Below are 72,089 nucleotides of genomic sequence, written 5' to 3'. Positions count from 1 at the left end.
AATCATAGTCATAAACAACGGAAATAATTTAAATAATTACAATTAGTTAATTACAATATAAATAATGCAACTAATTTTAAAATATTAGTTCGGACGAAGTTTATGACTTTGCATTCAGAACATACCCTTAAGAAGTATAACCCTATAGCCTCTGTAACTCTGTGGGGGAAACATTTTGAGCGTGTTGGGTCATCTTGACCATCATTTAGTAGCAGGTGTTCCTTTGTAGCACTCCTTACAATGCCCTTTGTTCATTTTGGGGGGAATAAGTTTGTGACGAACCGTATCTGTCATCGTAAGATGAGTGCTTGAAAGAAACACCTGCCTGAATAATCTGTTTGAAAGTTAATTGAGGGGGAGGGTGGAGCTAAACATTTACATTTCATATCTTGAAGGCAATAGATTCCTTCCAAGAATCGAACACACTGTCAATGTCACACTAAAGTCATATTTTCATTAAATCAGTCATATTTTCATTCAGGTTCAAATAATAATAAACGAGTTTCTTAAAACTTGAAATACGGGTATCCAGTCACTTGATGGTATCTTTCAGGAAGTAACAATTTGTATCAATTGTTAAAGTAGTTCCAAATCGAAATTTCGAAGCGCGTTTAATTTTTCTTTTCCTTTGGAAATTTATTTATATAATGGCTACCACAAGCGTGGACAATCGCGATTTCTCACTTGTTTACAAAGCTTTCCATCTGAGAGAAAGTGCTCCAAATGGAATGATTTGCCTTTGCGGGCTTGAAAAAGAAGATACTGTTTTTTCTAAAGATGAGGAAGGAGATATTGAAAAAAATATTGATAATGCTAAATTTATGGGATCTTTCGCCAGTCTTTCTTAAGAATGATTCTTTTCAAATAGAAAATATAATGGTACCAACATGTGATGATGATATTTCATCAATTGACAAGTTGAAAAAGGTTTTTCGTGATATGTCATCTTACAAGAGATTGGTGTGGTGTGGCAACCTTCTGATTGAATTCCACGAAGAAAACCAATGCTGTCGGTATTTAACGTCTGCTCTGAAGTTCTATGTAAAAGCGATTGAATACGTGAGAAGCGTTCTCCTTCGCTATATCCTTCCTGTTAATACGAAAATTAAAGAACTTTTAAGGCTTTCATCTAAATTTTGCGTTCACCAGAGTGTATTTCTCGAACTCTTGAGATTGTTTATTATAAATAGATTTTATTATTGGCGAGACTCTGTGACTATCGATGATTTTTTATTGTTAGAAGATATATTTAGAGCAACAAACGAACTTAAAATAGATATATTTGCATTATGGAAAAAAGTAGACAGCAGATATCACGATTTATTTACTGAGTGTGTATATGATAACGTTGAAATTTTTTTTCCATTAATCAAATTTGGAAAGACAGAGTGCATATCAATAGAGAGAGGTAAATATTTGCTGGCATCATTGAACTTGTAAGTATTATTATTTTTCCATTTAATTTATTCTCTGTTTGTTAAACTATTATTTCTTCGTATCGAATTTTTGAGAGTATGAAGTTGTGAGAGTATTATATTATTTTTTATATCAAGTGCAAAAACCCTTCAAATTGCCCCAAAATGTGGAAAACTGCTTCATTTACAGTCATCCAAGTAATCACCGAATATCAGCATTTTTTTTTTTTATTTCAAATTTTTTCGCAAAATGTTTTTATTTACCAGATACACTTGTTTTTTTTTTTTTTTATTACAGTATTTAAAATATTGTATTTAAAACAAGAACAACATTGAAAGTTTTTTTATTTTCTAAAATTTTTTTACGTTTTATTTGTTTTGCAAGTTATCGGCATAATTTCTATTAAATATTACTATTCATGTGAAATACATTTTATTATTAATTGCACTGGAATTAAATAATCTTCCGGTTTGACTGACTTTTAAAATCCACTTGCTCGCAGGGTGTGGAGGAAAAAAAACGGACAAACAATTTTGATGAGAACTTTATTAAAAATAAATAATCACAAAAAATAATAATAGATTTACTAATACATAAATTTAATTGACAATAAATAGCAAAATTTAAATCTGATTAACAAAGCGGCAGTCCCGAGGCGCAGATGTTTATTGAAAGCAGTAGACCGCAAGTCACCATAAAGGTGTTTCGTGGAAAGGCCACAGGGGTTAAGCACTTTTTTTTTTAAAAAAAACTAAAAATAATTTTTAAAGCCTGTAATAGGTTTTCTTTCAACCAATAATTAATCTATTTTATTAATTTGGTTATTATTATGAAATCATTTAAATTACATAATTCCCCAATGAAAAAAAAAAAAGAAATAGAAAATTTTGAAATTTATCATTAATTTTTTCTCAAATAACAATATACTGAATAAATTACTAAAACGATTTGCATTTGTATCAGCAATTCTCAATGAACTTTAAAATTCAAAAAAATGTTACAAAATTTAAGAAATACTAATTGTTTTTCTCTGATAACTTTGACATTTCATAATTTTCCTTTTCAAAAGCCGCAATTCGGTTAATTTATTCAATTTGATCTTTATGCATACGCCAAGAAGTAAAAGACTAAAAGTTGCTGCAGACTTGCAAATTCAACTGTCTAACATAAAGTCTATTTTTAAAACTGGTATGGATGAAAGAATGAAAAAAAAAATTAATTATTCGCAGCAAATTCACATCTGCTAATTTGCTTTTTTTAAAAGTCAGTGTTCCACCAAGGAAAGTTAATGATTAAGGGTTACGTAGCTGGAAAAAAAAATTGTGAAGCCTCCTGCTTTAGAGAATTAAAAGTTTACATATAATATATAGTTAAAAGAAAAAAATCTGAGCACCTTTAGAACTACTACTGGTCGGATTTTTATTCTGTAAAATGCTTTGATAATTATAAATTATTAGAAATTTGTATAACAGTTTTTATAATAGGTATTATAATTTTTACCGAGGCGGAATATACTTTTTGGGACGATACAAAACGCACTTTTTTTACAAACTTACTTTTTTTCCAATATATACGGATTTATCCTCCCAATAAAGGAGGTAGACAAAGTTCTGAAAAGATGGTTTTATAGTTTAACCGCTATAGTGTTTCAAATTTTTCTTACCCTGATATGCCAAGTTTCGCATCTTATCGTTTAAATTATTTGATAAAATACAATAATTCTTTCACAAAAAAGCCCCTGGCCCAGAGGCGAATATGTAATATAGAGCAGGGATGGCTCAGGGGGTAGAGCGTTCCCCACTGCAATAGCTTGTATAACAATTTTTCTGTCAAATATTTGATTTCTAAATTTTTTTTTCTTTTGTGATTCCTATTTCTTTTGTATTCTTACTGACTTCAGGAAGGTAATCCTACTCAATCTATCACCCTCCCTAAGCATAGGAAGGACATGACCTTAATTGACAAGATTGGGCTTATCTCTTATCACTGGACTATTTTTTTTCTTTCATTTTTCTATTGATTCACTCACCTAAATGTCTGATCAATTTTACGTGGTTAATTTGAAACTTTAGGAATGTAAAAAATTCTGCTAAATAAAAATGAAAACGATTCTAATTGTAAACAATTTTAGCTCAGGTCGAAAGATATTGGGAAATTAGCGGGTTTTAGAAGAAAAGAGGACAATTTCGCTTAAATCATCGCGGAAATTCGTGCCGCGACAGACCTGTACCCCTAAAATGATAACTTTCAAAATTATTAAAAAATTGAAGATTGAATGTAATTGGTGGTAAGTTCATGCGATTGCCCGGCCAATAAAGCTATAATTAGAATCAACTGTAGCTGCATAATAGTAAAATAAGTAAAACCTGGAGAAAGCCTTTATTTTTTTGTAATTTTTATTGAGTAAAAATTATTTAAAAATTCATGAAAATTGCATCACTTGTGGAACAGAGACCAAGGAGTCTTCTTTGGGCATATTAGGATTTTTTTTTATTTCTTGTTACATTTTTTATTTTGCTTTAAAAAAAATTTGAGTGTAAGGGGATTTACAAATCTTAACATGAACATTACTTATACCATTCATCCAACTTTGCCATCAAAATTTAGCAAATAATAAGACTCATCCACCATAAAATGCTTACACAGTATTTGAAGGGCCTCTCATTCCTTTTTCCATCACGATTTGGAATTTTGACCACGTTCTGACATAAAGAAAGTAACAGGCACAAGACTAAAAAAAAAATTACTGGATCATAATTATAATAACGAGTTATAACTTTGAAAATGCTATGTTTGGAACCTAACGCGGTAATTGTTAAATCTGGATAACTTATAAAATAGGATGTAGTATTAATATTTTTATTTTTTTTTCTTCCAAAAAAGAGCGGAAGAAATTTATCTTGTTTTTGTTCATAAATTTTAAGATTAAAGTTGAATTGAGCAAGATATATTTAATACAGCAGGCCGAGCAAGCGTTGAACTCGTTGTCGTGTGAAAGGGAGTTCAAATCCAACAGACCGATGAATCCCAATGGTGACTGGTGCACGCTAAATTCTACTGGAGTCACAAAGTCCTCCAAGTTAACAAAGCAAATCAATACATCTGGAGATACTGATCCAGGAGTTTCCTAGCCTTCTGGATTGGGTTCGAAATTACAAGGTCACGGAGTGGAACATTAGTAGACGTAAACTCAAATTGGGGTCGGCCGGTCAGCGACGGTTATAAATTAAAATACTTTACAGCAAATCAGGATTAATATATGACTACTGTAAGGTATTTTGTTATTAATTATATTCTTTTCATCAATTATATCTATTACATTCATTAATTACATTTTTTATATTCGTTAATTATATCTATCAATAATGATATTTGCACTTAAAAAGCCAGAAACTAATGATAAGCCTCACTTTCAAATTGTGCTGTTATCAGGCGGAAATTCTATAAATTTGAAAAGTATTTATCTAGAAATTATGCTAATGGACTGTTTGATGTGCAAATGTCGATTTTGAACAACTGTGGCTTATCATTATATTGTACCAACCCTTATATTTTAGTAATTTTAAATTATGTTTTTTTCCTGTTACAGTTGGTGTGTGTCAATAACAGTGAACAGTGACTATAGATACAACTCCACAACATTCCGCGGTCTGCAAACTCTGCGTTTGTTTTTTCTAGCAAAGTCCAAACACATTAAATCGCCTACAGGATCCTATGCACTGAAGTTATTGTGGAATAGTATAACAGAACCCTTCCTGTGTCAGGAGGTGTTTAAAAAGAGTGTCATAGCAATCAAGCATGATCTAAATGTCTTAACTGCAGCATGGGATTGGTATGTAAGTCATGTGTTGGAAAACGACGTCTCACCCAGAGGACCAAGATCTCTGGCCCATCTTTCAAGGTGTTCCGTTCGTCGGCAACTGGCGACATGCCTTCAGCTTCCGCGTGGTGTTGACCAGCTCGGTGTTCCAAAGATTCTAAAAGATTATATTCTTTTGGAACATGGAAAGCTTTTTATTTGTGCATAACTGAAAATGCTGTATAATTTCGATGAATAAATTTCACTATAATAAATAAATTACAATTGTTAATTTTACATTGTTTCGACTCGACACAAAAGATAAACTTTCCCATCTTTTCCTCGGAAATTATTTAAACTCCAGAATACATTGCTATACAAATTCGTAGCAGAAATGTTAAGCTATAACATTTTGTAGGAAATACATTTTCAAAACACGAATTTTTTATTTGCAGGTTTTATAATACAGAGCATCGCTTGAATATTAATTATATAAGTGATATTTTTCACACGAACAGGGAAGTATTGTACACTTTTATGTTTTTAAAATATGATTCTATTAGTAAAATAATAGAGTCATATCAGACTTAAGAACCTAAAATTGCGATGGTGTGCAGAAAATGTACAAAGAATTTGATAGATTATTATTAATAATAATATTCGATTTTTAGGTCGAGAATATTAACAGTAAAACTTTCAAAAAGGATTGCAACCAAATTTTCAGCAAAAAATAAATGCCTTTTAAGCACTTAAAAAATAATTTAAATTTTTTTTCTAATTAAAAAAAATCACATTTTTTCCTCTCCATGTTAAAAGTTTATTATAAGTATAAAATTATCAAAATAGAAAAACATTTTAAAAGATTTTATATAATCATTTGAAAGTAATAATTTTCAGACAAAGAACTCAATTCTTAATTTTATTAGCCACCACGAAACATTTTATGCACAATTTTAAACATATACAATACAGAACTCCTCATTATATTTTTAAATTACTAATTTTTCTTCAGTTGTATAAAAAATTTATTTAAATATAAATTTTTAAATGTACACTCAACAAAAACATTTACAAGATTAGTATTTGTAATTATGTTCAGTATTTCTTTAATGAATTATCCCAAAAATTTATTCAATAATTCAGAAATAAAAAATTCAATCAGCATTGTAGTTTAAAAAAAAATTTCCTGGAGTAAATTATTAAGATATGGTTAGTAATATATTTATCATATTTAACAAATTTGAAATGATCAAATATTTAATTTCAATTATTTTTAAGTCAAGTGGTAAAGAGATAAATTATAATCACATAAGATTTCTTGAGGCATTTGCTGAATAGTGAAATAGTCATTCAGTTCATAATTTTTTTTAAATCTTCCCTCTAAAAATTATTCTGTCTTTAATCATAAAATAACTCAAGAGTATTGAAAATAATAACAAATCCCATAACATAAAATAAAATTTCTTATCAAAAAAAAATCATTTTTATTTTACTCATCAGTATTTATTATAAATAAATTTCCTCTAATTTGAAATATATTTATCTTACAGACGTGAATTTTATACCCATTTATATTTCAGCATGGAAATTACATCGGAAAATATTCACTGTAAATAATAATGCAATGTACATGTAGTAGAAATACTTTTTACTCATTAAGCGTTTTAAAATATTCATTCTGTGGATGATTGTATAGTCTCATTTGGTTCAAGGTAAAAAACTACTTTGTAGTTTTTTACGTTGGAAACACTGACTGCTTTGTTTAAATAGTGCAATGTCAGAAGAATAAATAGGTGCAAATTTGCCTTTTTGTGTATAAAACACATATAAATTCTAAACTATAAGTTAGAATATCTCGAGAGTAGTTTAATTCAACTGAGCGTGAAAAAATATGTCAGAAACAATGCCTCATTTGCTATTGTTGGCGAAATTTAAAAATTTTATTCTCATCTATCAGCACCAATTTCTCTCAAATATAAATATATACACCTTTTTTTTTTTTTAAACTGTTGTTTGTTATTTTTTTACTTATTATTTCCCCCCCTTTTTTTTTTCATTTGTCTATTATTTTTCTTTGTTTTATTCTTCATTTTGAACATATATTTTGGCAAAATTAAGGTCTAAGCACTAGGCAGCTAATATTTTCCCTGAATCCTGAATTTAACCCTTTGCAAACGGCTGGCACAGCATATGTGCCGCTCAAAAAACTTGCCCTTACAATGGCGTTGGCGCAGCAGCTGTGCCCGCTGTTTCCTTTCCCAGAACTTGTTTGATCACCCATTATCCTGTCATTTCATCACACTCCTCTTTTAAAAGACCCTTTTGTTGGAAAAGGAGTTATCAGAGTCTTCTTTGACTTGGCTGAAAGATATTTAGGTTTTTTTTCTATTATTTGGTGAATTTTAAGTGCTTATAAACTCTTCATAGTCTTTATGATAGCTGTGCTATTTTTCATTACTTATTTTCATTTGAGATCTATTTCATAAAATTATTCAATATTTTATTTATTTTGTTTATTTTAGATTCGGAGTCTTTTCTTTGCATTATTATTCCCCTTTTGTGTTTAGAACACCATTTTAAATTATTTTTTAGTAAAAAAATTTTATTTTCTATAGCAAATATTTTATACAAAATTTCATACAAAAATATTTTATTTTGTAGCAAAATAATTTATAAAAAAATTTATAAAATAGTAACTAATTAAGTTTTTGTAGTTAAAATGAGAATAATTCAAAAATAAAAACGTATTTAGCTTCTCATAGCAAAAAAAGAAGAAAGAAAAACAGAAATTTCTTTTAATAAACTAAATTGCGCTTTTTCTGATCTAAAGGGAAAAAAGCTATTTTTGAAGAAATTATTATTAAAGAAAATTGATCCAAAACTAAATCTAACTCTCTTTTTCAAATACAGATTGTTTTTTAACTTGTTCAAAAAATAATTAGTGGATGAATTTAAAATCCTAGTATTATTATTGTCCCTTTTTAGTATATACCAGGAGGAAACTTGATTCATTTCTTTTTCTACCACTTATCTATTTTTAGGCCGAGAAATGATTCTTGAAAAAGTTAATCAAATTCATTTTAAATAACGATATATAAACTCAAACATAAACATGATTATGAGTTTATTTTATTAGAAGAACTGCGGAAAATTAAAGGAATTCCCAATAAAATAGAGTGAAAGAACAAGTATTAGTTCTTAATGGTGTATTGAAGGGGAACAGTTATATTTATAAATAACTAAAGATCAATGAATACTTAAAATGCTTGAATTATCTTTTTAAAAATTAACAATTCTCAGATTTTGTCAGGTATGATGTATTTTAAAATTATGCAGAATCCTTCGTGTTTCAAAATAAAAACGATAACGCACCAGACGAGACTTTGGAGGTCTGCAAAATTGACATATGAATGGAAAATTGAGCTCTATATAGATTTTTACTGCACAAGACCACCTTAAATGATAATGGTTGAAAAGTGAATAGAGTTTTTGTTGTAGATAAAAAAAAAGAGGTTCAATAAAAAGGATTGCAGTCTGAAGATAAAATCATTCAAACTGCGCCTATTTTTGGTAGTTGTCTTGTGTTTGGAAGGCAGAAAAATTATTATGTGAACATCAATAGGATTGTTTTTAATATGTGACCTTGAACAACAAGTTTACTCTCAATTAAATAATTTCCATTTCTCAAAATGCCACCCACATGATAAACAATTTTTCATTATTCAATTCATGATTCAATTTTGCTTAAAAAATTTTAATATTAGAGTTCTATTGCTTGTTTGTTTTTTCCTCTTCTCAGAAAGAAAAATATGAATGGGACAAAAATTGTATCTTTTTCTGTAAATTGTTGTATTTATACACCTGTTCTTGCAAAATTTGGGTGAGGGGGTTTCATATCTAAAATTAGTTTTCTTTCCAAAGCTGCAGTTTTTCTTTAAACAAATGAAATTTCTGGTCTAATTTTTTTTCAACGAAATGCTTAAAACCGGAAGTTCGCGTGAATGTTGCAAAAGATTTTTAGGGAAGTTAAGGCCCATCATCGGGATTAAAACTGCATGGGAGCCCATGCACAGAAATGTCGTAGTACGCGGTTAGAGGCGCTTTCCTATTATGAACTGTTCAGAAGCACACGGAAACAGTTCATAAAGGGGAAGCGCTTCTAGTGGCGTATGAGGATTCCGAGCATGGGTTTATTGGCATTTTTAATCCGAATGGTGCGTTCAGACTTTTCTAGCAATTTGTGGCAGCATTTACACTATTTTCTGTAATATATTATGTTTTAAACTTGTCAATTATTACAAAAATGGACTAAAAAGGTCATTTAAAAAAACTGTAACCTGGAGAGAGAAACCGATTACAGACTTGAAATCAGCGTTACTAAAGTATTTAAGAGCTGCTTACAATCTCGTTTTACACAAAACAAAACAAAAATTTCTCCACTGTAATTTCTCAATGTTTAAAATTCCCATATTTTTGCCGCTTTTTCGACCTTTTTTTTGGGGGGGGGTCTCCGTTAATTTCAGTCTTCTTTTGTAGAAAAGTGGGAATCAGCGATTTCTCAGAATAACTTTTGAGACCCGCGATGGCTCAAGGGATAGATTGTTCGCCTTCCATGAGGTGAACCGGGTTCGAATCCCAGGGATGGCTAGTCGATACGAATTCCGCATCCGTCTTGCCCTGACCACAGTGCTGGCGTGAAATATCTTCAGTGATAGATGGATCATGTATTAGAGTCCCCTTGCCGTCTAGCTAACCGGGAGGGAGAGATTTTCGTGGTTTTCCTCTTTATGTAACGCAAATGCAGGTCCATCCAAAAAGTCTTCCCCCAAGGCAAATTTCTCCCAATAGTTGGCCCAGGAGTTCCCTTGTCTTCTGGATTGGGTTCAAAATGACAAGGCAGATGAACACTAGTAGTCGTAAAACCAAACAATTGGGTCGACTCTTCAACGAAGGTTTTAAAAACAATTGGTAAGGAAGACGATAACTTGGTCACTACCCACATAGGGGAGTGTCGGGTACCCCCGCCCACAGTCAATTTCATATGTATAGAATATTTTTTCAAGTCAATGGGCCATCGCACATTAATTGTTATATTAAAAAAAGATTATTTTCAAAGTTCAAGCATTTATGGAGCTGGTAACATGGTAAACAATAGTTTTGAAAATATGTTGAATACAGTAGTCAAATTTTTTAAATTTCTATTTTTTTTTTAAGTTAAAATACTCTTTTGGGGGGGTTCATTCTTCTTGCATTATTTAATTAAATGATAAAATAATAGAAACATACAAAAATATTGATTATTACTCAATATTATACAGAAATATAAGTAATACTCCTTAAGTGTGCGAGGCTACCCAACTCTCCCCTATATCTAATTTTTAAGCATACCTTTTTTTTTTTTCATTAAAACCAAGAAAGAATAAAAATGTTTTTAATTTTATGCTTTATCATCCTCATTACATTGTTCACTTAAACTGCAGAAAAATGTGACCATCAATCATAATGAACAAGGGATATGGAATATTTTCTTTTATTTGAGAGAACGTGCTTCTTTATATTCAAATGCAATTATCACCCTGAACAGCGACAGAACAGTGATTCATTTTAAAGTTAAAAAGGCTTATCATATTGTCTAATTTCTGAATGAAGTTCAGGAAGTTCAGGAATGAAGTTCATAATTTCGGAATGAAATCATTGGCTTAGTCATGCCACAACAAATTCCACCCAACTCTTTTGCTTGATAACAATATCAACATTATAACAAAGCATATGGAATGCACACTTACTCCTATTGATTGTGAATCTTGAGCTGTTTCTTACCTGTCAAATTGAAAATAAGTATGTATTCTGTTATCGTTATTTCCCCCATTCTAATGAAATTCAAGTTCACCTTAAAAGATATTGCTCCTCAGATGTACTTAAGAGCATTATTTTCGTACACAATTTGACAAGGATTCGAAAATTAGTTCGCTTGTATAGAAATCTACGTTAAACAAGTTCTTGTTTAACGAAGTTCGATTGCATTACTGCTACCTCTTTTTTAAATATAGAAAATTATAAATTTACGTTGAACTAAATGATAGGACATTTTTTTAAAGCCTGTAGGCTATTATGAAGAGAAATTTTCGTTAAACGAGTTCTCATTAACAAGTTCAACTGTATTACAGCTAACTCTTTATTTTTCTTATTATTTTTTTCTTATTTTTGCTGGAAAGCTGAAGAGGGGTATGAGCGATGCTTTCGCAAGACATTGAAATGTCCTTATTTTTAAAATTATCTTAAAAAAACAAAATAAAAAAATTTAGCAAAAAAAATTACCCACGGAAAATTTAAATTATGGCATAAAAGTTAAATTCAGTGCAAGAAAAAGTTAGAACAAAAAATTTTTGGAGACTTTCAGAACAGCTTTGAACACAAAAAGAAAATAAAGGAATATTTTACTCAATTCTTTTTAAATGAGTTAAAACGTTCTTTTTTTAATGCAAAATTACATATTTTTATAAGAATTAAATTCTAAAACTCGATTACTATTTTAAAACTTAAAGCTAGAGCTAGCGGGTACTTTTCGTAGCACTTTTCTCAAGTAAGCATGGATGAGGTTTGTAATTTGCTTATTTTCGCTGACAAGGAGGTAGGGGAGACCAAAATTGCCAAAAATATGCTTACCTAATGTTTGAATCTCACACTTACAGAGTACATAGTTTTTCCATTAGTAGTAGTACATCAACAAAGTGCACATTGACGCACTATAGCTAATTGAAATCTTTCTAAGTGAAAAAAAAATATTTGAAACAAATCAACTGCACATTTTAGTTGAGAATTTTATTCATAAGTCATGTAAATATTACATGAGTATCTATTTATAATATTGGAGAACATTAATTACAACCTAGGCATCCATTTAACACGTACATATTGGGATTTTTTTCAAATTCATGCACATCATACAATCGGGGAAATAAAAACCATACCCTGAATTTACCTTTGATCTGCAAATTAGAATGTTTAGTTTTGTTTTCATTGTGATTGACCTTGATAATGATTAGCTATTCAGATTTTGATAATATTTTTTTTTCTGCAATCAAAAAAAATTCGGGACACTTTTCAAAAAAATTTTCTTAAAAATACCGCCACTTCTTTTTTAAAGCCATTTTGCCATTAATTTCGTTTTAAAAATCTTTACAAATAATCTATTAAATATTTTAATTAGCATAATAAATAATTTTATCAGTAAGTTCTTTTTAGTTTATGTTGAATAATAATATTTTTGTTTTATCTTAAGCATTTTTTAATGTTAGCAATTAAAAAATTTCTAAATTTTAAAAATGCATAGGGATTTTTTTTAAAAATTGTTTTATCAAAATCTTCTTTTACTTCCTGTTTAAAAAAAAGTAACGTAAAATTTCAAAAATATTAGTCTATTCCATCTCTATTTTTATGAACTTTTCATTGAACTTACTCGTATATACAAACTTACTCATATATACTCGAATATGCTCGTGTCAGATTTTTCAAAATCATGAATTTTAGAATTTAGATAATTGGGCATAAAATTGGGTCGACTGTTATAAAATAAAGTAAAATTTAGGTAACGCAACTTATTCTTTAATCTTGCATAAAGTCAGAAAAAAGAATAAAAATAACAAAATATCAGAAAATTGAAAAAAAGAAAAGCAAAGGTCTAAGCATCATTAAAACTGAAAGATAGTTAGGAATTAAATACCTACAAACGACATTATCTTCAGTTTCGATTCTGATTGGCTGTTGAAACGTGGCATTAGTTTATGTTAGTAACTGTTCTTTTTTCATTCTATTTCGAGTAAGCCTAATCATTAAAATATCAATTCGATATGCAATCTCGTAATCGATTATCGTATCATGTGGTAATATCGTAACTAATGAATTCTTGTAAATTAATGAAATACGTTATTAATGCTCTGCAAAACAAAAGAAATAAGCTAATTTTCCTTTATTAACGAAAATAAGGAGAAAATAAAGTAAGCCTAACATATGTAGCGTTAATACGCAATCTTTTTTATAAACTAACAGCTGGCACTGAAGTTATACGTCAAGTGGTTGTGTATCAGCGGTTTTCTTCTCGTTGAGAGTAAGCAACGTAAATCAGTTTGTTTGTTAACATAAATAGTTGCAAATCATTATTGAATCTGCGTAAATTTATAAGCACAATTAAGGATGGAAATCTAAAAATTGAAATGAAGTTCTAAATGGAGTTCTAAAAATTGAATTAAAATGGAGTTCTAAAAATTGAATGTATAGATAAGAATTAGTAACTTTTCATTTCTACTCAACTCTATTTCTTTCAGCTTTTCTATATCATTCGCAAGGAAAGAAAATTTTAATCAGAAATTTTAAAACATGAAAGTTAAGCGTTCAGATATATGACTGTTTGCTTACTTGATATTTCTTTGCCAACGTAAAAGAAAAATAAATTTTATCGGTTTTTTTAACAATCTGCTCATAAGTGTTTTATAGAGTAAAAGCTTAGATAGCTATAAGTTTCGGCTTGTTTTTAAATAAAGGTTCTCCGATATCTTAAGAAAGGAATGAGAACTTCAACTTCGTTCATGAAATTCGAATAAGTAGATCAAAAGTGATTCAGGGCTTTTTATTTCTTTGAACTTAATGCACAATTGTCGATGCTTCAAAATCTCTTTATAACTTGTTTTCCACCAATCTCATCTTCTTGAACGTTCTTTTCAAAAAATGTCGAACTCCTGAAAAATAAAATTTGATATATAATTTATTATTAATTTTTTATTATTAATTTAAACAAAAATTGAAATAAAATTAATTGTATTAAAATATCGGCTACTGTTTCTTCCTTAGTAGATCGACAGTTCTTCCTCCCAACATTTATTTATTATATTATTTATTTATTTTTATTCGTTTATTTTTAGTTAGTTATTTTTATTTATTTATTTTCAGTTAATTTTATTTATTGATCTATTCATTTTCTAACAATAGTAACTAACATTTTCTTGTATCATAAATACGTTGTCGTGACCTTTCAATAGAAAACATTGAGTACATTGTTGAAAATTTAAAAAAAAGATCCCTGATCTAATGATGTTTTGACCAAATGATCTGATTCGAGGATTGAACTTCAAAAAAGCAAATTATTTAATGCTGCTTATAAGCACAAAAACATGTTTTCTCTGAAAAACATCCCTCTCTTTGACGGATTCTAATTTTTGACTCTTAAAATATGGTAGTTGCAATCTAGAAAATATGATTCTAATAGTTAAAGCAGGAGAGCGATCGAAAGTTTGGACCCTTTTATGTTAATTTCAATTTTTGTGCAGTTGGCTGCATTTTGAAAATTTTCGCTGTTTCTCAAAATTTAATAATCTGAAAATTTTCTCCATTGTAAAGTTAGATAAAAAAAAATTACATCAATATGAAGTATGTCATTTTAAACAGCAATATACAAGATTTGAACAAAATCGATCTAATAATTCTCGTGAAAACAAATTTCAAAAGATCGTATGTTTAGGTTGTTGTTGTTCATTTACGTCGCACTAGAGCTACACAATGGGCTATTGGCGACGGTCTGGGAAGCATCCCTGAGGATGATCCGAAGACATGCCATCACAATTTTGATCCTCTGCAGAGGGGATGGCACCCCGCTTCGGTAGCCCGATGACCTGAAGGCGAAGTCGAGCACTTTACGGTAGTTTAACGGGTAGTTTAACGGGTATTGAACGGTACAATTTAACGAGGACTAATACCGCACATCCTTGGTCCCTACGCACACTGATCCAAGTGGTCACCCACCCGCACACTGACCGCAGCCAGCGATGCTTGACTTCGGTGATCTGCTGGGAACCGTGTCTTAACGATCAGTCCACTGCGGGCCCCGTATGTTTAAGATTAGGACGTATGTAAAAGGTCGTATATTTAGGATGAGGCGACTGATTCAGAGAAAACTTCTACAGTTTGCTTTTTGGATTACCATTGAAAATTTGGATTATTGTTTATTCTAACTCCAGTGATGATTTTTCGACTGCGTCCCTCCACACCAAATCTGAATCGTCCAGCCGCTGTGCATGGTTCAAGATAGAACTCTCGTCTCGCAAAGAGTATACCGGGTTCGAATCAAAGCAATAATCACTCGAAATGATTTAGGTTCCCGACTCGAATCCGAGAACGGACGTACAATTATCCTCATTGGCAGACGGTTCATGGGGTAGAATCTCCTTTCCGCCTGGATAACTGTGGGTGGTTTTCCTCTCCATGTTAGGAAAATACGGGTTAATTCCATCGAAAAGTCCTCCACGAAGGCAAATTTCTCCCAATACTTGATTCAGGAGTTTCCTTGTCTTCTGTACTGGGTTCGAAATAACAAGGCTAAGAAGTAGAATATTAGTAGTCGTAAACCCAAAAAATTGCGTAGGCTGTTCAACAACGGTAATAAACTTTTTAAAAAAAGGTCACGTTAGGTGCTAGGGGAAAAAGCTTTCGCCTTCCAAAGAGGTGAACCGGGATATAAATAACATACAAACATGTCCAACATACTTAGTATCATCCCTCTCCTTTTCCATCCCTTCGACTGTTAAGTTCAATCAGAATGAAAAGGTCTCTAAAGGACCTAAAACATGCTTAGTATTATCCTTCTACACCCCTTCGACTATTAAATTTAATCAGATGGAAAAGTGCTCTAATGGACCTAAACGTGCTTAGAATTATCCTTCTCCACCCCTTCGGCAATTAAATTAAATCAGATGGAAATGTGCTCTAACAGACCTAAACGTGCTTAGTATTATCCTTCTCCACCCTTTCGACAATTAGATTTAATCAGATGGAAATGTGCTCTAACGGAAATAAACATGCTTAGTATTATCCTTCTCCACCCCTTCGACAATTAAATTTAATCAGATGGAAATGTGCTCTAACAGAACTAAACATGTTTAGTATTATCCTTCTCCGCCCCTTCGACAATTAAATTTAATCAGATGGAAATGTGCTCTAAAGGACCTAAAACATGCTTAGTATTATCCTTCTACACCCCTTCGACTATTAAATTTAATCAGATGGAAATGTGCTCAAATGAACCTAAACGTGCTTAGAATTATCCTTCTCCACCCTTTCGACAATTAGATTTAATCAGATGGAAATGTGCTCTACGGGAAATAAACATGCTTAGTATTATCCTTCTCCACCCCTTCGACAATTAAATTAAATCAGATGGAAATGTGCTCTAACAGAACTAATCATGCTTAGTATTATCCTTCTCCACCCCTTCGACTATTAAATTTAATCAGATGGAAATGTGCTCTAAAGGACCTAAAACATGCTTAGTATTATCCTTCTCCACCCCTTCGACAATTAAATTTAATCAGATGGAAATATGCTCTAACGGAAATAAACATGCTTAATATTATCCTTCTCCACCCTTTCGACAATTATATTTAATCAGATGGAAATGTGCTCTAACAGAACTAAACATGCTTAGTATTATCCTTCTCCACCCCTTCGACAATTAAATTTAATCAGATGGAAATGTGCTCTAACGGAAATAAACATGCTTAGTGTTATCCTTCTCCACCCTTTCGACAATTAGATTTAATCAGATGGAAATGTGCTCTAACGGAAATAAACATGCTTAGTATTATCCTTCTCCACCCCTTCGACAATTAAATTTAATCAGATGGAAATGTGCTCTAAAGGACCTAAAACATGCTTAGTATTATCCTTCTACACCCCTTCGACTATTAAATTTAATCAGATGGAAATGTGCTCTAATGGACCTAAACGTGCTTAGAATTATCCTTCTCCACCCTTTCGACAATTAGATTTAATCAGATGGAAATGTGCTCTAACGGAAATAAAGATGCTTAGTATTATCCTTCTCCACCCCTTCGACAATTAAATTAAATCAGATGGAAGTGTGCTCTAACGGATCTAAACATGCTTAGTATTATCCTTCTCCACCCCTTCGACAATTAGATTTAATCCGTTGGAAATGTGCTCTAACGGAAATAAACATGCTTAGTATTATCCTTCTCCACCCTTTCGTCAATTAAATTAAATCAGAGAGAAATGTGCTCTAACAGACCTGAACATGCTTAGTATTATCCTTCTCCACCCTTTCGACAATTAGATTTAATCAGATGGAAATGTGCTCTAACAGAACTAAACATGCTTAGTATTATCCTTCTCCACCCTTTCGACAATTAGATTTAATCAGATGGAAATGTGCTCTAACGGAAATAAACATGCTTAGTATTATCCTTCTCCACCCCTTCGACAATTAAATTAAATCAGATGGAAGTGTGCTCTACCGGATCTAAACATGCTTAGTATTATCCTTCTCCACCCCTTCGACAATTAGATTTAATCCGATGGAAATGTGCTCTAACGGAAATAAACATGCTTAGTATTATCCTTCTCCACCCTTTCGACAATTAAATTAAATCAGAGAGAAATGTGCTCTAACAGACCTAAACATGCTTAGTATTATCCTTCTCCACCCTTTCGACAATTAAATTTAATCAGATGGAAATGTGCTCTAATGGACCTAAACATGCTTAGTATTATCCTTCTCCACCCCTTCGACTATTAAATTTAATCAGATGGAAATGTGCTCTAATGGACCTAAACGTGCTTAGAATTATCCTTCTCCACCCCTTCGACAATTAGATTTAATCAGGTAGAAATGTGCTCTAAAGGACCTAAAACATGCTTAGTATTATCCTTCTCCACCCCTTCGACAATTAAATTTAATCAGATGGAAATGTGCTCTAACAGACCTAAACATGCTTAGTATTATCCTTCTCCACCCTTTCGACAATTAGATTTAATCAGATGGAAATGTGCTCTAACGGAAATAAACATGCTTAGTATTATCCTTCTCCACCCCTTCGACAATTAAATTTAATCAGATGGAAATGTGTTCTAATGGACCTAAATAATACTTAGTATTATCCTTCTCCTTTTCCACCCCTTCTGTAGTTAAGTTTAATCAGGTGGAAAAGTCCTCTAAAGGGCCTGAAGCATACTTAGTACTATCCTTCTCCTTCTTACCCCTTCGACAATTAAATTTAATCAAATGGAAATGTGCTCTAAAGGGCCTAAAACATGCTTAGTATTATCCTTTTCCACCCCTTCGACAGTTAAGTATAATTCGAAGGAAAAGGTCTCTAAAGGGCGATGATTACTGAACACCTTGATAAAAATATGTAATTCTTACCTCCATGTATTATGATCATTGCTGAAATTAGTTTTCTTTCCTTTTGGCTTAACATATCCTACAGGAGGTCTGAAAAAGGAGTAACCTGGTGGTAAATTTTCTGTTTTTGTTTTATTTCGATTTTTGCCACGTTTCCTTCGGGACCCTGTCCTGACAGCTGGATGTGAAGACCAACTCTTAGTATGGTTCTTTTGTTTGCATAAGCCTAGCACTGTAGCAGTACCAATAAGTTCAATTAGTTCGATTATAGAAAGCACTGAGACTCCTAGATAGAGCCCTAAGCAGCCACCCAAATCAGCCATTAGTTTCGGCAACTGAAAAAATTAATAAATTTTTAAAAATCTATTTCTTTGAAGAGGTATAACAAGAATTAATAAAAACAAAAAATAACATTCTGGACAAAAAATTAAATAAAAATGAATAGAGTATAGAAACAACAAAAAAGAAGATGCCGTCTACGTTTTATACCAATTTCCACACCATTTTAAGTTAATAAGCATCTTATCCTAATTAATTCTTGTATTTGGTTTAAAGGATTAATGGCTCTTGTAAAGAATGTAAATATGTAGTTTAGTCAACAAGGAAATAAATTTAAGAACAATGAAGGTTAAAATATCTTAATTAAATTGCAATTTATTTTAAGTACTAAAAACGTTTGCTGCAAACTTGCCCTCATTTTTGGTGTTGAGATAAACTGAACTTTTTTTTTCAGTGCATGTAGTCATATTTTAATTTACTTTTTCACCGTTATAGTTCTATTAATTAATTCGTTTTTGGTTTGTTTGTTTACAGACAAAACATATTTTCATGCGCATTAGAATCAATTTAATAGCTTCATTGTTAAAAACATTTAGCATTATTATAAAATTTTAAAACATTATTATATATCCTCACTAATTTTTTTAAAACAATTGGGTACTTGCACTTCAAGAAGAAGATCTCTTATACCCACACATGTGACATAGGACGTCAGCGCCAGGTAATCTTTATCAGCAAAATGGAGTGAGCTAAGTTTCTCTAGATAAGTTAGAATGTTAATCAACGATAAGTTAATTCAATACAGGTATCACGCTTCGAATTAGTTGAAATATAACTCTTTCTCGTCTTCGTCTTTTATTTAACTTAGATTTATTATTTGTTTATACATTTTATTGCAACCACCGTATATTTTTTGGGGGGTATCTGGCAACTTCGATGCATAATTAGTTTGTTTATGTTCCATACTGCTTCGTGTCTGTCTTAGTGTTAAGTCCCTGGGTAAATATATACTGAAAGAATTAAAATCTTCGTGAAATAATTTAGAATGTGTCACTTAAGATACTTGGCGGGCTTGGCTTACTCGAAATAGAATGGAAAGAGCAATTGCTAACGTAAACAAATGCTAGGATTCAACAACCAAATCGAGATACCCACACCGCGTCACATGCAGTTATCTCATTGCTGTTTTGCCAATTTTGCATAATATTTTTGCACGATAACTACAACTCCATACTTAAAAATATATCAAGTTTACGTCAACACAAAAAATGGTGGCAACTGTTACATCAAAATTTTAATGCAAGACAAAATAGACTATCTTCATTAACGTACAAAATCTTTAAAGAAAAATCCAAGCCATTATACGAAATTAAAATAAAACGAACAACAAATCGATTATAATTTCATTTAAAAATAATTAAATAAAACGATAAAAAAAAAATAAAAGAAACGAAAACCATCGTCTGGTCCGAAAATGTAATTTTGTCGCAATTCGATAAAATAAAATAAAAACTAGTGTGGTTTTTTTATTTTTTTTATTCTGATTCAGAATTAAAGTGGAAATTATATATTTCAATAGAGTGAAAACGCAAAAAAAAAAAAAAAGAGTCTTAAGCCTGAAATAATAAATAGTAGTTTTGAAAGAAAATGGGTGAGTATTATTTATATTTTAACCTCTATGATTTAATTCAAATGTTTTTTCAAACAGTTAATAATAAAAACGCAGACTACTCTGAAATAAAGCGTGCAAAAAACAAAAATATAAAAAAACAATTACCGTGTAGCTGTATCTCTCTTCTATTGACATGTATACCATTTCTTCCATGTACAAATGAACTCGCAATAAATTTTCCCTGAGAAGTAAAAAAAAAAAAAATATTTTGATTCAGAAAATATTTCGAAGGATATTCTATAATCCAATTATGAAAATGTTATTGTGTGAAGAGGTTTCATGCAGGGTATGCCGTACGGATCACCTTTAATCCGTTCAAGAACCGTGATCATATATACGTGATCACATGATTCTTCCTGCATGGCCCATCTCATATATGAGACGAGCCTTTCCAATGAGGTGAGCCGGGTTCGAATCCCAGCGATGGCTGGTCGAAACGAATTCCGCACCCGATTCTCACCGACCACAGTAATGACGTAAAATATCCTCAGTGGTAGGCGGATAATTGGTTAGTGGCTAACTGTGGAAGGATTTCGTGGTTTTTCCATGTAACGTAACTGCAGGCCAGTTCCATCAAAAATTCCTCCACGAAGGCAAATTTTTCTTAATACTTGATCCAGGAGTTACCTTGTCTTCTGGACTGGATTCAAAATTACAAGGCTACGGAGTTGAACATTAGTAGCCGTAAACCCGAAATTGGAGTCATAAAATAAAAAAATAAAATAAAACGTTGCATTTTTAATTTTACATAGTTGGCAAAAAAAAGGTTGTTGAATTAACTCTTTTTTAAACTTAATATAAATAGCATAAATATCATTATCCAAAGATAAAGATTGATTCTTAAAAGTTGATTAAAGACATGCAAAAACCTTAAGAAAAGAATATCTTTTTTTAGCTTTTACTGTAAACCTTGTTATTGCCTTCTTTTTTATTTTAGCTTTTTCAGGGGTCTCAATAGATGCATTTTGTTTGAGTTCAAAATTAAATGATCAGGCTAACCTTCATTTTTAAAGTGTACAAAAGTTTATAGAAACCTGTGAAAAAAACCTTGTTTCAGTGATGGTCGTAAAATCTAAAATGAACCTTGATAAAATCAATTTATCATCGGCTTGAGAACACTTTCTACTCAATTTAAAAAAACAAAGTTGTAAAGGCAGATTCAGTTTCGATATAGGAATATATATTCGAAAAGGTCGTTTATGCTAGATCAATGCTAACTTTAGCCTCATAGCGCGTGAACTAGCAAAGTTAAATTTAACATCGTTAAATTTTACATTATTTCAGATCTTGCATGGTTTATTTGCTGATCATTCTTGTTCGGCCTTGTAATAAAAGTTTCTGCTATATTAAGAGTTATCTTTACGGCACACCCTATACACTTAAAAAATAATTTAATAATTATTGAAACCCTTACTTGAAGAACTCGTCATCATCGAACTTCGTGGTGTTTTCGTTGCTGTCATCTAGGGCTGCCAGTATTTCAGGAAATTTCTTCCAATCCGCCCTGGATCGGTTGATCAAGTAATCTTGGTGCTGCATGTTGGGCCAATCAGCTTTCGATAATGTGAAATCATATCGAATAGAACTGCAAAAAGGAATCATTGAATTGAAAAAAAGCATATATATATATATATATATATATATATATATATATATATATATATATATATATATATATATATATATATATATATATATATATATATATATATATATATATATATATATATATATATATATATATATATATATATATATATATATATATGTAATACAAAAATTAAATACTTTTGTATTAATAAAAGCATTAAAACTTCATTCGTTTTCATAAAATATCTTTAGTAAAAGATAAGGGTAGAAATTCTATTTTGGGACTTCAAGGCTAAAAACATGCCAATGAATAATAATTAGATTTATACTTCAAAAGAGAAGTTATTTTAAGATCTTTCACTTCCATATAAGGAAAGATTAAACGATTTGCTTTGAGTAATAAATAAATTTGATGAGGCGTAAGAATACAGAAAAAGGCATATGACTGGGCCTCATTACAACTAAAAATCATCCTATAAAATGCAGGAGCAATGTTTTTGCGTGACTTTTTGGTGTATAATGTTTACCAACTAAACTCCGTCAGATCTGACTGTAACTCTGTCTCTCCCTCTCCGTCTGGAGAGGGGTGAAACTGCTATTTCACCATCGTTTAGCTAAATAAAATATCATGCCGAAACTGGACTCGTTAATCATGTTGCTCTCAATACTAATTTCCTAAAAATTATTAGAAGCCTCGCAGGATGTTTGCTTTGTGCAGGAAACCCCTTGAAAGAAAATTTTTGTGCTATACTATCTCTTGGGACTTGGCCTAACGTGACCGCTACCTCGTCGAGAAGGATTCCTCATCCCTTCGTCAAAAATCTTGGATGAGTTTTTCACCCCCTTGGTTTGAAGAGAGAGAGACTCCTGAGATTAAAAAGTTCTCGATTGTGGTGAAAAAGAGAATCGCCGAAGGTTCCCATCCTAGACACCGGAAAAAAATCGCCTAATTCCGTTCTGAAGAAATCCCATCCCTTTACTTTATAAGTGACCTACGGAAAGTTGAGTTATGCCAGTGCTACTCTGGATTAATCGTCGATGAAGTGTTTTCTCAACACATAATGGTTTACGATGGTCTACTTAAATGTTCAACATTCCCACCCTCCCTCCTACTCTGAACTCAAAGAATAATAAGTGAAACCTCACTATCAGTGAAAATTTATGAATCATTTTAACGAAAAGAAAAAAAAATTTATAATTCTTTCCTATCAACCTTAAATTGATGTTGTGGCTTTCAAGATATGTTTTGGATTAATTCGAACTTTATGCAGCTTTGCATCCTTTAAGTATTTTTTTCTAAAACATTTAGTTCTTTGATTTTTAATGATTAATAATAAGAAGAAAGTGAAGTGCGCGAATGATTTTTTTTTTTTTCCTCTTCGCCAAATATTGAAGAAAAAGTGATATATAAATTATTTTTTTTCTTCTTTCTCAAAATTTATGATACTGTTATGATTACATATTTTAGTGATCAAAAATTTTTTTTTATTCTGAATAATTGAGTAAATTTTTAATATTGGATTGCATTTCTTATATTTATATTCGTTTTAATTTTAAATTATGATATATTTTTTTTTCTCTCTTCAACGAAATTGATGAAGGTCGACGTTGGAGAGTAGGGTGTTCATATTTTATTGAAATTAGATATGAGTAATGATAAAACTTTTTATTATGAATAATTTAATAGAATATTTTTAAGAGTTGCATTTTTTGTGTTTATATTACTTTTTTTTAAAAAAAATATGATATTTTGTTTTTATAGTGCATTTAAAATGTTTTTGAAGGAAATAAATGCGGCTCAAACGTCAATTAAATTAGTAATGGCAAACAAAATTAAGTTTTTTTTTAAACTTTTGTTTCCTAATGATTTATCACGATTAAATCGAAAAAAATAAAAAATAAAAACTTAAAGAAAATTTGTAAAAATTTTGCTTTTTCGGACTTGGTCAAAACTAAATATTCCTATAAAAAAAAATGTAAGGAAATAAATGTTACCCAAACAAAAGGACAGTTAACACTTAACAAAATTTGCGAGTTTCCCTTATTACGATAGGCGAAATTTTTAACTCAGTTAAGTTTTTATACTTGATACTGATTTTCCATATGCTTTAGTAGGGTTGTAGACTTGCGAAGATTTTTGTTTGTTTGTTTATTGATTGTGTCGGGCCAGTTGTTATTCTATTTGGTAAGAGACTGATCATCTCTGCTAATTCTAAAAGTGACAACTTATCTTTGCACATAAAACAGCAGAAATCTCAAAATGTTAAGGTTAAAAATGGTGAAAAAGATGTTTCAAAAAAGTAAACATCGAAAAAAGAAAAGAATGATGTTTCAATAAAAGTAAGCATCGAAAAATAGAATGTTAAGGATGTTTCAGTAAAAGTAAACATCAAAAAATAGAAAGAAAGAATGTCCAAAAAGTTCATTATCAGGTTAATACCGACGAAAAAATATGTAAAGGGTAACAAAAACAAAAAAGAAAAGGAAAAATAGGAAAAAGAAAGAATGACCAAGATTACAAAAAATAAATAAAATGAAAAAGTAAGAAAACGAAATTTTGAAATAATACAGAATTTCATTTAGTAAATAACCCCATTAACCATACAGAATATTAAATTCTGATTAAATGACACTTGTTGTCCAGGTCGTTTTGCATAAAAATTTTGTATATTTTTGTGTGAAAAATTTTGAAAAGTTTTTTAGAATAATTATATAAAATGCTTAAATTTTTTCTTTCTGTTTAGTTCACTAAACAAATAAATTTTATTATTATGTTTTATTGTTGTTACTGTAAAATAATTTTTTTTCACATGTTGAAAAAAGGTTATTTGTAAGAAAGAGGACAGTCATACCTACTTAAACTTTAAAAATTCATAGTATTCAAAATTTTATAATTTTTTTTGGCTTACCAAAAAACTTTTTTTGGGGGGGGATGTAATACAAAAATTAAATACTTTTGTATTAATAAAAGCATTAAAACTTCATTCGTTTTCATAAAATATCTTTAGTAAAAGATAAGGGTAGAAATTCTATTTTGGGACTTCAAGGCTAAAAACATGCCAATGAATAATAATTAGATTTATACTTCAAAAGAGAAGTTATTTTAAGATCTTTCACTTCCATATAAGGAAAGATTAAACGATTTGCTTTGAGTAATAAATAAATTTGATGAGGCGTAAGAATACAGAAAAAGGCATATGACTGGGCCTCATTACAACTAAAAATCATCCTATAAAATGCAGGAGCAATGTTTTTGCGTGACTTTTTGGTGTATAATGTTTACCAACTAAACTCCGTCAGATCTGACTGTAACTCTGTCTCTCCCTCTCCGTCTGGAGAGGGGTGAAACTGCTATTTCACCATCGTTTAGCTAAATAAAATATCATGCCGAAACTGGACTCGTTAATCATGTTGCTCTCAATACTAATTTCCTAAAAATTATTATATATATATATATATATATATATATATATATATATATATATATATATATATATATATATATATATATTGTGATATATATATATATATATATATATATATATATATATATATATATATATATATATATATATATATATATTGTGATATATATATATATATATATATATATATATATATATATATATATATATATATATATATATATATATATATTGTAATATATATATATATATATATATATATATATATATATATATATATATATATATATATATATATATATATATATATATATATATATATATATATATATATATATATATATTGTAATATATATATATATATATATATAAATAAATGCAAAAAAACACGAAGAAAGTTAAGAAAAACAATAAGTTTCATTTATTGCGCATAAGCTGCAAGTAAACAGAACTCATTAGATAAGTTAAAAATGAAGATAAAACAAAGGAAAATTACAGACATATGAAAAAAAGGGAGGGGGAAGGAAAATAATAATAAAAAAATAACAAACAACTGGGGGGGGGGAGTAAAAAAAAGGATAAAAAAATTTTTAAAAATCCGGAAAATAAAAGATGTAATCTTTTAATCAGCCCACACGATTACATCCGCAAAAAAAGAGTGTTTTCTGATTTTGTATCAATATAGCCAAAGCAAAATGTATTAATACAATAGTGTGAGGAGCACTCCAAAAATTTTTTTACAAAAATTACAACAAATAAAATCGAACACAATAAGTAAAAATAACACGTAAGAACAGAAAATAAAATAAAATAAAACGAAAAAACAGAATAACACATAATCTATAAAGCGAGTAACGAATTCAAATGTACTTACATGAACGGGAAACTTTTCAAGAATGATTTAAAAAATATTTTCGTAACAAGATTGCCAGATTGCAAAATATGAAAACAAAAGCGCAAATTGAGCGTAACTAGTGGAGTTTTGTCTTAAAGTGCCGTTCTTACTGCATTGCTGAAGTGCGTTTGATTTGTTAGTTACCAAGGATGGGCCCGAAATGGATCTGCGGAAGGTAATATTATACTGGATAATTTAAAGAAGTTGACCATAAAAAATTTAAGAAAATAAATATTTATTTCAGAAAAAAATATAAAAGAGAAACATGAATTGCCTGTTTTGCACATAAGTTTAGCACGGATTTGCCCGAAATGGATTTGTATATGGAAAAATTATATAAATTAACAAAGAAAAAAATTCTTAGTAGATAATTTTATTAATGTGCTAATCCATTTCTGGCAAATCCGTGACTAAAATTATCTACTTTAAAAATTTTTCTTTCCTATCATTTCCTATCAATCCTATCATTTTTGAGGAATCCAGCTTCCGATGTAGTTCATCCAACAATAAGCCCACTATATCCAAAAGTTTTGCAAAATATTTTTTAGTATATTGCAATGGTATTGTTGGAAATAATACATAATTTGCTTCAGAAATTGATAACTAAAAAAAAACTTGCAGAATATCTCTACAACGAAGTTTCGTTACAGCAAATATCTAAGCAAATATATATATAAGCAAATATAATGCAAGATTAACATAATGTTAGGTTGTCAACTAAATTCCCGCAATTTTTTTTTTATTTTTAAATGTGGAAGCTCTGTCAGTTCTTCTGTTGTTTGACGTGAATTTTCTAGCAAAAGTAGGTTTAATCACTGTTTATCGCACTCAACTAGATGACCTGAACAAAGTGAATCTTTGAAGACTAATATTTCATTTGTAATACTTGGCATACCAATCAAGAGCGATTCTTTCAGGTATATTACTCTCTCCATACGCAGCACAAATATCACGAGCAGCTTTTGTGACGTTCTTAGAACTTTGATTAAAAACAAAAAGCTGGAGTTACCGAATATGCTCATTTATTTTTAACTAAACATCACATTTTAATGATCTGAAAATGAACAAAAATTAACTTGAACGAAAGGTTAAAAGGAAAAAAAAAGATATGATTTTGGTATAATAAGACATCATTCAAATGACGTGAAAAATTAATCCAGAAACATTTAATGGCGTATCGTAATGTTAAAATGCTCATAATATTAAAAAAAAGAAACAAAAAAAAAAGTAAAAAATGACGGAAAGTTAGTTACCAATTTAATGTAACTGTTTAAAGTGTTTGTAACACAGTAAGTTTCGAGGCAAGACAGTTTTATGGTTGTAAATGTTTAAAACTTACCTACATGATGGCTTGCATACATCATCACAAGCATTATCTTCTGTGAAACTCTTTAGGACATTTGTGCGGCAAATAGCTGTACACAAAAAGTAAAGATATCAGAATGAGTCCAGCATTTGCATCATCACGAATGAAAAAAATTTTTATATACAATCGTGAATTTTTTAACTAACATGCAGGAACACTTGAGGGCCCGATCAAAACTCCTAACAAAAAATATTGTGTTTATTAATGTTCTTTCAAAAGATAATAGCAGAGAATTTCTTAATAACCAAATAAAAAACACCATTAAACATAAAAACTAGTATCTATACACAAACTTTCCAAAATATAAAAATAAGGCTTTTGTAAATGGGGCCCTGTAATACATTTTGTCAAACGTTCCATAAAGCCCTTGTTCATCCTTGCATATACTAGTTATTTTCTTCCTCCGCTGCACTGCAGCTTTTGGCGGCCCAGCCTCGATACACATCAAGGGGGGGGGGACCTTCCCGGGAAATACCCGGTCCTAACCAACGAGCATAGATTATCGAGACAAAACAGTGCTACTTAACGGGCTAAATCCTTATTGTTTGTTAGGACGCGATGGCTGGTTGATGCGAATTCCGCACATGGATCGCACCAACCACAGTGCTGACGTAAAATATCCTCAGTGCTAGACGGATCATGGGTTAGAGTCCCTTTGCCGTCAAACCAGCATATCTTACTTACTATCAACCATTAATTCCAGCTTCCCAATTACCAGCAAGCCAGCTTGGTGAAACCAAACAGAATTTAGGACAGAGGGTGCGTTTCTTTTTTTTCAGTGGCTCCATCTATGGGGATGTCCTCTCTGGCCCAAAAGATAACCCATTGTACTACACAAGACAGTCCCCCCCCCCTAAGAACACACCTGTTACTCAGGGCTATTCTCTTTAGCCCTGCCTGTTACTAATGATGTTCAGGCACAGAGAGGGAGGAAGAACTCCGAGAAAGCTTAGGGGTTAAACAATGAGATTAGCATTGGCGTATTTTAGTACCTTCGAATCCTACTACAATTCTTCAAGACTAGAAACTCGCCAATTCTCTCATGTCTTAAAAGAAGTTGCATACTAGTATATTAGAAGTATTTTAACTGAAGGTATTTTTCATGTTATTACTGAAATTAACTTTTTATGGACTTCGTTTTAAAGGAATGTATATCAGTAATTCAGTATTTTTTTGTGTTCTGAAAGTATTAATACAAAAAAGTCACTAAAATTGAATTGAAATAAAGAAAATTTTGAAAGAAGTTAAGAATGTTTTTCTGAGGTGGTAGCATATACATTTGCGAGAGTTAAATTTTTATAAATCTGAATTTTTGAAACATTCGTTAACTACAAATAAAATAGTAACGAAAAATTAAAATAAATACCAAAAAATTGCTTATTTAAAAAAAACACATCCACAGAAAATTTTAGATTCATATAAATTTTTATAAGTTTTACTGTCCAGTTTCTATACATTTCTTGCGATCAATGGTAACTAACGTAATGCTTATTGATTTAGTTCTCGACTTAATGAATGCAAATTAAATTAGTTTTCTTGTTCACGACGCATAAATATTTTCAAATGAAAGTAGATAACCATGTAGTTACATTTTTTAGGTAACGTCAAAATTAGACAAACGTCTGGGAAATAAATTTGGTAATTATAAAAATTCATTTCCGGATAAGTATCTAAGGAGGAGAAATTTCTGCATTAATAAATGAAAAAAAAAATCTGCATACTGAACATTGAAAAGAAAGTTTTCTTAAGAAGACTATTTATGAATTTTCTTTTTAAATTATTTTCACCTGCATTTTGAAAGAAAAATAAATAAATACTGATATCATGAAATATTTTTTTTTTAAATTTACTTTCCGGAGGAATAGATTATTAGTAAAGTTAAAAAAAAAAAAGGAGACTGTTTATTTTCTTGCGGAAATTTAAAATATAATTTTTAAATTACTTATTTATTAGTAAATTAGTTCAAAGTACTTGGCGCGTATTTTTCCTAATAAATTCCTTGGTACATATTTTCCTTACTGAACATTAAAAAAAAAGTTTTCTTAAGAAGACTATGAATTTTCTTTTTAAATTATTTTCACCTGTATTTTGAAAGAAAAATAAATACTGATATCATGAAATATTTTTTTTTTATTTACTTTCCGGAGGAATGGATTATTAGTAAAGTTTAAAAAAAAGGGAGACTGTTTATTTTCTTGCGGAAAATAAGTATTTGAAAAAAAAATTATTTTTATTAAAAGATCCGAGTAAAAATCTTAAAAAATACATAGATTTACTTGCGTTTTATAGTATTGTTACAGGATTAAATTTTACCTCCAATTTTTACAACATCATCTATTTAACAGTATTTTTACAAGATGAAATTTTACCTTTGATTTTTACAACATCATCTATTTAACAGTATTTTTACAAGATTAAATTTTATCTTTGATTTTTATAACATCATCTATTTTACTTATTACTTAAACAAAATTGTGTGAGAATAATAAATAGTATTGAATTTTAAACTATTTTTGGAGAAGCTATTTGAAGTAATTTTTTTTTCATTTTAGAAGCATTCAAAATAATTTCTTTTTTTCATAAACACTACTCTTCGCTAGTCTTAAAATTTTTGTCAGAAGGTAAATATTTGAGAAGATGATTAAGATTCATAAAAGATTATCCTGATTCATCACAGCAGAATTAAATAATTAATATACAATTTTATTATTGCAAGTGAAAATGGTATGGAATGAAAAGCGAACACTTTTAAAATGTGATTAAAAGGAATTGCTTTTAAATATTTTTATGCTACATTTACTGTAATTAATAGATTGCGTCAATCTTTAATAATTTTCTTTTTTTAAATGTTACTTCAAGACTACCTATGTGTAGTTTTTCTACCCTGTCAGGAATTCTAAGAAAAAAATTGATCTCGCAATTATGGAACAACCTATTTAGAATTAAGTTGCTAATAAATTAATATTACAAAATTAGTGACAATAAGAATGCTGTTCCTCGTCCTGTTTAGTTCCTAGCATGTGGCTGCATTAAATCACACTAACTTATTAATATTGCTGTAAATAATCAATAAATAAATTTTAATAATAAACACACACTAAGAAAATGTCGTAAGAAATTTCATATTTAATTAACTTTACGTTTCATAAAATGCTGTGAGCAAAGGGGATTAAAAATATTACGAAATAACTCTACAATACTGATATTTTAATTACAATAAATAAATTTCGAAAAATAATCTCGCAGAAAAGAAAGCAGTCTGTAAAAACTCTGAATTTTATTCTTGTCTTGTAAAATCATAACATTTTGTAAATAATAAATATTAGCGAAAACAATAAATAAATTTTTAAACGAATTACAATAAGTAAATTTTTAAAAATAACCTCGCAGAAAATAAAGCAGTCTTTAAAAACTCTGGATTTTATTCTTGTTTTGTAAAATCATAACATTTTGTAAATAATAAATATTAACGAAAACAATAAATAAATTTTTAAACGAATTACAATAAATAAATTTTTAAAAATAATCTCGCGGAAGAGAAAGCAGTCTTTAAAAACTCTGAATTTTATTCTTGTTTTGTAAAATCATAACATTTTGTAAATCTATACATCTATACATAATAATAAATGCGGCTGTGTGTGTGTCTGTCTGTCTGTAATCACAATATATCGCCCCAGAAGCTTCGCCCAGGCACGAAACTCGGCACATAATTGTGTTTTGACATAATGAAGAAGTACTTTTTTTCTTTTTCAAAAATTTTGATTAGTTATTTAGTTATCAGTCATTTTGTAAGTCTATGCTTTTCGTCTGCTTTTTCGTCTTCAAAGAGCCATATTCAAAAAACTATTAAAAATGCATATACTTTTCCCCACTCTTATAAATGTATGCTAATGCGAACCTCACAATTGAAATATTAATTTTCGACAACTTAAACCAATAATATACGAAGGAATTAATAATTTAATTGTAAAGTTCGCATTAGTTTACATTTATTAAAGTGGAGAAAAGTTTAACTTCTGTATTAAAAATGTGGCAACATATTCGATACGTAAATAGAACGCTTCGCTTTGATATATTTGTCGCTGCTCATAATTGTTATAATAAGTTTTTCTTCTTCTTTCCACGCTCTATTTTTTTTTTCTTAAGCGAAGACGATAATTTTTATAGCGATATTGTAGTACTTTGTACAACTAAAAATTCTTTTCACAACACTTTAAAAATATTTACTTTATTTTCTTTATATATACAGAGAACAGTCGGCAAAGAATTCGATTAGGTTGAAAAACATTTCGCTAAAAAGGAACGAATTCCAAAAGAAAAAATAAACAACTTAAAGAATAAAAATGCTGATGCCAGCCAATTTTTTGAAAGTTAACTTAGAAATAACAAACCAAACGATGTTAAATAACAAACCAAACGATGTTAACAAAATGACGTAGAAAGCGCAACTAGATCAAAATTATACAAGCAGATCAAATTATAATACCTGAGTGCTTGACGTAACAGATATAGAAATAGAATTTGATACTATAAAAAATTATATAGAAATAGAAATTGATACCATAAAAAATTTATTCGTTTTCGTGTTCTTTTCATGTATTTAGCATTTTAGTTTTTTTTTCTTAAGCGTTGTAGCTATATAATTTCAAACATCCTCAAGAGCTATAACACATCTGCAGCAGAACTGGATATGAAGACAAAATTGCTGGACAGGAACACTTTAATTGTCCACTAATCTTCAGATTTCCGGCTATGTTTTAAAAAACTTTATTTGTGAAAACCTTTAGCTTGGCGAACAGCTGGGCGCCTTTGGCGGCTAGTAATAAATATTAACGAAAACAATAAATAAATTTTTAAACGAATTACAATAAATAAATTTTTAAAAATAACCTCGCAGAAAAGAAAGCAGTCTTTAAAAACTCTGAATTTTTCTTGTCTTGTAAAATCATAACATTTTGTAAATAATAAATATTAGCGAAAACAATAAATAAATTTTTAAACGAATTACAATAAGTAAATTTTTAAAAATAACCTCGCAGAAAATAAAGCAGTCTTTAAGAACTCTGGATTTTATTCTTGTTTTGTAAAATCATAACATTTTGTAAATAATAAATATTAACGAAAACAATAAATAAATTTTTAAAAATAATCTCGCGGAAGAGAAAGCAGTCTTTAAAAACTCTGGATTTTTATTCTTATTTTATAAAATCATAACATTTTGTAAATAATAAATATTAACGAAAACAATAAATAAATTTTTAAACGAATTACAATAAGTAAATTTTTAAAAATAATCTCGCGGAAGAGAAAGCAGTCTTTAAAATCTCTGGATTTTTATTCTTGTTTTATAAAATCATAACATTTTGTAAATAATAAATATTAACAAGACCAATAAATAAATTTTTAAGTGAATTGCAGTAAATAAATTTTTAAAAATAATCACTCAGAAAAGAAAGCAGTCTTTAAAAATTCCGAATTTTATTCTTGTTTTGTAAAATCATAACATTTTGTAAGTATTAACGAAATGGCGCCAATCAGAGATAAACGCATCATGACTATCAACCCCTATGGAAAGAAAGATTATCTTAAGTACGATGGATTAGCGTCAACTCCCCACCTGCGATTGTAAAGGGAAGGGGGGGAAACTTTGAGCGAGGAACACCTGTGACTTTGGGCCAGAAAGGATTCTCCCCCATCTATGACCAAGAATAGGACTTCAGCCACACACAAGTCACTGTCCGTTTATAAGGTGGACCCATTTATATTTCCATTTTTTCATCCACGTAATTTTGACCTGTACCAGAGAATGATCAATCTCCAATTCAGAACTCTCTGATGTATGATTTGTTATGGGAACATGGAGGACTTTGTGACACGATAAACTTGAGTTGCACCAGTCACCATTTACAACATGGGGAGTCTTTTGTCAGCGGGGATCGAGCTCACATGACCTCTTGGACACAGGTCCAACGCCCTACCAACCAGGCTATACCAGCCTATTAATTGTCTTTCACAAGTAAATACATTCCTTACTAAATTCTGAATAACATTCAATAAGTTAATTTCAGAAAATGTTACAATCTTTGTTTTAAAATCGTAATTCTCAAAATCATTCAAAGTCCTTTTTATTTTTCTTTAATTATTGCAGCTTTCAACTTATGAATGAGGGAAATTAATCAATGGATACTGATATAAAATGACAACTTCGTCTTAAGCTTCGTCAAAAAAAGATTACGAATATGTAAAAAAAAAAAGAACAGCTGCTGTCTGACTGTCAAATTTGTGTAGAAAATAACGATATCTCATAGATATCGGAAAATAATTTTTTTTATTTAAAAAAAAATATGACAGACACGCCAGGGGTTGGAAGAACATAGTTGTAAACACGTCAAGTTGTTGCTCGTCAAAGTCAATTCGGTTAATGACACTCAATGTGCGTCAACTTTCGCGTAACGCGTGACACAAAAGTTGGTAATTTGTGCAAGTTTTCTGGGCCTGCTTCCGGTAGAGTTGATTACCATAAATCGATGGGGAGCAATCGATATAAATAGTATGACTATTTTTTTCTTCAAGTTGATTAATTATTTAGGGTTTTGTTTGTGTAGCAAATGGTGTGGTTTGATTCTAAGAAAAATAGTTGTAAATTCAATATACGGGAGTATAATACATTTGTAAATGTTGGCATATGTAAAGAAATTTGGAATGTTTCATTGCCGAGAAACTATTTTTAGGAAAAAAAAACAATTCATTTTAACGATTTTAATGCATTGATTTCATTCCATTTTTCAATAGTTTAGTCTATACGAACCCCACCCAAAATAAATTTCTCACTACATTAAAAAATCGTAAGAACAAACACTCTTTTGGGTGTTCAACTTTATATTTTGCCTTGCACTCAAAAAATCTAACAATTTCATCTATGAACTTAGCGAGAGTTTTTTTTTAAATTTATTCGAAAGTTATTACAATTTTGAGTTCATTTTTGCGAATGTTTTTCGTTCACTTTTTTTCTTTAGGTTACATTTCGTTTTATTTATTATTTTATAGAAAAAAAAATGCCCTACTGAATAATTTGAAAGTAAAATATACTGAATAATTTAAAAATTAAATAAAAAGTTAATTGTAAATGTGTAACCGTAACCGTGTAACCGTGTTGTAAATGTGTAACCGTAAATGACAAATCAAGAGAATGTCGACTTTTTTCCAGTCAATGTCAACAATCACATAGCAGTGAATGTCCGTAATATTTGTTGTATAAAAATTTGTTATATTTAATTTATTCATTGATAACATTATTTTTATTCGATATTTTGATATAAGCTGATAAATTACCGGTACCGGAGTAATGGTTAAATATATACTGGGCAGTGGTACTTGACGTTATAAAAACATTGATGTAGGGCATACCAGGCAGTGATACTGAACCTTAAAAAACATCAGTGTATGGTATACCGGTCAAATGTATACCGGGCAGTAGCATTTAACTGGACCTAGTATTTCTGCCATTAATAAAGCAACTATGTGATTGTCAACATTCACCCGTGGAAATCAACCAATTTCGGTCATTCACAATAATATATATTCCGTCATAAAAAAAAAGGTTTTGTCTGTCTGTACCTTAGGACGCTTTTTCACCAAGATTATCTTCAATTATATGTTGATTTTAAAATAGAATGTAGTCCAAAAAATGAACTCAATCAGATAAATTGCTCCACAAGAATAAAAGCTAGAAAAAAATTGTGTCTTTGAATTTCAATTCTCAGAAGCTGTGTAAAAAAAAACGTTTAAGAGGACGTGGTACATCTTGAAAAAAGTTTCTGAAACAATTTTCTCTCTAATAGGAAAACAATACGTTTGAAATTTTATAAAGAGGAGAAAAAATAATTAATGTTTTAGCTTAAATAAGTTAGAGTTTTAACCTGAATTTCGAAATTCTACTCCTCCGTCTACTAAACTAAACTCAGCGGCGTGACAGCCCTTGAGGGCCAAGGCCTACTGTGCCCATCTCAGTTTTTTTGACCTTGGGCCCTGGGGTGCAGGAGCAGATGTTCCGGTCAGGTGGTCAGCCGAACGCGGAACCCTCAGTCTTCAGTTCCCAAGCAAGCTTGGTACTCATTTATCGACCCACTGAAGGGATGAAAGGCTGAGTCAAGCTTGCCGGGCCCGAGGATCAAACCAAGGACCTGTGGCACGACAGCGCTAAGCGCTACCGCTCAGCCACCGGGCGTCCTACTCCTCCGTCAGTTTACAGTATTTCTTTATGAAATTTTTACTCTATAACCGCTATATTCTGTTAAATAGTAGACAGTATCCACGAAATTAGAAATCAAAGACAATCAAATCCGTGACGTCACTAAAATTACAAAAAAAATTTAAAAATCCAAGCTTTACAATTTTCCTTAATAAAAATTACTGCTGGATTTAAAAATTCATACCATTCTTCATTATTATGTTTTTGTTATTATGTTTTTAATATTATATTTTTATTGACATAAGTCCAAAATATCTAGAATTTGAAGCTTTAAGAAAAAAATCCTTAGTGTTTTATAGGAATCTAAATAAGCGAAATGTTTAGTTTAGAGAAACCTAAAATCAAAGTTTTCAAAATCTTACACATTTTAAGGAGACATGATATATTTTGGCACCTGAAAACACTTTCAGAACCATTTTTTTAAGAGAAAAATTATTCCATATACATCTTTTTACGCACCTATAAAATTCTAGACTTGTTCGAGGGATATTTATTTATTTATGGAAATTTTTACAAACAGTCCTATACTATACTGCCGGGCAATTGAAAAGTCAACGTAAGCGACAAAAAATTCAAAATTAAGTTTTTCATATATTTGGTATCTTTTTATGGTAAGCTACATCAAAAAAAAAATTATAAAACAAGTTTTGTTTTGTCAGTTTTTTTGAAATTCTATTTTAGCGATCATTGTATTAGCAATAGAAGCTTCCAAAGTTGTCAAGCCACTTTTCTAGAAATTAATCGTAAACCGCATACGTTTTTTTTTTTTTTTTTTCAGTTGAACTACCGTATTGTCTTGATGTTAACATGAGAGAAAAACAACTCTAAAAACTAATAATAATGGCAAAGAAATTAAAAATAAGTAAGAATTGATCGTTTTACCTTCTGTCTTATTGCAAGGATTACAAAATCTCCATTTCACAATCGTTGGACCAACTTTGGGTTGCTCATCCAGGCAACCGCAATGTTCAAACAGTAAAGAATTTTGGCACAATGTGTTGCAATGCTGGAATAATTGACATTTATCAGTAAAAATTGCACAATCTCTTTTATTTTAGATGGGGGGGGGAAATTTTATATACATTCAGGCCTGACTATTTTCAAATTTAAAAATATCGGATACAGAAGACTATTGAAGAATTAAGCAAAGGTAAATGTATTGCGAAAGCTGTATAGGTTTCATACGAAAATTCTGAAATTCAGTTTTAAAAGTTGTCAACAAATAGCGCTGCAAGCCCTTTATGATCAAAGCTATTAGCATTAAAATATTAAATGAGGTTGTCATTTCAGATTAGAAGGTTAAAACAACCTACTATCTCGAACAAGGAGCGTTTCTGGTAATCGTAGTATCGCAAATTAGATTACAATCATATGGCATTTGTATTCCTTTCAAGAACTCTGTAGACCGTACAGAGCCAGAAACTAAATAGAAGTTAGAATGGAAACAAACTTTAAAACTCAGTTCCGAAATTACTACAAAAAATTTGTATAGTTTTTACAACAGACATTGTTTTATTATTCGATCATTCTCTGCTTCTAAAATTTTTAATTTTGAAGTCTGTTAGTTCCTTGCTGAACACCCTGTATATTTTATCTGGATGAAAACAAGTGAATTTGTACGAGACTTTAATACACTTACATTTCTTTGGTTCTATAAATTGTTTTACAATAGCTTCGTGTAGCCATGAGGCTTAACGAAGATTATTTTCCCTTCGGTAATCCATCAATTAAGTCATCCGGTTGCCTATGTTAATGATGCGTTTTTCCCTACCTTCAGCTAACCATTAATTGCCTGCGCCTTCTGACAGCAGATGGTGGCAATAATTTGTTTCTTCAATTCGTTTTCTTTTATAGTTAGTCAGTGTTCCAAGAGAGCGGTCGGTCCCTTGGACTAGGATAAATCCCTTAGATAAGCGTCGTGATGATGGTGATGGTTAATGTGGATTGATGGCTAATGGTCTGATATAGGCACTATTTAATATTTATATCAACCAGTTGCGAACATAGCCAATTAGCTCCGTTCGTATGACTGTCCTGTCAATAATGCGAAAGTTGAGGGCTTGTCCACCCTCTAAAATGGGACAGTGTTGCAATTATTAATATGGTTCATAACATTTGACAGTGTTCGTCATTATGATTCATCTACGCAATATTTCAGTGATGATTTTAAATAAGTACTATCAATGGTAGAAAAGCAGATTTAAGCAAGCGTTTCCCTCTACATATATGTTCATTAGCTAGCTCTAGTTTCTAGATCTGGTTTCCAAACAAATACATCTGACCACAGATCGAGGTTTGCTCTCAATACCAAATTTACAAAGATGAGAAATTGTTGGGGAAAATATGGCTCAATTCTTTTAAATGTCTCAAGAAATCATCAAACAGAAAAGCATAAAATGAAATAGTTTTTGTATAATAAAAATCTTTCTATGAACGAAAAAGTAAGAAAAGTTTAACTTGTAAAAATAGAATTGATATTGTCTCAGTTAATTTTCTAGATATCATATTCATTTCTTATTAGGATACATCTGTTTTATATCTAGATATTATATTCATTTTATATAATTAATTTCACACACACACACACACATTACCACATTACGTGTTTCAATAATTTCTTAAATGAAGTAGATCAGGGGAAAAGTCGGCGGTACATTTGATGTTATTATTGTTATTCTAAAACCGAAAAAAATTTTAGAATTACTAAATTTATATTCAGTAACTTTAATAAATTTGGTAGCATTTTACGTGGTACCAAGGAAGATTACATCGCAAAATCTTCAGAGCAGGCTCAGTTTAATAATAAACAGTCACTAGTTATTTCCTTTTCAAATAGGCAGTTTTTCTTCCAAATTTATACTAAAATATTGTACAGGCAAAATGTATAATTTAATTCAGGTTATCAGAATTACTTACTTCATAGGTATATTTCAGATGTGAAAGTTCGAAATCCAAATCTTGTTTTCTCAGCAAGCGAATGACACGTGAATCTGCGAATGTATCAGTGCAAGATCCTTCTCTACCAGGCAGTAATTTACTCACTCTCTGAAAAAATATAACTCATAATATAAATAAATTAATGCCCAGAGAGACACAAAAATTGGTTTAATATATGAAAAACACCTATGTGAATAAAGTAGCTGTACATATTTATTTACACCAAACAGGAAAAAAATCCCCATGCTTTGACTTCTGATCTAAACATAAATATTTATTGTACTATGTAATACACTATAAAAAAATATTAATGCATCTAAACACTAAAACTAGTGGCAATTATTTTACACCAAAGCGGTGGTGTGAAACATCATACGTAACTCTTGGTGTTTCATTAAACCAAGAGCCAAGGATTGTACATATAGCGATATCTTTTACACTACTAGACGTAAAGTAGCTATCATTTTTTTGTTATTTCGTAGCACTGAAATTTTTAATTAGAGTAAGATAAGATACATATAAGAGTCTGTAAAATTATTTTTACAAGACAATATAAAGAAAGAATCATTAATTTAAGATGCATTAAATAAAACAGTTCAACAGTACATTGGTACAAACATGCCTACAGCACATAGAGCAATATTAAGGTAAAGAGGCGGAATCAATGTGGATGGAAACTAAATATTGTTAAATACAATTGACAGATTTATGTAAATCTTCTTATAAGAATGTAACATTGTGCAATTGAAGCATACATGCCTTTTATAACAGTTTTCCTCTATTTCTGTAAAATGTTCAGCATCGTGTGAGACAAACTTTCACATTTTCGTCGCGCGACAGAAAACAATCTACTGTTGTTGCAAGATGGTTCTCAAAAGAGTGTCAAAATTCGAGAAAATAATTCTTGAATGAAGTAAATTCATCTGAGCTTGGTATAAGCTTTCTCGTTTGTTGGTTTTTAGATTTAACTACAAGTTATAAAGTGTGTAAGGACGCTTGGTTCGGTATTAACTTGAAATGAGGCACACTTTTTCAAGAACAAATTCGGATATGTATGACACCATAAATTTTACAGAACTGTCCTGCATCTGCGAAATAAATCTTACTAGTGAAGCACTTCTGCTACCACGTTATTATTTTTGAGGTAAAAGGAAATCTTCTATTTGAAAGGACAAATGGGTTTTAAATATTTTTTTTCCAACTGCTTTTTTGGATTTTATATTTTAGTACAGATATTTTCCGTTCCGATAAGCTTCTTGATTCTTTTTGAAACAATTAGACTGTTTTTCTTTTATATTTGAAAAGAACCAAAATATATATTTGCCTGATTAGAGTATCAGAAAATATGTATAAAAAAGGGACACCGGTGTCCTATCTGCGTCATAGGGTAGAGTTTGAGGATTTAAAACTCGTAATCACAATTAGTTATTAAGAGTTGGTTTTAGAAATAGAATTTAATAAACTTAAAAGCCTTGAAGTTTAAAAACCGTTTGGAAGAATCAGAATTGGCATATTTATGTTTATTATTATCATTTATGGGGAAACATATTTTCATAACTTAAGTTAGCCTGCATATTTGTTTCTAGCAAGCTGTAACTTTTGAACTTATAGTATGAGTTAAGCGAACTTTAACGGTATCAATTTTTTGCTAATGGTTTCGTCTGCTTCTCTTTTTTTTAATATTTTATAAGAATGCCGTTTCTATGAAAGCGCTTGCTTTAATTTATAGCAATGCTTCCCATCAATGAAATTTCCTTTTTACAATACTGTGTCCGAACTAAATGACGCCGGAAAAACGTGATTGTTTACAAACTACTTCATGAAAATTTGCGATCTACTGAATATATCCGAATCTGTGTGAGGAGAGGAGTTATCAACCATGTCAACCTTCATCTATCAAAAGATACCCCAAGATTGGATCGAGTTAGCATGTCTTACATACTAGTGATTTAATGTTTATTAATTATAGTAGTAGTTACGCCACATTACTCACCCACCAGAATTTTATCAAGGACAGATTTCGATGAACGGATGCTACTACTAGTTGCCGTATTTGCGACTTATTGAGAGAGCTGTGTTAAACTCACTGGATTTTCTGCGTTGGTAGTGAGTGCTGTATTAAGTTCACCGTGTTTTAACGGCTAAGTGGTGAGAGCTGTCATAAGTTTACGGTTGTGTATGTGGTCCCTCCTGTGTTGCTAATAGCAGACGAGTGCAGTATCCTGTTGTGTATAAATGAGACAGAGAAGTTAGGACGATGGACGAGGAGGACGATGACCCAGTCACAAATAACAAGTCGTATGTTCAATGTGGACCATTCATCGAAATGAGCGTATCCTTCGATGTACGCAAGTTCTTATCACGTCGGCTGGTCACCAATGTGAAGAAAGGTAGCTATCGATCATGGCAACCTTCTTCTATCAAAACGTACCTTTGGATTTAATCGAGTTAGCATGTCTTATATACTAGTGAATTGATATTTATTAATTATAGTGGTAGTTACGCCACATCGGTATTACCCTTCTCTAGTTATTAGCGAACATATATCCAAATAAACTTTCTCTTTTACATGTATAGAGAAGATATGCATCCTAAACTAATAATTATTAAATTATAATACATCGTAAAAGTAACTTCATCAGAGGATGTGTACTATATATTGCAGAAATTTTAGTGTTACTGAATAACAAGAATGGTGCCCTTTGGTGCTTCGCTACACCTGGAACAATCCTTGGTTCTTGGTGTAATGAAGAACTTAGTAGCCTCTTTAGTAACCACTAACCGTAGTAACCTCTAACATAGTAACCTAACCGTAGTAACCTCCTTGGTGTAAAATAGTTGCCACTAATTTCGACTTTCAGGGCAGGGTTCGAGAATTTCAGGAGATGAATCTTCTTTGGCATGTATTTCTCTAGATATCTCTTATTTTAAACAATATTTTATCCATCTTTATTTGGCACAATCACAGTGCTACTTTGCGAACCAAACACAACAACCTGCCTTTCAAATTGGGGTACATTATGCACCAAAAATAATGTTCGTTATTTAAAATTCTGAAGTTGACACATCCACCCCCATGGAGGGAAAGAGTGAGGAGTTCGAATTTGATGTTATTAAAAGCATCTCTTAAAAATATTTCCCATGAGTATACAATTGATATTCCTCAAGATATTTGACTATTTTCATAGATTTTGGACCTACTACATCAAGTCCTGTATAACCTATATTTACCCTTCTAACACCGATGTGAACACTCCGTCCTGGATCTACAATGATGCCTCCCCTCTGCAGAGTAGGGTAGGTACCTTGGGGGTGCACCATCAGTCGAACACCGTACTCAGCAGATATTAAGTCCCAGTATTCGTCCCTTTCTATGTTCAGCGTCAAACGAATACCTAGGATAGAAGGGAAATGATATTTTGAAACAGCAAAACAAAAATATAACACACGAAGAACTCTCAAAATTCTGTACTAGAATAACAGAAAGTGCTCTGCAGTTATATATTCGTGACTTAAATAACGTCGTCCATTTTATAAGCATTTAGAAATTTTGACAGCGTTGAACCTAAATAGTGTTCAAGCTTGCGCAATCTCAATATGGTATTTCTTAATTTATTTCTCGATATGGTACTTTTTTTTAAACTTATTGTGTCTCATAGTACTTCTTAAAGTTGAATATACACCGAAGAGCCATTACATTATGACCACCCTGCTAATAACATGTAGGGCCACCTTTAGATCTCAAAACTGCTAGCACCCGCTGTGGCATTTATTCCACAAGGTGCTGATAGGTAGTCTGAGGTATCTGGTACCAAGCACTCACCAATTGGTCCTGCAATTCCCTCACATTGCGAGGGAGTAGCGTAGCAGCACGAATTTGGTTTTCCAAGTAGGACCACAAATGCTCTCTTGGATTAAGGTCAGGTGAATTTGGGGACCAAGACATGACTTGAAAGTCACTGGAATGTTCCTCGAACCAATCCATGACGATTCGACCCTTATGACATGGTGCATTATCCTGTTGGTAAACACCATCCCCAGCACGAAAAACTGTTGCCATGAATGGGTGAACCTGGTCTGCAACTATGTTCAAGTAGCTTACAGACGTCAGGGATTGTTCTATGAGGATTATGGGTCCCAATGTGCCCCATGAAAACATTGTTCCTGGGCGAGAAACCATGAAAACCTGGGCGAGCCCATTGTTACAGATGGAGGGAGGTCATAATGTAATGGCTCTTCGGTGTATGTTACCGTGAAGAGCACAAGGGTTCGTTTAACTTGAAAACGAATAAACAATCCTTAAAACATTTTGTTAACAGACACTTCCAGACAATAGAGCTATTTACAACAATCAAATTTTATAATTTAAGCTCAAATAATAACGTAATACAGCGGAAAGAATCACGGAGATTTGCTTGTTGAATATTAGTAGTCGTACGTAGTTGAGCATTAGTAATCCTAAATCCAAAAATTGGGTCTGCTGTTCAATGACGGTTACAAAATAAAACAAAGTGATTGTTAAATGAGCCATATAGTGGCTCAGGAGATAGAGCACTCGCCTCCCAATAAGGTGACCCGGGTTCGAATCCCATCGATGGCTGGTTGCTACGAATTCGCACTCGAGTTTATAGAAATTGTCATAAGTGACAAATTCTAGTTTCAAAGTAAATTAAATTTTTTTAGTATTAGTATTTACCATAACTATAAGGCATTTGAAACAAATGTCTCTTTTTTACCATATATGGTTCCTCCCTTTCGAACACTTGCTGGTCGGTCCTTCGTCTTATTCCGCACATTAACTGTATGACATAATCCAAAGGTTGGTGATGTTACATTCGTTACGCTTATTCCAAAAGTAGATCTGTAAAAAATATAAGCACACCAATTATAAACGCTACAAACACTTCATACAACGTGTTATCTTTAAGTGTTACTACACCGCTATTTTAAGATTCTTAAGTCACTTTTAAATATCTACCAATTCAATATGTATTACTTAAGATTAGTTAATTGTTTTGAAACTTCTATTGTACTTTTTGTTTACATGTTTGAAAGTTTTCTAAAACATGATAGTTTAAGCATATCCTTAATACGGGGAAACCAAAGTCAGCCGTAAGAATTCAATATCTTGCATGAATGAGTTGGTAATAGGGTAACAAAAGGTTTAAATAATATTAAATAAAAAATGAAGCATCGAAATTTGCAACACTTCTATGAAAAAAAAATGTTTAAAATGTCAAGCGACACAATTTTGTGGTTTGGAATCAATCGCTTAAAACTACACTTTTGCGTGTTTTTAGATATTTAAAATTTCATTGCATTAAAGTTTTAACTAATAAAAATCGAGATTTTGATAATTCTAGGAAATATTTTTTAAATGAATTGTGCAAAAACAAAGATATTTATCGATAAAAACAAGTAATACAAAAAAAAAAAATTAAAGTCAATTCCTACTTAGATTCATAAAGAAAAATTTAATTTGAACAAGATATAGAAATACATATAGGAAGAGTGTGAACTAGTAGTAGGAATTGAAAAAAAAAAGTGAAGTACTTTGTACAACTAAAAATTCTTTTCACAACACTTTAAAAATATCTAATTTATTTTATTCGTATATTCGTATTCGTATTCAGAGAAGCAGCTGGCAAAGAATTCTGCTAAACAACATTACAAGTTAAAAAAAAAAGAACAAATTCTAAAAAGAAACAAAAATAAAAAAATGCTGTTGCCAGCCATAAAAACTTTTGAAAAATAACTTAGCATAAATCAAAAGGGCAACTAGATCATACAAGCGCAGCTAGATCAAAAAGTGCAACTTGAGCGCTTGACGTAACAAAAAGCGTGTGGTATCAGACAACTATAACAGTATAATCACACGTGATAACACGTAATGTTCTTTATCGAATTTATCTGACACAGCGAATATTTAAATGTGCGCAGTAAACTTTTTTTTTTGTTGTTCAAATAGAGCTATAAGTTAAAAATTATTACTGATGTTATTTTTAAAATATGTGAAAACTGAATCGCTTATAGTGGAATGTAAAACAATGACTAACGTTTAACCAATCAGAAAAATTCCATTTCGTTTTTCGCTCTTCTCTATATAATTAATGAATTAATATTTAAAAGAACCTGTATTAACTTCAAGTGTCATCCAGTACCAGTTTTAAAAAATGTATTTGAGCTTGAGTGGGTGAATAAAAAAATTTTATTAATGATTGAAAACTTGAACAAGATGTAAGGAGAGTGTGAACTAATAATAAGAATGAGAAAACAGACAAATGTATAATACTAAAGAATAAAAATGGTTCAAAGTTTAAAAAACTTTCGAAAAATGCTTATTCTATATTCCTATTGATATATTACGAGGAAAACAGTGAATGCAGAATGTAAATTACATTTTATCTCCAATTATGGTTGGATTGTAGCTTCATATTTCACGTGTTTCTAAAGATATATATACTGCCAAATAGAGTAAATATGCATGATCAATTTATTTATTTGTAAAAATTAAATAAAAAGGAATTAAAAGCATATTTAGAACTGTTCCGCCTCGTTTGCAACTAACTAGTATGCAACTTGTTCAAAAAATGATTTCTCATTTGACCGATTTCGGTCAAATTTTGTATTTTTTCATGCAAAATAAAAATTTTTAAAATGAAGTAAAGATAGCATACCTGACAATTCACAATTTTTTCGACTATTATTAAATAAAATAATAAAAATGCAAATATTTACTAACAGTTAGTTGATGCCTGGAAATATCGTTGTATAAACGAATTTTCCGATTTTGTGCAAAAATTTTTCAATTCGCGTAAAAAAACCTTGAGGTGTTATGAAATAAGCAAAAAATAAAATTAATATTTAGAGCTCCAAACTTTGGGTTAAAACCATGAGGACTACTCTAAAATTGCAGCCAACCCCTTCCCTGCACTTCGTATGTCAGAAATCCGAATCAATTGGGGAAAAAAGTATGTTTTATTTAGAGAAAGCACATTTTTGTGTCTGATTTTGTAATTTAATTAGCATACTTAAGGTCACTTCCTTGAACCAATAAGATTGAGCTTTAGAACGAGAAGATCGGATTATTAGATCAAAAGTTATTCAGAGTTGTCCGGGTTTTTTTAAAGTAATTTCTTTATATTGCCCAATATCAACTCTCTTTTTCTACTTCAAACTCAGTCGTATTATCTCCGATCACAGGTTCTTTTACAATTTGTCTACGGAACGAACTCCCCCCCCCCTCAATCCCCTTTGACGGGTTGATTCTCACCCAGCGTCAGATCGATGAACAATGCTGGCCACATTGCCGCAATCAAGCGGTTGGCCACGAAATCATGAAGTCTTAACCTCCATGACCCTATAGCTAACCAATGGCTTTTGCCGAAATGCTATTTTTTTTTTTTTTTTGGTATTTATTAAATTTGCACTGAATTTGTAAAATGGCATTAAGGGCTAACCAAAACACCGTTTGTCAGTTGGTCGTATAGGAAAACTATTAACTTAACATATACATAGTTCTTTTATTATCCATTGGCAAAATGGGTGTTGTTTCGAGTTTGATGGCGTGCACACCTTATTTGGACGCCCTCACACTTTTCAACTGTGTTCAAGAGTGAGCATGCGTTGCTATGGCGACAGCTGCTGTTTCTCACCAGAAGTCATTCTTAATGTATTTACATAATAATTACATTATTTAAATTATTTTTATTTTCTTTTTATTATTAACTTATAATTACTGTCCTGACGTTGTTTGGTTATAAATATGAATATTGAAGAAGGAAAAGTATTTTGTGACGTCTTTAAACACGTATATAGCCCGGATTTGAAAACCAATCTGACGACAAACAGCGAGACAGTTTTTGCAACCCACGATTTGAAATATTATGGCGTTTATTAGAGTCAAACCAGAAAAAAAAGCATTTGACCAATGGGTAACCAGTGATCCTAATAAAGCGATCACAATTTTTTTATATCTATGTAAAAATAACATGATATTAAAAAAAGCAATGACTAACTCAAGTGGACCACTTAAGCAATGCAAGTGGTCAACTTACGCAAGTTTCAGTGTAATTAACTTTTTTCAGATATTTTTAATGAAGTTCAGTTAATTGATATTTTATTGAAATGTTTTATTGCATAGATGAAATGAGTTTACTTTTCTTCAAAGGTACATATTTATAAGTAAAAAGCGCAATTTTCGCCATTATTAAAAGTTTAGGCATCAAAAAGATATCGCAGCGAAATTCACACAAAAATTTTATTGCTTACTTGTAAATCATACTGTTTCTGATAAAAAGTACACTCGAGCAATTTTAAGATGTGGCTTATCATTATATTGAGCCAAGCTCTTCAATTATATGTTAACATACCCATTTCCACACTCTTTGCTGTTGTACGTACACTGGACGATCAGATCTTGTGCCTTGTGACCATATTTAGATAGATTGTCCTTAGTCACTCCCAGATTGAGCCAGGCATCACTGAGATCTATGGCACTATCTCTTAGTAGCTCTTCCTCAGAATAGAAGCACACAGTGGAGTTGACATTCAGTGGAACAGGATTAGAGGAATTCCCTTTCCTTCTTCTTCTAGTGGAAGCCAGTTCGAAGTAAGAGTTTGCATATTCCTAGTAATAGGTACAGCTAGAATTAAGTACAACAAACCATAAAAGATGCCATCAATAACACTGATAATCTGCTAGAGTATGTTCGAATGCTGTTATACTCAATGGTTTACCGCATATATTGGATTAAATGGGGTTTTATTACTTAAAAATATTTTTATATTAAAAAAATAGACTAATATGATTTTACGAAATATTATTTTTTTCAATGAGGTGGCCGTTGGAATCGACTTCCATTACAGCTGAAAGTGAGTGCTTGCAGTGAGGATGGTCGATTTGACTGGCTACGTAATCTGACCTCTAATTCATCCCATTGGTGTTCTATGGTATTTAGATCGGTGCTCAGAGAAGGCCAGTCCGGTTTCTGAACATCCATTTCGTCAAACCAGGTCTGTGCAAGCCTTGATGTATGAATGGAGTAGTTATCTTGCTGAAGAAAAATGGGCCTTCCCAGAAATATTGCCATAGAGTTGGGAGTGCAGCATTGTCTAGAATGTACATATAAACCTCTCAGAGTTCAAGTTTCCAACCACAGGAACTAACGGACCCAGGTAAAATTATGAGAAACATCCCCACACCATTATGCTTCCACCATCATAGCAACAGGGTGTCTGGATACTTTTTCCTGATAGTGTAGTAGGATAGACAAGTGTAAGACGACTCCACAAACAGTAGCTAATTGAAGTTGGAGGAGTTCTTGAACTCATGTAAAACCACAAATTATAAAAAGTTTCGAAACGTTTAGCGATGTTTTGTGAGAGAGGCCGAAAGTCTTCGTGGTTTGCAGTACCAAGGGGTTAGTGAATGGGCATGAAAACAGTCGTGTCCTTTCAAAAGTTCAGAATTGGTCACTGCAGCTGCATAAGGACCATTCTGAACCAGAAATATTTAAAACTTAATTAAACTTTTCCTTTTATAGAAAATATTTAGCTTCAAAATTTAAGTTTTAACTAAGACATTCTTTTTCAAGATTTTAGTTTTATCACATAAGGCACTATTGATCCAAGATTAAAATAAGTGTAAAAGTATAATTTTATAAGTGTTTACTTCTGTGTTTAAGAAATATATTAGTATCTAAATGCTATTTTTAATTAAGATTATCCTAATTATAAAACGTACGTAACGCTGATAATTTTGCCCATAAATTTATTGTTCAAGAAAACCTGATTGACAAACGTTGTTACCAATTTGTTAATTTATTTAAATATAGAAGTATATTGCATAAATAGCGAATATTTAGTGCATATAACAAAAAATTTCAATCGAATTCAGAATTAGCTTTGATTGATATTATTTTTTTCCTATTTTTTAGAAGTACCCGTTTTTAAGTCTCGTGCTCTAATTATATCTTGTGATTAGTGCTGATACCGGACAATTAGAAATTATAGCAAAAGGATTTGCCTTCATTAAAAAATTTCGAAAAATTGTGGTGTGACTTTCAATAGTTCTTCCTTTATTCACAGGTAAACTATTTGCATCAGCATTAGTCGAAAAAAATTTTGAACTAAAAGCAGGTATGTCGTAAGGAAAAACTCAGGCTTCGTCACATAAATTTGCTGCAAGAATTTTTTTAAATTATTTTTATTGTAGTATGTCTACCTCTACAAAAAAATACAATTCCAGTTCACTAGAATATAAAACATGTAAACATGATCCTATGATGTGAAACCTTTTAATAGATGAAGGTTGACATTGTCTATAACTTCTCTCCTCACATTGGTGAACCGGACGTAATGTTAACACACCTACTTTAACAGAAGCCCCCACTTTGATTTGAATACACCTACTTTGGATGGTTCACGTTGAAAAGTTGACGTTCTATTTGTAACTGTAACATTATCCACCTTCTCTAGCTGTTGCTACTCAGTCTCGATCACACACAACGTCGGCCTGCATACACACAACTGTTAATGGCAACACAAGAGCAACCTCGATCTAGAACTTAATACAGCTCTCATGATCATCAAAAAACGGTGATCTTAATACAGCTCTCCCGGCTTCTTATAAAACAGCAATGAATCAAATAGTGGTATCCGTTCATCGAATTTCTATCAAAGATATAATTCTGGTGGGAGAGTGCTGTAGAGTATCAAAAAATACAATTCCAAGTCAAAAGTGGGTATATAAGCTATGTTAAATCAATTCTATGATGGGGTACTTTTTCACAGATGAATGATGACATTGTCTATAACTTCTTTTCCTACATTTTTTATTTTTTAAACTTAGTCATTTTCTTGTTATAAATTTTTAAAAATCGTTTGTTTAATTTAGAATATCCCCCAGGTTGGTCTACTTTTATGCTAAACACGCTTTCCTACCAAAAATAAGTTTAATTATTTAGTAACGCCTCTAGTAACTAAAATAAGTTCAACAAAGTTTTAAATGAAAAACTGTAACCTTACCTTCTTAATGACGTTGAGGTTACATATGGTAAGTGCTGGAAATTCAACGATGTCAGCGTCTCTCTCCTCTGTAATTGTCACTTTGGGATTTTCACAGTAAGTGGAAATCAAGTAGCTGCAGTGGTAGCAGCAACCCCCAAGAGAAGTCATGAACACTATGACCCAGAACATTTTGTGAATCGGATGGCGGCTGGTCACGATTTTTCGAATGCCATGAGTCGTCGTTTGATGGGCAAATACGCTGAATAGCCCATGATAGCTTGACGCTGCACTCATTTGACGGCCGCTCATGTTTCCACCCTGAATAAAATGCCAGATTTTTTTGTGTATATCTTTGACACTTTGTGACACTTAAAATAACTTTATACCAATACTATTACAGAGGATTTCGCAATTGCAGTCTTCTGTATATGTTACTGAGAATGGCCGAAATTGGTGGCTGTTGACAATCGCTTCGGCAAATGTCCGAAATCTATACTAGGTCTAGTGAAGTGACACTGCCCGGAATACATTTGTCCGGTATGCCCTACACCAGGGGTGTCAAACTCAAAAGCTAACTTGGGCTAAATAAACAATGCTTAACTTTAGGCGGGCCGTAAAAAAAGAAAGAAAAATCAATGTTCATAGAAAACAAATATTTTTATTTTGAATTGTAATAAACATACATAAAGATAAATTATTGCTTACGTCCTGATAGTTGACATCTCTTCTCTGCTACTATATTTTTTTATTTCGGGAGAAATTTTATTGGCCGAGACTACTTTCAAAATTGACCCAACGTGAGCGTAATTAATACGGTTTCGGACAGGAGATTTATTTCCATTCATAACAGAAAATAATTGCTCTCACTGATAAGTACTTCCAAACATGGAAATAATTTCATATGCGAATTTTCGAGTATTTTCAAACCTTGCCGGTAAATATTCGTAAAATTCAGGCACACCCACTTCAATGACTTTTGCCTTCAAATTTGAGTCGCACTGAATCTCAAACACTTCCATTTGCATGTAACTGGGTACTAAGTCTATATTTATTGAGAAAATCGAAGAAAACAAACAAAATTTGTCTTCCAAAGAATTAAAATCTTTAAACCTTGATTCAAATTCTGTTCTAAGTTAACTAATTTTTTTCTGCATATTTTTGATATGATGCAGTATCATCTTAACAAGATTTGTTCTTGTTGCACATTGGGAAGTGCGTTAAATCTTCATTTTTCAGTTGCCTTTCCCAAAGAAATAGTTTACATTTGAATGCTTTAATTATGTCAAACACGTTCGTAATGATCTGATCATTGCCTTGTAACAATAAATTTTAATCGGATAAGTGTTTGGTTATATCAGCCATAAAAGATAAATCTTGCAACCATATTTGATCTTAGAACAAGCTTGTATCTTGATTTTTCAGTTTGTAAAAACTTACGTATTTCTTCTTTCAAATCCCAGAATTGCTTCAGAACCATGGAGCAAGATAACCAACGCAACTCGCTATAGTAGGATAAACCTGAATATGCAATATCTAATTGATAGCTTAGTGTGAAACGGACACCATTTCAGCCAATTAGAATTTCACATTTTCGTGCGTACGATTTAAAATGATCCATATAGTATATAGATAAAGTATATTATAATTTTATATGCTGGTTTCGTTTCTAATTCACATTTCTATTTTATTTTCACTTTGCTTCGGATATATTGACTAAGCCCCAAAAATGTTCATCTCGGGCCGCATGCGGCCCGCGGGCCACGAGTTTGACACCCCTGCCCTACACTCATGTTTTTTAAGGTTCAGTGCCACTGCCTGGTATACCCTACACTGATGTTTTTTAAGGACAAGTGCCACCATCCGGTACGCATTTAACAGGAACTCCAAAATACTGATGTTTCTTCCAATCTATTCTCAGCAGATATTAAAATATCGAATAAATATAATAATATCAACAAATGAACTAATATCAAATCGGATATAACAAATACTCCGGACATTCACCAAAGCGACAATGTAAACTTTTTCGTTTATATACCAAAACGTTATTAATGTAAAATTTATATTTAATTTCCAAATAAATAATCATTGTTAACAGTTATTGTGTTCAGAAAAACATAGCTCAATTTTTCAATATTTTTTAGGCTAACTTTATCTGAATTTTATTTCACTTTTTATTTATTTAAAAATAAAACAAAGTTAACTATCATATTCCTTGTATATTTTACTATAATAATAATTTTAAAAAAATGTCAAAAGTATTTCTTGAAAATACTTCCTTTTTCCCATTTTTGACCATGAAATTCGACGAAGTTAACTATCATATTCCTTGTACATTTTACTATAATAATAATTTTAAAAAAATTTCAAAAGTATTACTTGAAAATACTTCCTTTTTACCATTTTTGACCATGAAATTCGACGAAGTTAACTATCATATTCCTTGTACATTTTACTATAATAATAATTTTTAAAAAATGTCAAAAGTATCACTTGAAAATACTTCCTTTTTACCATTTTTGACCATGAATTTCGATTCTCGTCTCAGTGGGGTATACCGAGTAAAAGAAATTATTTTCGAATGATTTTTAACGATTTTTTTCGGAGCCTACCTCTATGCTATGCTACCAGCCTCTGTTTTTAATTTTTTTTTAAATATCAGCAAAATTACAACTCATTAAAGCAACATTTCATTTGTTTTGTTTTTTTAAACAAAACAATTTACAATTCATAAAGTTTCCATTTAAAGATAAAACAATTAAAAATGGATTAAACTGAAGGAAACAATAGTATATTATTGCCCTTCAGATGTTAAAACGTATACTAATAAATTAATAATGCATGCATGATAATTCAAATTTAAACTTTCCTTAACATTTACGTTATTTGTGATTTCAGAACCTGAAATATAAATGTCAGAGCCTACAAATTAAAATATGATTGTGGAATCTAAGAATCTCAAAAAATATGCGCGTAACACTTCGGATACGATCCTTGTTAGTTAGTATAAAAATTCAGTGCAGTCAGTTCTAGATCAAGCAATATTTTTATATAGGGAATTTAGTTATGAAATAACCAAATAAACTGACTGTAACCAATGCGAAATTGACGTTCATAAAACATTTTGTATATTTCACTTTGGTATTTATCACTCAAAATATTAGAATTTGTAATCTAATATTATAGTCCCACAGTGGTCGTAAGATACGGTTTCCAATGGATCGCCAAATCAAGCTGTCAATGACACGGTGGGTGCATTTTGATCAGCACGCGATGGGACCAAGGGTGCGTGGTATCGGTCCTTGTTAAACTGTTCTAACATAAAATACATCGACTTCGCCTGCAGGTAGCCAGGAAACCAAAGCGGGAGATCTGTCTCCTCTGTTGTGGATCATAACTGGAATGGCATACCTTGGGATTATCCTCAGGGATGTTTCCCAGAACGTTGCCAGTGACCCATTGTGCTCAGGGGTCTGTCTAGGTTTTTTTACTAGGTACCTATTTTGTGAAAATTTAGAAATAATTTGTGAAAATTTAGAAATAATTTGTGAAAATTAAAAAATCAGCACAACATGTACACAATATCATTTTAATTAGTATTTTACCAAGTACTCAGCACACTTAGCACATTGAGATAACAGTATACATAAATAAAGGAACAGATTTTTAATATTAACATACTCAAACAAGTTTTGACATTGTACTAGGTTAATACTGAGTATAGTTGTAAAATTAAATATTTATAAGTAAAAACAAAGACAAAAGTTTTTAGTAATGAAAAAAAGAAAAATATATATTCAAACATAAATTTATAGCATGCAATCAATTACCACTGCTTAACTCATAAAAAAAAAAACAATTGTACCATGTAATAATTTTATAAATATAATTAAAAGTAAAAAAAAATTAAAGTGCCTTAGTTATTTATACAGTAGAGAACCATTTATCCGGTATCAAGAAAACCGGGAAGAATTTTGCTTGGTTTTCCTGCTATTTTAAAATTAACGATTATAAAAATAAAAAGCAAAAATTTGACTCATCCTTTTAAAGTTGAGTAGAGGGAAAGGGGGGAATTCTTCTCACTTGCCCAGAGGAACTTCAATTCTTCCCCTGGCCTTGAAGATCATTAGATCGAGAGGGGTAGGGAAGGGACAAATGTTGTTTTTCAGATAAGCTGCCGTCAATCAAACTTAAAGGAGTGGCAAGCTGATTTCGTTCTCTCTTTGATTTGCGAGGGGGTGGGGGAAATACATTGCACATGCATATCAATGAATATCTGAGTTAAGGAACTTGAAACTTCTGGCTAAGAGCATTTATTTTAAATGTGAGATTTATTTTAAATCCACTTCAGTTACTTAGTTTTTATATTCATCTATTTGACATCGCTTAACAAAACAATATTTTTTTTGTTGAATAAATTCCCATTTTTTAGAAATGCGATATCATACAAGTTTTTCTTGATGTGGAATCGCATCTGCTTTCGTAAAATATAGTCTTTTTATAAAAAATAAAATAAAAGGAGAAGATTGTTTATTAATTTTAGCATATAATTATTTGTTAATAAAAGCAGACGAAAAGCAGACGTTTTTCTAATTTCAATGCGTTTCAGTTTTGTTTATTTTTTTTTCTAAGATAAATTTCGTACTCAATAAACCAATTCTTTTTATTCATAAAAAAATAAAAGTTAAATAGAATAAATTCAGAATAAAATTTGAAAAAAAAAAAAAAAAAAAAAAAACTGTGTTTAAATAGTTTGGTGTTTTGAATCGTACAATATGTATTAAACAAGCAGAAATTGTTACAACCCTTACAGGCATAATCGGCGATCACCAGCATTTTTAAATTTGGATACAATTTCTAAGCATTCTATTTCAGAAAGAGTGTCAAGTTCATTGAGAATTATTCTCAAATGCATGTCTAAAGATTGCTGCGTCATTCGTGAGCGCAAATCAGTGCAAATTAAATTCATTTGCGAAAACAGTCTCTCAACACTGGCAGTTGAGGAAGGAATAATGGAGCTAAAAGAGAGTAACTTCATACAATTAGGATAAAATGTGCACAGTCCAGAACCTTCTAATATTCTTAATAAATCTTTCGATTCAATTACTTCCGACATCTTCTTTTTTGCCAACTCCAGCTTGCCCTGGCGAATAAACACTTGTGCTTCTTTCATTTTTTCCATTTCATACGTCAGTTTTGCTGATGACATTTCTTTTTCAAATCCTGATATTTCTATCTGAGCTACTGTTTCATCTATAATAGGAGCTGAAATATTTTTTGAACCTCTAAATTCATGACACTTTTCTTTCCCATAAAAGGAAAGCAGAGTTTGCCAGGATGCATCATTATCTCCAGAAATATTTTTGTCGGAAAACAAATCAAATCCATTTAATGGGGCAGGAATAATAAAGGCATTTTCCATTTCATTTTCAAAATCTTTAATAAAAGGTTTAACAAAAGTCTCTTTATAGATTTTAATAAGTTCAATAGAATCATATGACTTTGAACTGCTTCGTGAACTTCTACTTAGAGCAGTGCAGTCTAAAGCAAATGAAAGTAGTTCCCTGCTTTTTTTGAAATGGTTTGCTTTTTCAATGTTTTTAGAGAAATCGAGTACTTCATCAACAAGTTTGCTCACTTGTGATGAGACCGAGCTGAACGCTATGGCAGGACTTTGTAACCATAAGTTCAACTTATCCACTTTCCCTAAAAAATCTGATAAAAACAATAATGTCAATAACACTTGAGGATTTAAGAGTTGCTCTCGAATACCTTTTACTTCGGGTTCTTTGTTTTTGACAAACAAGGCATCCAAAGCCTCCACCAGTTGATGATAGCGTGTTATAACTCTTTCACAAGCTTTGCCATGTGAAAGCCATCTTGTCACTGAAACCTTCAGCATTTTTAAAGTTTTTATGTTATACACTTCTCCCTGTATATCTTTAAAAACCTGCGATTTTTCCGGACTGTAATGAAACATTTTCCACAGGCTAACTAACACAGAATCAACTGATTTCAAGTTATCATATTTTTTTAGTAGGTGAACAAAGACAAGAGCTAGCCTATGGTTCCGACAATTTATATATACAGAATGAGGAGCATGCAATTTCATCCTTCTTTGCACCCCTGATGTTTCCCCGCTCATTACATTTGCACCATCCAAGGCAATAAATAAGCAATTGGATAATTTGATGCCTTTTGCAACTAAGAACGTTTCAATGGCATTTGTAATGGATTCTGCATTAGTAGAACCCAAATTAATAATTCCAAGGAATTTTTCCTTAATGCCTATCACTCCCGGTGCTTTGTATCTTGCAATCAAACCCAGCTGTTCTCGCTGGGCCTCATCCGTGGACTCATCTGCCATCAAAGCATAAGCTTCGGCGCAAGTTATTTCTGCAATAATTTTCTCTTCTAAATACAAAGAGATAGCTTGCATCAAATTGTTTACCGAAACATTCGATAAATAGGTGGCATTTTTCGCACAAGTTTTTAAATGTGAATTAATTTCTGGATCACCCATTTCATTTCCAAGAAATCTTATCATTGATTCAAAATTTTCTGAAACAGCCCAGTGTTTTTTAATCATAAAGTAAAGTACTTTAATAAATTTCACTAATAATTTTTCATTTGCACTCCTTTTTTCTTCTTCAACTTTTTTTGATCCCAATTCAATTTTCTGAAGAATAGAAGGACCTTGTATGGACTTTAACGAAGTTATTGCTTCGTTATGTTTAGTACTATTCTCGTGCATACGGATGCATCTAGTAGGATGACCCAAAAAATCCACGCCCTTGTTGCACCAAGGCCCATCCTTATAAAAAAGAGAGCATATTTTGCAAAGATACCCTTCAGCAGAAACACTGAAATACATCCAAGGAAAAGATTTTTCAAGAGCAGAAATATTTTTTGGATACATATTTTTCACTTTTGTTGCCGTAGTTTGTTTCTTTTGAAAGCTTATTTCTTCATCATTGACATCAGATAAATCTCTATCATCTATTTGAAAAGCATCTAAAATCGGCGCAACACTAGAAACAGTAGAATTTGTTTTCATTTTACAAGTTTCGGATGAAACAGATTCCTCTTCGAAACTTAAGTCGACTTGAACACTCGAAGCATTTTCCTCATTAGTATTGCTGTTTTCAAAAGCCACAGAGAAAACTGGAGAAATGGGTTCAACAACTTCGTTAGAAGTACTAGGAATAACCTTTTCAGCGTTAGTTTCATTCTCGCTAACGTCGGAATTTCGGTTTGTTTCGGCAAATTTGAAAAAATTCTTAATTGATTCAGTCCCTTTGCTATCGCTTTTTCGTAAACGTTTGATATAATAGCTCGAATTTCGACTTCCTGTAAAGTTAACAGAGGGAGGGCCTCGTCGTTTCATTTTAAACTTAGCAGAAAAAAAAAGCTCGCTATAATATGGCGATCCAAAGATCCCTTTCTAGAGCATCAGAAGGGAAAGAAATACTCCTAATTTTTCTATTCTCATTTGAGAAAAAAAAAAAAATCGGCAATGATTGGTTGGCTACAACTAGAATTACAAATTAATAAAAAGAAATAAAATAAAAAAAATTCCAAAATATCAGAAAATTAAAATATAGTTCGGTGTTCTAGAGGTGTTCTTCCTTTCATTTTTTTAAAGAACACCATATTTTATTTTGTAATAAAATATGACTGCGAGTGGGGATTTTATTACAGATTTGTACAAATGAATTCAATCATTGCGGATTTCGCTTTTATATATATATTTTATTTTTTTTTTAAATTTGGGGTGATATATGAAATTGAGCATAAATGATATTGAGCACGCGAAGTTCGAATAGCGCATTTAACCCTTTCGCGACGCAAAGCGCGAAAGCGCGCTTACCGCTGAGGCCGACAGTCTCTCTAGCGTGTGTCTCCCCAGGGCCGGAGGGTTTTTCGATGTTAAGCCTAATTCCATGAAATTACCGAAATATCAGCGCGTTGTTTAATATTGTTCTGTAGAGTATTTAAGTGACATATGCTTTATATATATTTCTATGGATACTTTATTTACTCAAGTTATTTCTTGTTCAAATGTAATATAAATATTAATAAGTTTAAATATTTTGCATAATTTCCTCTATTTCCAGCTCAGTTAAAAATTTTCGAAGCTTCGACATTCTAACGGTTAAAAAAAAAAAAAAAAAAAAAAAAATTCAAGCCTACAAGATCTAATTATCCACTAAAAACTAATCCGAAAATCGAAAGTAGCGAGAGATTAAAAAAAACTCCCTTACTTACTGTAAATAAATATCACGTGCTAATTTAAAGAACCCTCATAAAACATTCCCCCCTCCCCTCCTTCCCCTAAAAACCACGTGAATGTACTTTCATCTTGAGTAGAAGGTCAAATCTACATGTATCTGAAACCATATGGACATACAATGCCATCTTTTGGAAGAAATTTCATTTTTTAAAACGTTCCGAAACGCTGGCACAAATAAGTGACGGTCGGGGGTGAACGAGAAAACTCTCTGACACGCGGGTGTGTCGGCCGGGAAGTGAGCGCGGTTCTTGCTGTCACATATATGTGACAGTCGGCTCGAAAGGGTTAAGGAATCACTCTTTGATACGTTCGGCTTTCGCCGATATCATAGCTATTTTATGTGGTGGTTAAATCGATTTTGCTACGAATTTTTAACTTGTCAAAAAAAAAATTCCCAATATTTTTCTTTTTACAATTTTATGACACCAAAAAATCAAATCTCGCATTCGATTATTTACTTTGAATGTGACGATTTCATCGAGTTTTTTTTTTTCCAGACTTCTCGGCAGTTTTTGCTAGTGCTACTGATTTCTACGTGGGTTTTAAAATTGCGATATTTGTCTGCATCGACAAGTGAAATTCGAATCAAGCATTTAAATAATCACTTTTTGATTCACGCGATTTGCACCAATAATATCGTAAGTCCATGTGATATTTTGATTGTATTTTTGGTAATTATTGATATTGATTTTTATACGGTTTTTAAATATCCCGATATATTTCAGACAATCTAAGAAACTCGAATCGAGCCTTTGAGTATTTATTTTTTGACGCTTTTTTGAGTACTTACTTCTATAATTTTTTTTCCCTTACCAGTTTTTTTGGTTGTGATTGCTTTTGATTTCCACATAGTTTTAAAAATCCAATATTTTTAATACGGTGTTATTTATTATAACAACAGAATATTGAACCGAAACACGCATTTTTGTAACCCCTTTTAAGAGTCTGATTCGTGTGATTTCGTCGTCTATCCTTCTTTTTTAAAGTTACTGTCAAGATTTAACGATTTTTAATTATTTTTGTTTAATGTAATGATGATTTACAAAACTCGAAAGATGACATAATTAGTGCCTTTTTCCGACTACAAAATGCGAAATACTAGAATAATAACACTAGAATAAAAAACATATAACATTTACAGTTGATATAAATATATACTATATATAGAATATATATATATAGCAAGAAATGTCCAAAACAATTCTGCCACAGGGTTTAAGTTTCAAGAATAACATTTATTAAGGATTTTTTTTTAAAAATAAATAAATAAATAAATAAATGTTGCTTTTCGGCCGAATATTCGGTATTCCGCCAAATCACTATTCGTTACATCACCAGTTCTTAGAAGGCCGCTGACGGGGTGTGGGGGAAGCATTTTCCATAGATTGCAACGATTGGGGGGTTTGCATGGAAGTAACGCTTTTTCTTCCACGGCAATTGAGGACGATTCTGTTGACGTTCTTTTTCTCCCACGAGGTTTCGGGGGCCAGGCAGGAGGAAGTAAAGCGCTCTTCTTACAAACCGGGTGGGTAGCGAATTCTTCTACGTCATAATAGCTATCTGCAGGAGGGTTCCATTGCAAGTCGAAACGCGTAGTTTACCCGGAATTTATAATTTTATACAGCTGATATAAAATTTTAAAAGACGTGTTGGAAAATCTTAATTTAAAAAAAAAAAAAAAAAGAAACGTATTTTGTGAAACTACCGTTTTTCTTAAAGTTGAATTTGTGAAAGTACCGTTTGATCGAACGGTGAATTTGTGAAGGTACCGCTAAACGGTAGTAAATTTGCCCTGGACAGACCCCTGGTGCTGCACTTGTGAAATGAAAATAAAGTAGCACTAATACTCTGTTATAATTTAAACGTTGCAGCTTAGCTTTTTAAAAGGCAAATCTTACAGCTTCCGATTTATTTCTTTTATTTATTGTTACGCATACATGTGAAAACTTGTGTGTTCCTTACAAAGCCGGCTTATAAAACCTTTGTCAATTTGAAGAACAGATAGTAGGGGAGAGTGGGATCAATTGTAACAGGGTACGATTGTAACAAAGCAAAAATTTCGAGTGTCGGGTTCTAGATTTGGTTCCTATGTGGCGCACAAGGTGTATTTAATAAATCTACATGTACACCCCTGCTGGCAACCATTTTTATGTACTTTTGAAAGAGTTACATCACAAAAGATATTTTCACGCTACGGAAGTACTTTTTTTGGTATTAGAATATTATATTGTAACAAAGTAATTTTGTTTAAACAACCAAAAATTATTAACCGAATATGTAAGTGGACCCCTAATTAACATTTCAATGAAAAAAAATTTGTTTTGTTAATTAACTAGATTATTTTTAACAAATGAAGCTGAAATAGCGTCTTGGGGACGATTGTAACAATAAGAAAAGGGACGATTGTAACAGCTGAAAATAAATATGTTTACAAACCATTACTTAACTCTTTAAGAACCACCAATAGTTTCCTATATCATTTATATTATGTTGTATGTGCATTATTTTATTTGTCACCTTTCACAGCATAAATTAAAATAACCCTTAAAGTTAAATGTTTAACCCTTTAGGTCTCTGTTCATTATTATTTTTACTCCTAAAATATCACTACTGTTTTGATCAATAAAAAAATATATCACAACTATGATAATATGTATAATTAACTATGTTCTAGTTGAATTTATGAACCGTTACAATTGACCCCGTAAGTGAGGACAATTGTAACAAGTGCACGACTGTCAAAAATTTTTAATAACTAATATAATAACATTTAAAATAAGGTATTTCTTTTTTTTTCTAGTAGAGGATAGTCTACTTTACTCGTCTGTCAATTAATACTAATAATATATTGGATTTTTTGTTAGTTAAAAATAGTTAAGTAAAAAAATTTTACAATTGACCCCACTCTCCCCTACTAATTAGAGAAGAACTTCGCAAAAATACAGCCAAAGTTGAAGGGGGATTTAAACCCGATGCTTTAGGCTACAGAGTGTTTGTAGAATAAGCGAAAGCAAGCAGGCTCATTACAGCTTTCGAATAAATTTGCTAATTTAAAGTAAATTGTTCATTCAATGTATTAAATTAAAGTAATCTTCTATTGCAAACAATACTCTTCATCTGAAGAATGAGTTGGCGATAAATTCAAAATAAAAGTTGCAGTTTTCTGTAATTTATAAATTAATAATTTTTTCAAAATAGACAAAATAAATTTTGTACATGATTTTAGAGCCTAGAAAAATATACGTCAAAAATTAATTGGAATATGAAATATTGGATTATTAAAAGAAGAAAAGAAGGGGAAAAAAAGGATAAAAAAATTTTAAGAAGTTATGTTAAAAAAAAATACTAATAGCTTTAAACATGATTAAATAATAATCCGATAATTTATAAATTAATACTTATCTCAAAATAGACAAAATAAATTTTGTACATGATTTTAAAACCTAGAACTGTGTCTATAAAAGATGAATTGGCGTGAAACACTAATTGATAGTTAGTATAAAAAGAAGAAAAGAAAAAAAAGGAAATTTAAGAAATTAAGTTTAAAAAAGAACTAATAGCTTTAAACATGAAATAATAATAATCGCATAATTTATAAATTAATAATTATATCAAAATAGACTAAAAAAAATTTGTACATGATTTTAAAACCTAGAAAGGTGTCTATAAAAGATGAATTGGCGAGAAACACTAATTGATAGTTAGTATGAGAAGAAGAAAAGAAAAAAAAGGAAATAAATTTTAAGAAATTAAGTTTAAAAAAAGAACTAATAGCTTTAAACATGAACTAATAATAATCGTATAATTTATAAATTAATAATTATATCAGAATAGACTAAATAAATTTTGTACATGATTTTAAAACCTAGAAAAGTATCTATAAAAGATGAATTGGCTCGAAACACTAATTGATAGTTAGTATAAAAAGATGAAAAGGAAATAAATTTTAAGAAATTAAGTTTAAAAAAGAACTAATAGCTTTAAACATGAACTAATAATAATCGTATAATTCATAAATTAATAATTATATCAAAATAGACTAAATAAATTTTGTACATGATTTTAAAACCTAGAAAAGTATCTATGAAAGATGAATTGGCTCGAAACACTAATTGATAGTTAGTATAAAAAGAAGAAAAGAAAAAAAAGGAAATAAATTTTAAGAAATTAAGTTTAAAAAAAGAACTAATAGCTTTAAACATGAACTAATAATAATCGTATAATTTATAAATTAATAATTATATCGGAATAGACTAAATAAATTTTGTACATGATTTTAAAACCTAGAAAAGTATCTATAGAAGATGAATTGGCTCGAAACACTAATTGATAGTTAGTATAAAAAGAAGAAAAGGAAATAATTTTTAAGAAATTAAGTTTAAAAAAGAACTAATAGCTTTAAACATGAACTAATAATAATCGTATAATTTATAAATTAATAATTATATCAAAATAGACTAAATAAATTTTGTACATGATTTTAAAACCTAGAAAAGTATCTATAAAAGATGAATTGGCGAGAAACACTAATTGATAGTTAGTATGAAAAGAAGAAAAGAAAAAAAAGGAAATAAATTTTAAGAAATTAAGTTTAAAAAAAGAACTAATAGCTTTAAACATGAACTAATAATAATCGTATAATTTATAAATTAATAATTATATCAGAATAGACTAAATAAATTTTGTACATGATTTTAAAACCTAGAACTGTGTCTATAAAAGATGAATTGGCGTGAAACACTAATTGATAGTTAGTATAAAAAGAAGAAAAGAAAAAAAAGGAAATTTAAGAAATTAAGTTTAAAAAAGAACTAATAGCTTTAAACATGAAATAATAATAATCGCATAATTTATAAATTAATAATTATATCAAAATAGACTAAAAAAATTTTGTACATGATTTTAAAACCTAGAAAAGTGTCTATAAAAGATGAATTGGCGAGAAACACTAATTGATAGTTAGTATGAAAAGAAGAAAAGAAAAAAAAGGAAATAAATTTTAAGAAATTAAGTTTAAAAAAAGAACTAATAGCTTTAAACATGAACTAATAATAATCGTATAATTTATAAATTAATAATTATATCAGAATAGACTAAATAAATTTTGTACATGATTTTAAAACCTAGAAAAGTATCTATAAAAGATGAATTGGCTCGAAACACTAATTGATAGTTAGTATAAAAAGATGAAAAGGAAATAAATTTTAAGAAATTAAGTTTAAAAAAGAACTAATAGCTTTAAACATGAACTAATAATAATCGTATAATTCATAAATTAATAATTATATCAAAATAGACTAAATAAATTTTGTACATGATTTTAAAACCTAGAAAAGTATCTATGAAAGATGAATTGGCTCGAAACACTAATTGATAGTTAGTATAAAAAGAAGAAAAGAAAAAAAAGGAAATAAATTTTAAGAAATTAAGTTTAAAAAAAGAACTAATAGCTTTAAACATGAACTAATAATAATCGTATAATTTATAAATTAATAATTATATCGGAATAGACTAAATAAATTTTGTACATGATTTTAAAACCTAGAAAAGTATCTATAGAAGATGAATTGGCTCGAAACACTAATTGATAGTTAGTATAAAAAGAAGAAAAGGAAATAATTTTTAAGAAATTAAGTTTAAAAAAGAACTAATAGCTTTAAACATGAACTAATCATAATCGTATAATTTATAAATTAATAATTATATCAAAATAGACTAAATAAATTTTGTACATGATTTTAAATCCTAAAAAAGTATCTATAGAAGATGAATTGGCTCGAAACACTAATTGATAGTTAGTATAAAAAGAAGAAAAGGAAATAATTTTTAAGAAATTAAGTTTAAAAAAATAAGTAATAGCTTTAAACATGAACTAATAATAATCGTATAATTTATAAATTAATAATTATATCAGAATAGACTAAATAAATTTTGTACATGATTTTAAAACCTAGCAAAGTATCTATAGAAGATGAATTGGCTCGAAACACTAATTGATAGTTAGTATAAAAAGAAGAAAAGGAAATAAATTTTAAGAAATTAAGTTTAAAAAAGAACTAATAGCTTTAAACATGAACTAATAATAATCGTATAATTCATAAATTAATAATTATATCAAAATAGACTAAATAAATTTTGTACATGATTTTAAAACCTAGAAAAGTATCTATAAAAGATGAATAGGAATATAAAATATCGGAATATAAAAAGAAACAAAAAGGGTAAAAAATTTTAAGAAATTAAATTAAGAAAAACTAATAGCTTTAAATATGAACAAAATGGACATTTAAGAATTAAATATACTTGATATCCACTCACCCGTGCCCGAGTCTCTTAAAAACCAAACAAACAATTATGGAATGATCTACGATCCTTAGATTCAATGTAGCCTGTCCATCTAAAAGTCGACCAATTTCATCAAGATCGACTTCGCCTTCATTATTCACGAATTCTCTCAGAAAATTCGATAAAATAGTAGGCGTAACGCTACAGGCCTCCCTCGCTTGCAATGAATACATCAATCTTGACCCTCTCTAATCATTAGTTGATTTCTCGCAATGCTATAGATTTCTTATTGTTTATTCATACATTGTTTGATAGTCAAAACAACAAGAAGTTTTAATTAAAGATCGGTAAGGATTCGACATATTTTTACTTGGATTGATTTAGAGATTTGTTATGGGACAGTTATCGAGTAGTTGGGACTGTTTCCAAGAAGAAAAAAACATCCAAAAAGGAAGAGAAAATTATTCGAACTTTCACAAATATCTATTTATTGTTTAGAGAAACCGGCTGTAAAGTTTATGTACAAAGTCCTGGTCAAATTAATGTACAAAGTACATTATTTTGAAAATTAATGTAATATAATGTCAAATTTATGTACAAAGTCCTGGTCGATTATGTAAAGTCCTGGTCAAATTATTAGACGCACTGTAAAATTCTATGTAAAATCTTAATTATCAAGTGATAATATACAGCTTTATTGTTTTTACCCGACTGAAACCGGTTTGCACTTGCGTACGTTCGCGTATCAATTGGTAAAATTAGACGATATATCATATAAATTCGATGATTCGATAAATTAGACGGCATATTATATAAATATAGAATATTTATTATATCAGGTATTATATTAGTATGTTATAATAATTTCAAAAAATATTAGATGCACTGAAGTGTTTTAATAATTTAATGTTTTGCACGAATTTATATGCAATACTTTTATATTTAAACAAACATGTAATGGGTTTTAATTCAAGAGATTTTTCATATGCTTCCTATTTGTACTTATTTTTAACGTATTGCATTACAATGTTAACCAACTGATACACGAACATAAACAAGTACAAACCGGTTTCAGTTGCTTAAAAACAATTAGGCTGTATAGTATCACCTGATAATTAAGATTTTACGTGAAATCTTATAGTGCGTCTAATAATTTGACTAGCGACTGTATATATTATTTTAATTTTTACATTACTAGGCCAGAAGAAGAAAAAAAATGAAAGCGTATATTTAAGAATCATTAGAAATTTCTCTATAATTAATAGACAGATTTCGTTCCATTTAAAGTTACAATTCCTTAAAATGATGTAAGAGTTTGTATACTTCAATATTAAAACTTATTTTGACTATCATAAAAATAAAGTAATAAAATATAATACAGATATATTTTAAAAAATTATGTTTGCATGGAATTGTCTTTGAATACAAGAATTTTAGAATTACGTATAGATATTTTTACATTTTTTTTAAAAAGCAACTTAATATTTGGCGAAATTCGGTCACGTTAGCAATAAATATTTCAAACTTTCCACTGGTCTATAGGGACCCTATTTCCCAGGTAGAGGGTACCCCCCCCCCCCTCTACATTTTTTGAAAGTCAGAAATTCTAACCCGTCGTAAAAAAATAAATGTTTATTCACAGAAAGTACTGTTTTATGTCGGATTTCGTAACTTAAATATCATATGCACTAATTAATTAGCGTATTTTGAGGTCATACCCATGCTCCCGTGCAATTGAAAAATCAACGTAAGCGAGAGAAAAAAATTCGACCCTAAAATTTCAACAAAAATTTCCCAATTGCCGGATGAGCCGGATAAGCAGCATTAAAGGGGTTGAAGAAAAAACAGAATCGATTATATTTCACAAGACCTGTCTAAATGTTACTGATTTTGGTTATATAACCGAGAATTAATAAAACTATGTAAGCTTATGTTTTTATTTTTCTTCTCACCATGCTTCTTTTTATTAAAAAAATTTTCTCAAAATCACTGTGCTTAAAAAGTAATATATAGATAATTAAAAAATATAATAAGTAATAAAGATTATGTGCCGACCGGTCTGTGTAGGGGGCAGGGAACTGTCCTTACATCAGAAAGGTTCTGGGTTTGAATCCCGGGCAAGGCATGAATGTTCTTTTCTTCTCGGTACTATCTGTCATCACTGCGGGAGCGACGTTGATCCACCTAATATGGTGCCCCTGAAAGAGAGGCCAACAAAATCGCCCTGTAAATGCCTGAATTGACGGATGTTAACACAGGTAGATATTGGAAACAAAAAAAAAAAAAAAAAAAAAAAAGATTATGCACTTGCCGATGATGCTTAATACTTCTAACAACTATATTTTGTGAATAATGATGTTGTAATGAAGTTACGTTTTATCCATCAGTTATTACTCGTATATGAGGTAAATACTTCCTTGTTTATAATAAGCAATATTTCTGATTATCTTTTTCATACTTGAAATAAAAACACTTTTTGTGCATGTAAGAATTTAATAACATTCACTGTCGGCAAATTATTAATATGTACAGTGAACGAAAATAAAGGAATCACTTTCTATCTAATGATCGGATTTTCACATACAAGGACTCAATCTTAATGGTTCGAGGGGGTGTTCTCAAACATAATAATTACTGCAGACGTAATCTTAAGTTACAAAATTAAGCACAAAAACGCACTTTCTCTGAATAAATGTACCTTTTTTTCTGTGGATCTGGATTCCATACTCCCAAAGTACCGTGGATAGCTGCAATCTGGGAAATATGGTCTCAGTAGTTTGGTCGGGAGAGCGGTTAAAAAATTAGACTCTTAAATATTTTTTTAAAAACTTTTTGCGTATTTCCTCATATCTTGAGGACATTTTAAACGAACTGAAAAAAATTTTGTTCACACTTGTAAAATATCGTTTATCCAAAGATAATTCCATCATAAAAAAAAAACATTAATAATTATTTATTATTTCATTTAATGATAGTTGAAACGTGTTCATGAGAACGTGAGTTCGAATCCCGTCTGTTGATGAATCTCTGTGCTTTAAATGGTGACTGGTGCACGTTAATTCTGTCCGAGTCACAATTCAAGTTCTCATAACATATTGATACCTCTAGAGATACTGAATTGGAGATTGATCGTTCTCTGCTTTCAGACAAAGTAAAGATCTGTGGATGAATGAAGGGAGTATGATTGGATTCTCAACTGTAAAACGGATTGTGACGTGTGAGTGACTGAAGTCATAAAGCTATTGTTTAAAGTTATTTTTCTTCTTTCTTTTTTAACAAAGAACTGATGACGTTTATACTTTCTCTATTTTTGTTCTACGAAACATAAATTGATGGAAATAGTTAGTACAGACAGCTTCAATTGGAAAAATGTTGAAAGCAGAAGTACTTTATGGAATAGCCACAGATTAGCTCTAACAAGCTTTTGTCTTTCTCGAGGATCAGACATATGGAATCGAACGTAGGTGAATTGTACTTCACATGTGACAGACAGTGCATTTTAAGTTCCAACGAGCGGATTTTTCTGCCGGTGCGAGTTCTAACATCATTTATTGAGTATGGAAAGATTGCACGCTATTGTTGTTTCGAAACATTCCAAAGTTTGAGTATTGAAAATCATTACCAAAAGCTAGTTTCCAAAATTTAATATCTCATGCATAGAAAGTCAGTGCTATGTATGCTTCATCTTATAAATGTGATCAAGTGTTTCAACTATGAACCTTAGAAAAAATCATTTCAGAAGTAGACCAACAGAGAAGCATTTAGCCTCGTTCCGTAAAATGAGCACATCTCACCTCGAACCTCAATATAAGGAACTCTTAAAAATGAAATCACAATTTCATTCATCTCATTAAATATTTAAATTAAAACTTGTATATCGTTTTTTTTTATTTCAGAAATTTTTAATCGGCCCACTAAACTTTTTTCTCTAGATTTTCTGCCCTCGACCAAAGCAGTTTGCTCATCCCTACCCTAAGTCATCACGGCTCGTTTTAACATATATTTTATATTTTTTAACCGTCATTGAACAGTCGACCCAATTTTATGGGTTTGCGGCTGCTAATAATCAACTCTGTAGCCTTGAAAATTTGAACCCAACCCAGAAGACAGGGGAATTCCTGGAGAGAGTATTGAGAGAAGTTTGCCTTCGTGGAAGACGTTTTGATAGAACCAACCCGCATTTGCATTACATGTAGAGGAAAACCACCTGAACCTCCCACGGTTAACCTGACAGCAAAGGAACTCTAACACATGATACGTCTACCAGTGAGGAAATTTCTCGTCAGTACTATGGTCGGTGCAAGCCGGATGCGGATTCGTGTCGACCAACCATCGGTGGGATTCGAACCCGGTTCACCTCACTGGAGGATGAACGTTCTATATCCCCTGAGCAATTGCTGCTCCGTTTTAATACATAAGTAACTTTTATAACCACACCATTCTGACGCTTTTAAAACAATATATAGGCGAAATACTAATCGGTGAGCAGTTCGTCTGCCTGCGCCTATATGGATTCAATTCCCCGCAGTTTCCAAATTGTTTTCCACCTGCAAGTATGTGCCGCTCCATGGCTGCGGCACATTACATTGAAATAACATTTTTCAAATTCGACTTAGCAAACAGGCTTAAAAAAACATTCCACAACAGCCCGTTGTGGGCCAGAGAAGTTATGGAGGTTAAGGCTCGACAATTTCCTGATCAACAACATGATTACGGCAATGTGGTTTGTATTGCACACTGACAGCTTTTATTTTTCAGACAAGCTGGTACTCCTCGAAGTTAAGCTGAGTTGGGTTCAAACAACTGGGGACAGAAACCAAGTTCTTTATAATGACTATTTAGAGCTTTACCCACTGAACATTTGGGCTAAATAAGCTCTTCTGTTGATTTTTCATAAGAAATACTTTTTTTTAATATTAAATTAATTTATTTTAAAGATAAGGAGAAATTTGCAAAAAGTAATAGTAAAATATAATTAAATTATAATAATATCAAAAGCATTTTTTTTTCGTTACGTGTTCTAAATGGTGTCTTGGGATATTCATCCACTTTTAGATGCACGTGGAGAATTTTTTTTTAATTTTTTTCCTCACAAGCGCTGTATAAAGCAACTACTTCAATTACTCTTATCTGGCGCAGTTTTTATTATTTTTTTTTTAATTTTAAAGCAATAATTTCGTTATCAGTTTAAAATTGATTCAAACGCTTTGTTTAATTTTTTTTAAATATTTAAGCTATAGCAAAAGTGGCACTAGACCTAGTATATATTTCGGACATTTACCAAAGGTCTAGTCATACTAGGTCTGGTTAAGTTCCACTGCCCGGTATACCCTACTGATGTTTTTTTTTCACTGATGTTTTTTTAAGATCAAGTGCCACTGCCCGGTATACATTTGCCCGGTATACCCTACACTGAACCTTTTTTAAGGTCAAGTGCCACTGAACGGTATATATTTGCCCGATACTCCAAACACAGATGTTTGTTCTAATCTATCGTCAGTAAGTATTAAAATATCGAATAAATGTAATTATATCCACGAATAAATAAATATCAAATCGGATGTAATAAATATTTCGGACATTCACCAAAGCGACTACTAATTTGATTGTCAACATTCATCGGTGAAAGTCAACAACCACCGATTTCGGTCATTCACATTAACATGCACATCATTTACATAATAACCTCATCAGGACGATTATTTCATACTTTGCCTAAATAGCATCCGGCATTTCAAAAAATAAAAATAATTGGTTTTGTTGGCGATGATCTCGTAAGGCGATAAAGAATCATGCATAGTACAGGTAAGGAAGATATTAACCTCAAAGGAAAAGTGGATGAATAACCTAAGGAACCGTTCTAAATACACTCAGTTCAAATTTTAACTAAATAATGGAAAAGATGTATTGTTGGATTTGCAAATTCCAAGTATCTAATAACAATCAAAACCTATTAATTTTTAAAATAGTTTCCAAATGAGACAAATAACAATGAGAAAAATCATTGTTAGTCAACTTAACAATATAGTCCTTCCATTTTCTCAAAATCCTCTTACGACTTAGTTACGATTACCAACTACAAAAAACTCTCTGCAATCATGCCTAATATTTTCCGCTACATCTGGAGAAAAATGTAAGCATTATATTTTTCGATTTTATCTTTGGAGCTGAAGTAGTACATTAGTTATTACTAAATTGCACTATTCACTTTCAGTTTGAAGTTTCGCTATAATGAGTACTATAAAACAAAAATAAAGTTAGTTAGAAAGTAATAAAGTAAAATTCTGGATGAAAAGTTTTTATTTTATTTTTAAAAAAATCCAAAAAAAAATCTATTGTAGTTAAAACAAGACTAAAAAACAATTTAATGTAACATTTGAAATTTACCTTTGTAGGATTTTAATGTCCTTAAGAAAATCGTGAGCACTAATGGGTTAAATGCAATGTACGAATAGCGACACTTATTTATTGAAATGCGTATTGATATACTTTAAAATAAATTTTACAATGTTTGTCATAATAGAAGTAAAAAAAATATTTTTGTGGAGGTCCCATGGAGAGAAAAAAGGGAAAAAGTGCAATCAAAATTCGGTGAATCATTAATAAGGGGGGAGGGATTAAAAACTTCAGATATTGTGATATCAAGGAGAGAAGAGTATTTGTCAAACACATGTTCTTGTTTTCTTCATCAATAAAATGGTTTTCATGTTTTGAATCTTAGCTGCCTTAAAAATGGCTTGTCATAAATGTCTTAGACGGTACAGGGTACAGATTAAGTACTGCGTAAAGATCGAAATTCGGTCTTTTAATGTGCTTTTGTCCTCAATAAGATTCTGATCATTAATTTCTGATCATTAATATACATTCCCTTTTAGCTTGATTTTTGACTATGACTATGAGTATGGTTAAGGTCAAACCCAAACACTTTTTCTTGCTTAAATTATGGGTGATTAATTTGGATAAAAAGAGTCCTAAATTTGTCGGACCATCATTGTTCATCCATAAATTCATGTTAGTGCTATTGCAGGATGATCAAGCACCGTAATCAGTTTTATACACATACACAGTAATTCATACGCAGTAATCAGTAACACAGTAATCAGTTTTTATTGTCAATTAACTCAAATTTTAAAATTTCTTATTTTTTGTTAATTGTTTTAATAATTACCTTAATTGTTATTACTTAGTACTGATGAATCAATTAGAAGAAAAAATTTCCTCATATTATTCCCATTTATTAAAGGAGAAAATATGATAAAACCAAAAAACTTTTTCGAACTCAAAAATACGTTTAAATAAAAAATAAAAAAAAGAAGAAGAAGAACACGGGTTTATTTGAAGTGGAGATTTAATTGGAGATAAACGGTATTTAATTCGTCTGGAAAAAGCATGCAAGATGAGATTTGTCCGGCAAAAAGTACTAATACAAATTCGATCTTGAAAAAAAATTGTGTGTGCTTTATAAACTGCTGTTTGTAGAAAATGCAACACCATGAAAGAATCATCAGAATCAAATGAAATTTAATGCAGAAACGACTTGTACTGATACAAATAAATGATGAAATTTTCAAAACAAAAGAAACAAATTAAGCGTCCGAAATCAGTATTTGGTGCAGCCACCACGCGCTGCAATAAGTGCTGCTATACGACGTGGCATGGAGTCAAACAGATGTTGAATATCT

General features: G+C 30.8%; 2 protein-coding genes across 2 annotated transcripts in view; one reads left to right on the top strand and one right to left on the bottom strand.

The window, feature by feature from the left end:
* Positions 1-5,494, top strand: part of LOC147802207 (uncharacterized) — a 5,504-nt gene extending 10 nt beyond the window's left edge. The window contains exons 1-2 of the mRNA XM_016053499.4: positions 1-1,436; positions 5,006-5,494. The exon at positions 1-1,436 is cut by the window's left edge and continues 10 nt beyond it. Coding sequence (XP_015908985.1) covers positions 778-1,436; positions 5,006-5,444 — 1,098 coding nt within the window. The 5' untranslated portion in view covers positions 1-777 and the 3' untranslated portion in view covers positions 5,445-5,494. The remainder of the gene's footprint in view (positions 1,437-5,005) is intronic.
* Positions 5,495-12,036: 6,542 nt separating this feature from the next.
* On the bottom strand, positions 12,037-51,326 carry LOC107440551 (acid-sensing ion channel 1A-like). The gene is made up of 11 exons (XM_087153582.1): positions 49,848-51,326; positions 47,192-47,448; positions 43,556-43,680; positions 42,051-42,214; positions 38,799-38,927; positions 36,765-36,888; positions 27,605-27,680; positions 21,770-21,940; positions 20,461-20,536; positions 18,426-18,739; positions 12,037-13,950 (listed from the first exon to the last, which is right to left on the bottom strand). The coding sequence occupies exons 1-11, from the start codon at positions 50,136-50,138 to the stop codon at positions 13,878-13,880; spliced, it is 1,800 nt and encodes a 599-aa protein (XP_087009708.1). The 5' UTR covers positions 50,139-51,326; the 3' UTR covers positions 12,037-13,877.
* Positions 51,327-72,089: the final 20,763 nt, after the last annotated feature.

The sequence above is a fragment of the Parasteatoda tepidariorum genome, chromosome 10 (genome assembly GCF_982258835.1).
Source record: "Parasteatoda tepidariorum strain Cologne lab strain chromosome 10, Ptep-v5.0, whole genome shotgun sequence".
NCBI lineage: Eukaryota > Metazoa > Arthropoda > Arachnida > Araneae > Theridiidae > Parasteatoda > Parasteatoda tepidariorum.
This window is presented reverse-complemented; position numbering and strand designations above follow the sequence as displayed.

Bases quoted from the DNA above. Each gene is read 5' to 3' on its own strand.
- LOC107440551 (XM_087153582.1), bottom strand. From the start codon at position 50,138: ATGAGCGGCCGTCAAATGAGTGCAGCGTCAAGCTATCATGGGCTATTC. The intron at 21,941-27,604 runs GTAAGTTTTAAA...TCCTTTTTGCAG, and splicing joins GTATGCAAGCCATCATGTAG to TTCTATTCGATATGATTTCA. The intron at 20,537-21,769 runs GTAAGGGTTTCA...TTTACTTCTCAG, and splicing joins GATGATGACGAGTTCTTCAA to GGAAAATTTATTGCGAGTTC.